The sequence below is a fragment of the Megalops cyprinoides genome, chromosome 16 (assembly GCF_013368585.1).
Source record: "Megalops cyprinoides isolate fMegCyp1 chromosome 16, fMegCyp1.pri, whole genome shotgun sequence".
In the NCBI taxonomy this organism is placed as follows: Eukaryota; Metazoa; Chordata; class Actinopteri; order Elopiformes; family Megalopidae; genus Megalops; species Megalops cyprinoides.
In genome coordinates, this window is record NC_050598.1 from 5,971,958 (window position 1) to 6,034,975 (window position 63,018).

At 47.2% G+C, this 63,018-nt stretch overlaps 5 protein-coding genes across 7 annotated transcripts in view; 4 read left to right on the forward strand and 1 right to left on the reverse strand.

The window, feature by feature from the left end:
- cldn15a (claudin 15a) overlaps window positions 1-1,460 on the forward strand; it is a 2,743-nt gene extending 1,283 nt beyond the window's left edge. Inside the window, exons 2-5 of the mRNA XM_036548630.1 lie at window positions 169-333; window positions 575-656; window positions 954-1,061; window positions 1,358-1,460. Coding sequence (XP_036404523.1) covers window positions 169-333; window positions 575-656; window positions 954-1,061; window positions 1,358-1,460 — 458 coding nt within the window. The remainder of the gene's footprint in view (window positions 1-168; window positions 334-574; window positions 657-953; window positions 1,062-1,357) is intronic.
- A 1,276-nt stretch (window positions 1,461-2,736) lies between these two features.
- Window positions 2,737-11,596, forward strand: dnajc3b (DnaJ (Hsp40) homolog, subfamily C, member 3b). The gene is made up of 12 exons (XM_036548179.1): window positions 2,737-3,215; window positions 5,279-5,389; window positions 6,308-6,432; window positions 6,764-6,838; window positions 7,022-7,165; window positions 8,229-8,410; window positions 9,050-9,169; window positions 9,346-9,451; window positions 9,544-9,664; window positions 9,797-9,929; window positions 10,087-10,235; window positions 10,569-11,596. Exons 1-12 carry the CDS (start codon window positions 3,119-3,121, stop codon window positions 10,712-10,714), a joined length of 1,509 nt encoding a protein of 502 aa, XP_036404072.1. The 5' UTR covers window positions 2,737-3,118; the 3' UTR covers window positions 10,715-11,596.
- A 678-nt stretch (window positions 11,597-12,274) lies between these two features.
- On the reverse strand, window positions 12,275-15,629 carry naa38 (N-alpha-acetyltransferase 38, NatC auxiliary subunit). Its single transcript, XM_036548641.1, has 3 exons — window positions 15,572-15,629; window positions 14,338-14,506; window positions 12,275-12,915 (listed from the first exon to the last, which is right to left on the reverse strand). Exons 1-3 carry the CDS (start codon window positions 15,614-15,616, stop codon window positions 12,803-12,805), a joined length of 327 nt encoding a protein of 108 aa, XP_036404534.1. The 5' UTR covers window positions 15,617-15,629; the 3' UTR covers window positions 12,275-12,802.
- A 345-nt stretch (window positions 15,630-15,974) lies between these two features.
- Window positions 15,975-20,045, forward strand: LOC118791324 (cytochrome b5 domain-containing protein 1). Its single transcript, XM_036548640.1, has 4 exons — window positions 15,975-16,252; window positions 16,618-16,694; window positions 16,818-17,036; window positions 19,767-20,045. Exons 1-4 carry the CDS (start codon window positions 16,132-16,134, stop codon window positions 19,995-19,997), a joined length of 648 nt encoding a protein of 215 aa, XP_036404533.1. The 5' UTR covers window positions 15,975-16,131; the 3' UTR covers window positions 19,998-20,045.
- Window positions 20,046-22,179: 2,134 nt separating this feature from the next.
- Window positions 22,180-60,484, forward strand: chd3 (chromodomain helicase DNA binding protein 3). 3 transcript variants are annotated; one of them, XM_036547567.1, is made up of 40 exons: window positions 22,180-22,546; window positions 24,878-25,014; window positions 25,494-25,670; window positions 26,053-26,177; window positions 26,887-27,125; window positions 27,590-27,717; window positions 28,048-28,177; window positions 28,541-28,716; window positions 29,091-29,357; window positions 29,458-29,661; window positions 29,864-30,081; window positions 30,615-30,746; window positions 31,014-31,110; window positions 31,362-31,553; window positions 31,977-32,177; window positions 32,498-32,635; window positions 33,535-33,656; window positions 34,060-34,233; window positions 35,019-35,160; window positions 36,657-36,788; window positions 37,134-37,251; window positions 37,406-37,530; window positions 37,823-38,054; window positions 38,644-38,813; window positions 39,371-39,548; window positions 41,668-41,754; window positions 42,183-42,268; window positions 42,497-42,630; window positions 42,903-43,047; window positions 43,571-43,733; window positions 44,200-44,351; window positions 44,928-45,159; window positions 45,621-45,725; window positions 46,050-46,181; window positions 46,802-46,910; window positions 48,088-48,220; window positions 49,942-50,137; window positions 50,486-50,649; window positions 51,602-51,728; window positions 60,291-60,484. In XM_036547567.1, exons 1-40 carry the CDS (start codon window positions 22,381-22,383, stop codon window positions 60,392-60,394), a joined length of 6,189 nt encoding a protein of 2,062 aa, XP_036403460.1. In that variant the 5' UTR covers window positions 22,180-22,380; the 3' UTR covers window positions 60,395-60,484. The 3 variants fall into 3 exon arrangements, with proteins under 3 accessions (XP_036403460.1, XP_036403458.1, XP_036403459.1); XM_036547565.1 differs by lacking the exon at window positions 60,291-60,484 and adding an exon at window positions 55,998-56,345; XM_036547566.1 differs by lacking the exon at window positions 60,291-60,484 and adding an exon at window positions 55,998-56,345 and having other exon boundaries at window positions 41,689-41,754.
- Window positions 60,485-63,018: the final 2,534 nt, after the last annotated feature.

A 63,018-nucleotide genomic window follows, 5' to 3' on the forward strand; every position in this document is an offset into this window, starting at 1 on the left:
ATATATGCATTCATACAAACTGCGTGTGTGTGTGTTTGTGTGTGTGTATGTGTGTGTAGGTCTACACGTATATATGTGTGAGTGTGTTTGTGTCTTTACAGTCCATCCGAATTTGTATACTTATTAAGGTTGATCTAACCGATGTTTTTTTTTTCATTCACCACGAAGGATATATCCAGGCATCCCGCGCGCTAATGATCGCTGCAATAGTGCTGGGGACATTTGGAATCCTCGCCACCCTAGTCGGAATGCGGTGCTCGAAAGCCGGAGGAGACAACTATGTTCTAAAAGGCAGGATCGCGGGCATCGGAGGCGTGTTCTTCTTGCTACAGGGTAAGAAAGGAACGGTTCCCATTAACTTTTATCTCAGCAATAAATGCTCATGCCTGTGCAGTTCGCACGCACCTGTGCTGTAAACTGGTCACATTTTCCTTTAAAGTAAAATGTGCGAACTGGCTACGTAAGTCGGTATCTGTTTATCGCATAGGCTAAATTTTACCCGATACGTCTTTATTCATCATCTTGTTCGAATTTATGAAAACAGGTGCTCAGTTGTCCCTCTGTCAATCCTCAGGTCTGTGCACTATGATTTCTGTGTCGTGGTACGCCTTCAACATCACCCAGGAGTTCTTCGATCCCTTTTACCCCGGTACAAAGTAAGTGGAAAAAACCTTGCTCCTATAGTTTGATGTTGCGTGACTGCCCTCTGCTGTGATATGTGATGCACCTACAATTTCGCCCTTTGCGCTGTATAACCACTGTTATACTGCGTATGACCATCTTGCAGTACAAAAGTATAATATAAGCAGTGTAACCGCATAGTTATACTGTTTGTATCATACAAAGGTATGTGCAGATTGTGTGGATTACTGTGACACAGATGTGTATTGTACCAGGTGCTGGCCCAGTCGTTTGGCGTTTTGTACTGATCTAACCTGTGAGAATTTCTACAGGTACGAGATTGGGGAGGGCTTGTACATTGGATGGTGTTCGGCCACATTGGCAATCTGTGGGGGATCGTGTCTGGTGTGCGCCTGCAGACTGGAGAAGCCCGACAACGTGTGAGTTAGCCTGTCCTCAATCAGCGTGCTTGCGTCCCCGTGTACTTTCTGTCTGCTTTCCTGTCTTCAAAAACCAGTGCGCTAATGTGCGTTCCCAGCCATTGGAGCCTCCTTTTGTGTGTGCTTTGTGCAGTTTTTTTTCTGCCCATTCGTCGCTGTTCGTGTTTTACGCTTTTCTGTTAGTTAGTTAGGCGACATATCACTGTGCAGGCGCATGTTTTTACGGGTTAGCGCTGCCGGTAGTCCAGCCTCACATGCTCACAAACTCTTTGCCTCTACCTGTGTGTGTCTCCCAGTCCGTACGTCTACCAGCCTAGCAAGGGGACTGTGTATTCGGGGGCCGTGCCGTCACAGCGAGGTGCGCCGTCCAGCCCTTACGACAGGAACGCCTATGTCTGAAGAAGCGACACGTCAGATACGCGTGGGTCTATCCCACCTGCTGAAGATGGACCAAAACCTTGTAGGCGCAGCTTGACTTTGAGCCATCTTGTGCGCACAATATATTTGTACAGAATCGTTCTTATGTATAGGATGAATTGATCAATGTTTGATAAGCAGAGGTGGGGAACCTACAGTGCCATCTCTAGCATATCTGTGCCCCAGCATGGTTTACTGAAAGATGGTACAGTAAAATGATAAAAATGATAAAACACTCCATTTATGTGAAAATGAATCAATACTGTCAGAAATCAAGATCCACGCAGCATTATGTTGTGCTGTGAAGATGAACTGTAAAAAGGTGATTTACTGGTATTGGTCTTTTTTTTTTCCTCTTTCCAGTTGTATCTTCTTTCATTTTCACAGTCCCGCGGTTTTGAGACGATAGTTGTTTTAAGTTGTTTTTTATATACATTAGAAGACATTTCGTGAGATAGTGTCCAAAAGAGCATGCTGAATGACGTCAGTGGGCCAGAGGAATTAAACACATCTGTAAGGATTAAGTGTCATAGCCACTTTCCTTGATAGGTCTTGTAAAATATGTGTACAGTGTTCATGTCTTTTTGGGTAAGGTGCCAGAGTTTATATATGAACAGTAAAATACCATACACAACTACAAATGAGTTTGGAAACAACAAATTAATGTCCATGAAAAAAGCAGTGCAAATGTGGTTCATTTGATGACATTTTCTTTTCTATTGTATTAAATTGTTGCACACGTACGTTTAATATTTTCTCTAATGGACACCGTTTTCAGACATTGTGTCTTTTAATAGCCAACATGAAGGTCAATGCAATGGTATATTCAAACGATTTTCAGTGTCAAAATAATAAAATGTATTGTATTTGTTGTCTATTGTTATGTTTTTGAAATAAATAGCCTTTTCAGTGTTCCTTTGTTTGGATATTTGAATCTCTCTGGTTCTTCCATGAATGTGTTCGTACTTTTTGTATGGAGCACTACAGTCTCAAGTCCCGTGGCATAGGTGGAAGAAGAAATTCGGCGCAATAAGATTCATGTACTGCAATCTCATAATATAATGTAGTCGACTCTTATAACCCCCCCCCCCCCCCACCCCCAGCCGACACCGTGACATTTTTCAATATTAGCCTGTCCCACACCGAACACGGATGGGAGCGTCATTTTTAGTTTTTAAAAAAGCAACCAATGGGAGCGTACCACGTTTGTAGGCATAGGCAAACGCGGATGTGTTATACAGAGGTAGCTGAGCAGTGATGCAGGCGAGCTAGAGTTACATGAGTGGGGCACCCAAACTGGAAAGGGGTGAAGTTTCCCTTTTGAAAGCTTAGAGCTGTCAGCTGCTTGCTGTCACACCACGTCAGGCGAAAGAAGAGAATTACAGCCATTTAAACCCATGATTAGTACATTAAACGATTAGTGGTACAAACGGTGGAATAAAGGCAGTATATTTCTGTGGGAACCTTAAACTAAAGTCTCTGTAAGTCAGTCGGAGACTCCAGTATCACGGACCATAGTCTCCAGCGCTGAAAGAAAGATGGACAGCTAGCTAGTTATAGATTTCTAGCCGGATGTTATACACAGTGAATTCAAATACTCCTTCAGCTTTGTAAATATTTCATCGACTGCCGACGTTTGAATGTTATTTAATATGGAGTCGAAGCGACGGAAAGGTTTGAACGGAGTCCTGTCCTCCTTGTCGTTGCTTTGCGTCGTGTTGGACCTACAGCTGGACGGTAAGTCGAGACGCCTTTAGCGTGTGCACAGAGCGGTATTAGCAGGAAAAATGTGTTTTTAGGAAGTGATCTCTTGCCGTTGATATTGTAACAACGACAACTCTGTAAGTGCTGCGGGGAGTGTGGTTTAAGTTCCAGCCCTCGGGCACCATCCTCACCAGTTTAGCCAGCTAGCCGGGTAGCTAACATTTCCTACCTGGCTTATAACTGAGTCTGACAGATTCTAAAAGTTACTTGAAGAAACAAGAAGACTGTTAGCCGAGCCTGTAAAGCAAAGTAGCTACAGTGCACACGTTCAAGACCTCTTATGGTGTGTCGTGAGCATTTGCTACCTACTTAGCTAGCAAGTTAGCGTGTTGCCTTTAAATAGTTGTCTAGGAAGACTGCTCGTCCACATCCGAAACAACAGCATGACAAATATGACTCCTGTCAGCTGGGAACTGCATCTGCGAGAGAAAATGTAACTTTGCTGGCTAGCCAGTTGTGAAGCTTGGTCAAATGGGTGGCTATTTGATCGGTTAATCTAGCTAGCTATTGCGATCTTAACTTTCGATTTATGCTTGCGAGGCGGCTATCGGTGTAAACGAAACCTACCGTTGCTGCACAGTGTTGGTATGTTACCATGCAAGTAATGTGATAAATGACTGAGTAGTAGTAATGGGCTTTGCAACTGTGCTCCAGCATGTGTCCCATTACGCGAAAAAGCAGGACATAAAGCTACCTTGATGTGCATGACAGCCAAGCCGAGAGAAGTGAGAGGGAGAGAAGTGTTTGCCCAGGTCTTAGCCTTCCTCTCCTGCTATAGATTTTCATAACACCGGGGGTAACACTGTACCAGGTTTTGCTATTCTTCCTGATGCGCAGTGTCTCCACCCTCGAGGCAGAAGTTGACCGTAAGTGCTGTTTTAGGACCAGATTCCCCAATTCACAATTCTAACCTTAACCATTATGAGCTAAAGAGCAAAACTGGCCTTAGATCAGGGCTTACGATCAGCCTGGAGCTGGCCTCTCTGTTGCCGTATCACGCATACGTGTCAAAGCAACTGGTTTTTGTGGCAGTGAAATGACATTCACTTAGTCCATAATTGGTGATCTCTAGCCCTGGTCCTGAAGGCATGCTTTTTGTAATGGTTTCCATTCCCAATGAGCTGTCAGTTAATTAGCTTTGATTGAGCTGGTAATTGAGTCTCTTTTGCAGTAAAGTTCTGTTGTGCTGATATCGTTGTTGGAAGTATATTTGTTTCAAGAGAAGGATAGAAGTTATAGGTGTTTACACTTACAAGTTACTTCTTCTATTCATGTGAGCCCTGACTGAGGATGTAGGCTTAAGCCCTGTTTCAGGGTTGATACCCCATGTGTATCAGAGAGAAATAAAGCATTAGAAATAAGTAACAGTAATAAAGACAGATACTCAACCATTTATAGCAATTATTTCAACAGGCCTAAAAAGCCAAATGAAAACTGATTTAGCTTACCTGAGGCATGCATCAAAATTCAGACAAGCTGAATAAAAAAGTAAGTTTATGTTAGCAAGAACACTTCCAACACTGAAGTATTTTCTCAGGGAATGTTCAGCAGATGAAAAGTGTCAACTATCAAATAAAGATCAGTTTTCAGTACATGGCTTAATCAGTGGCTCTAGTGCCAGTGCTCTAAGTGTCTGAGAGTGGCTCTGACGCCAGGTGCTCTGGGTGTCTGACAACGGCTCTGACGCCAGGTGCTCTGGGTGTCTGAGAACGGCTCTGATGCCAGTGCTCTGGGTGTCGCAGAGTGGCTCTGATGCCAGTGCTCTGGGTGTCACAGAGTGGCTCTGATGCCAGGTGCTCTGGGTGTCACAGAGTGGCTCTGATGCCAGTGCTCTGGGTGCCTGAGAGCGGTTCTGATGCCAAGTGCTCAGGGTGTCACAGAGTGGCTCTGATGCCAGTGCTCTGGGTGTCACAGAGTGGCTCTGATGCCAGTGCTCTGGGTGTCACAGAGTGGCTCTGATGCCAGTGCTCTGGGTGTCGCAGAGTGGCTCTGATGCCAGGTGCTCTGGGTGTCTCACCTCTTTTGTTGTGTCGCAGGTGTTTTGGGTGCCACACATGTGGAGATTGAGCATCACCTGGAGATGGGACGCAAGCTGCTGGCAGCTGGGCAGCTGGCAGAGGCTCTTTCCCACTACCACTCTGCTGTGGGTGAGAAGCAATGCGCACGCACGCACGCACGCACGCACGCACACACACACACACACACACACACACCTACATGTACGTACACATACCCAAATGCAAATGCACACACATATATATGCTCACACAAACAGGCACAGATATGCACACACAGATACAGAGTCCAAAAGACCGAAAGATGGATGTAGCTGGGGAGATGTGTAGGTCTACCCATGCTTGTGTTCATTGTTTTAGGAAGAGTTCTGCTGTCACGAAAATAAAGCACATTTGGATTTGAATTGGAAATCAGGCTTAGAGAGACCACAGTTCTGTCAGGACTGGGGCCAGATTTTAAATGTCAGATAAAAGAAGACTTTTTAAAATCACATTCCTGTAAAGCCAGGAATGTCAGAGAGGCTTTTTCACTATAGGCCAGCATGCACCTTGTCAAACATTCTTTCAATAGAAAGTTGAATCCTGCTGAATCCTGGCAGTTGATGTATTCAAAGGCACAGAGCAGCTTCTACTGAGGCCGGCAAATCAGCTTGCTCATTGTACATGGTGTCACGCCCGCATCGCGAACTGATCATGAATCAGGATGAATCGTGTCATGATGCAAACCCGGAGGTCGTATCTCAAAAAGGAGGACAGTGAAACTGAAGACATAGCAAGACTCCATTCAATGCATTCCTTTCAATGAACTTTACTCTCCCTGATGGATAGTTAGTTTCACAGCCTATCAATAGGCAAGAATACAAAAAACCGAACACACTACACTGAAAACATTTAAAACATGCATGCATATGTATACGTACATGTAATACGTTGAGGGATCCTTAAAATACAGCAAGGTTATGAATGGTGTGTGACTGGACTCATATCTCTAAGGACAGACACCCATTTTCCAGCTCTGAGGGTGAGATCATGTGCCTTACGTCTTTGCAGAGGGTGACTCCAAAAACTACTTGACATACTACAAGCGTGCAGCAGTGTTCCTGGCCATGGGGAAGTCCAAATCAGCCCTGCCGGACCTGACCAGGGCCATCCAGCTCAAGCCGGACTTCCTAGCCGTGAGTTTCCCCTCTAATCACCACAGCATGCACAATGTTGTTCGTGATACCATAGATCACTGTAGAAAACCAGCGGCCGTGTGGTGTCATGGTAAGCAGCAAGTCTGGTCACTCAAAGTGTTGCTGGTTTGATTCTCAAGTGGACCACTACAAATCAAAACACTTAACCTGAATCGCTTCAGCAAGTATCCAGCTGTATGAATGGACAGTGTGTAAAAACTGTGCTAGCTGCTCTAGATGAGAAGGTGTAAATAAGAGCGTATGTCAAACGTAATGTAATGTAATGAAATTTCTCTGACCCTATGTGTGTCCCTCACTTTTGTGTCCCCAGGCCCGCCTCCAGAGGGGTAACATCCTTCTGAAGCAGGGCAACACACAGGAGGCCAGAGAGGACTTCCAGGCCGTGGTGAGTTGGGCGTATCTCTGCTCTGCTCTCTGTCACACCCGAGTGTCGCCGTTGGACAGCACTGAGTGTGACTGTATCCTCCTGTACCTTCTGTTCCCTCAATCCCTTTATTCTGTCTGACCTCCACTCTCGTCTCTTCTTGTCCCCCTTTCTCCACTCCTTCCTTTTTCTTCTCTCCTCCAGCTGGAGGGATCCCCAGAGCAAGGGGAGGCCCACGATCAGCTCCTCAGAACGGAGGAGCTGGAGGAGCTGCAGGAGGAGGCTCAGAGCGCTCACATGCAAGCGGATTACCACGCGACCGTGACCGTGCTGGACCGGGTCATAGAGGTAAGGCACCACGCTCACACTGGACTGGGTCATAGAGGACTGCATCCCGTTACACACCTTCAGCTTTCCTGGGGTTAAAAAAAGTGCATGGAGGTTATTTTGAGGTTTGTGAGAGGGTCAAGATTTTTAAGAATTGTATTAACAAAGTCCGTTTGGATATTGCAAGAACTGTAAACAAGTCTTTGCTTGCCAGTGTTGCTGTTTATAGAAAACATCCTGGCTTTGGTTAAAAACAATGAAGAGTTTCTGTCATCAAAGCAGTTATGGGATGCTCTTACCAAGCAAGAGTACAGGAAAGCAGGATTTCCCAGTTAGCATTAGCTATAGGGAAGAGCAACTATTTCTAGAATTAGCTGGCAAATAAAAATGAAAGCTATATTTTAAAGAAAATTTTAAAAACAAGAATACATACACAAAAGTATTCGATCCATTATAATAAGAATAATAAGAAGCTAATATTTGACTTGAACTGACGGCTAATAACATTATTTGGCTTGACAGGGCATTGTCATTACAAAGTATATATTCTATAAGTATATAAGAAAAAGCCTATGTCTGCAGAAGTATTATTAACATTTCTTCCATAAAACACCTTGCCTCAGTAACTTACTGCAGTGTTCTGGCACAAACTATAGGTGGACAAAATGCATTTTGTGTCATCCAGTGTCATCCCACAGCATATTTTTTTTCCTAAACAAATGTTTGTTGCAAAGTTAGGAACATTTTCTAGGAGAAATACCGTAATAATGTTTTCATAAATACTGCTTTACGTTTATTCTTCTGAATAAATATGAGATAATGGCTTAGAAGTATTTAGAAGAATTTTGTTAGAGAATATTTTTGTTTATGTAAAAACCTTCAGAAACATGCAAACGTTATGAAAAAGCGTTGAGCCATTTTATGTATTTGAAAGTTGTATCTGGAAACCCTGTCGAGAATCCAGCCCCAGATTATAGATCACATTCCCATTCGAGTCGTGAAGGTTTTGAGCCATTTAGTTTACATACTTATGTACAGCTATATGTGGATGCTACCACAGTGACTCTCTCCCTCTCTCACCTAGCTGTCCCCATGGGACCCTGACTCCCGCGAGCTGCGGGCAGAGTGCTACATCCGGCTAGGGGACCTGCGGAAGGCCATCCAGGACCTGACGCCCGCCGCCCGCCTGCGAAACGACAACCGCGCGGCCTTTCTGAGGCTCAGCACCCTGCACTACGAGCTGGGGGAGCACCAGGAAGCCCTCAGGTAGCACAGCCTGGGGGAGGGGACCAGCGCACTGTGTCCCAGTGCGTGCGGGGTGTGTGTGTGTTCCTTCACTCCCTGTGAGCATGTGTGTGAGAGAGTGTGAGAGTGTGTGAGAGTGTGTGAGAGTGTGTGAGAGTGTGTGAGAGTGTGTGAGAGTGTGTGAGAGTGTGTGAGTGTGTGTGAGTGTGTGTGAGAGTGTGTGAGAGTGTGTGAGAGTGTGTGAGAGTGTGTGAGAGTGTGTGAGAGTGTGTGAGAGTGTGTGAGAGTGTGTGAGAGTGTGTGTGAGTGTGTGTGAGTGTGTGTGAGTGTGTGTGAGTGTGTATGAGAGTGTGTGTGTGTTCCTTTATTCCCTGTGACCATGTGTGTGAGAGGGAGTGTGTGTGTGTGTGTGTGTGTGTGTGTGTGTGTTCTTTCACTCCCTGTGAACATGTGTGTGTGAGCATGTGTGTGTGAGCGTGTGTGTGAGTGTGTGTGTGTGTGTGTGTGTTCCTTTACTCCCTGTGACCATCTGTGTAAGAGGGAGTATGTGTGTGTGTGTGTGTGTGTGTGTGTGTATATGAGTGTGCATGTGAGTGTGCAACAGAATGTGCGTGTGTTTCTCTCCGTTCCTCCCTTAGTGTTCCTTTATCTCTCTCTCAGCCAGGTGCGTGAGTGTCTGAAACTGGATCAGGATGATAAGGAGTGTTTCTCCCACTACAAGCAGGTGAAGAAACTCAGCAAGCAGCTGGACTCTGCCGAGGAGCTCATCTCTGAGGACAGGTGTGTGTGTGTGTGTGTGTGTGTGTGTGTGTGTGTGTGTGTGTGTGTGTGTGTGACTCTCAGTGAGTCAATAGACACACTCACAATCCCCATGCAGTAACACTGTCCCATGTGAACATCCAGCTCCATCGTAACAGGTTGTCGACCCCAGTGCAATTGTAGCAAATGAATTTCAGGTACCAGGAGGCGATTGAGAAGTATGAGTCTGTAATGAAGACAGAGCCCGACGTTCCCTTCTACACCTACAAAGCCAAGGAGAGGATCTGCTTCTGTCTGGTCAAGGTTGGTCCCACTGTGTAATCCACTGGGCCTGTGTAGACCACACTGTGTCCTAGAGGCATAGGAACTAACACCAGTGGTTCTTCCCCTCCCAGAACAAGAGGGCGCACGAGGCAGTGGACGCGTGCTCCGAGGCGCACCAGAGAGACCCCCGAAATGTCAACGTCCTCCGAGACCGGGCAGAGGCCTACATCCTCAGTCAGGACTACGAGAAAGGTATCCCTCTGCCCCTCTGTGGGGCCCCTTTCCCTACATCTCCCTGAAATCTGAACCCTTATCTTTGGTCCTGGGCTGCACTCCAAAACGCCTGACATACCCTCTCTGTTCTTCACCTTCTCTCTCTGGAAGCGGTGGAGGACTACCAGGAGGCACGGGAGTTTGATGAGGAGAACCAGGAGATCCGAGAGGGGCTCGAGCGGGCGCAGAAGCTCCTCAAACTGTCCCGCAAGAGGGACTACTACAAGATCCTGGGTGTAGACAGGTACAGCGAGTCCCCATATCCTGCTCCCCTGATCAGTCCTATGAGTGTCCCGCTTGGCCCTCCAGGCACAGTTCCCAGATCAGTTGCTGAGATGTGACGTGCTTGATTTTTACATTCTCCTTTAATGTCTGTTTTTTTTTTTTTTTTTCAACCATAGGAGTGCCAACAAACAGGAAATCATCAAGGCGTACAGGAAGCTGGCCCAGCAATGGCACCCAGATAACTTCCAGTCCGAGGCAGAGAAGAAGGAGGCGGAGAAGAGGTTTATTGACATCGCCTCTGCGAAAGAGGTGCTTACTGACCCAGGTGTGTATCAGAACATATCATCTGTAGAACACCTGTCCAACAGAGACCCAGGACTGCTAAAACCAGGACAAATATGCTGTGGAGTCCTGCTCCCAGCTTTACATCCCACTAACATTGCATTCACATTTAGCCACTTGGCAGATGCTCTTACATTGTTTTTGGATTTGGTGGACTGGTCCACAGAGCAGTCTGTGATGTAGTCTACATCCACGTGTGTCCATTTTAACATGAGCAGTCAAATGTGCCACCCTGAATAACAATCTAGCAGTTGAACCCTACAGGTCTGTAGTCAGACTTCTCATCCCTACTACCCCCTTTCCCTCTTTCCGGCAGAAATGAGACAGAAATTCGACGCAGGGGAGGACCCCCTGGACCCCGAGACCCAGCAAGGGGGCGGCGGCGGGGGCCACAACTGGCCCTTCGATTTCAACCCCTTTGGATCCGGCGGAAGCTTCCACTTCAAGTTCCATTACAACTAGAGCCGAGGGATGGGGGAGGAGAGGGGAGGGGTGGGAGTTTTTGTGGGACTCCACAGACCTGGCCTGCCTCACCCTCTGACTTTTTAATGCCTGCGCACAGAGGCAGGCTCCTGGATTGGCGACACTGTCCATGGTTACCCAAGATCCCCCCTGCTACACACAGAGTGGGAGAGACAGGGGTGACTCGACACGTGATAACCGAGTGTCCTTTGGGATGTATACTTCTATTTATTTTTTTTCCAACCTCATGCCATCTGCCCGCTCCGTTGAGACGACCTCTTTTGTCGTCTGCTCCGGTCTTTCTTGCGCTCTTTTTCAAAGTCTACACTCCATAATTCTGAAGACAGGCTGGGAAAAATCTACGAACATTCATTACTGCTTGTCTCTATTTCAGAGCCCAGCAGGCTTAGACAGAAGTAGTTGATTGCTGAAATGCTCTAGCTCATTACGGTGCAGTCATTTGACCCCAGGCCATATAGACTTGGAGCTGCCCATTCAGACAATCTACACAAAGCGGAGGTCAGTTCATTGAGAATTGCTGCGTAATGAACCATAAGGTCAGCCTTTCTTAAGCTTCTCATATTGCGAAGTAGAGAGAGACATCGACAGTCACGGTCAGGAAGAGGCCATCTTTTCTTGTCTTGATTGTGAAGGCATGTCTTTGAAACGTTGCACTTGTTTTCTCCTTTGTTTTTATGTCCTTTCATTTTAAATGCAACCACTCCAAACTCCTGAGCCCTCACTGCGCCCCATGGCATTCTCTGTATTAAGTGTTCAAACTGTCAGAACATTATTAGGGAAAGGATACAGTTTGCCACCAAAATTAAATCTAAAGTAGAATCTATTTTTACAAAACCTTTTGTTGGAGACCGACAAAAAAAAAAAAAAAAAACGCAGAAGGATCGCTTTGGCCAAAAGTTTTGGGATGACTTGCCTTGCCCCCTCCGAGCAACGGGACTGTTCCATGTAGCCCATCGAGCTCCATTGCCCTGGGACACAGGAGCTGAGGGCTCAAAACTGAAGGCCTTTCTGTGGATTGTATCATGAGGACTGTTTGTTTCTAGCTTTTTTTGTTGTTGTAATAGGGTTCATCAGAAGGGCAAATGACTTTTTGGAATGCGCTCCAAAAACAGACTATTAAAATCATCTTGGGAACTAAAAATGTGCCTCTTTGTTGTGTTAGCAAGACTGAAATCAGAATACGCTCAAGGGAAAAATGGAGTTATTGATGTCAGAATGTACATCATTATACACACTTGGATGATACGTGACAAATGAAGACTGCTTCAAATAGCAAACATGTGCAAGACTAAATGTACCTTTATAAATATGAGCATGTATTTGTTTATAAGTACACGATTAATACATTCTAAGTACTGATAGGGTATATGGCTTTCAGCTGACCTCAGGTCTCTTGAATAAGGTGTCAGCTCACTGGATGGTAGATCTGCAGTGGGTCTTGTGGTTATGGCTTACCATCCTTGCTCCAGATGAATCTGGAAAATGCTCCATCTGGTTCAAGCTAACTGAGAATTATAGACTCATCACCCTATCATAATGCAGCTTTTTAAATATATTTATTTTCAATGCAGTGGTAAACACACAAGGTAAAGGTTCAGCACAGTCAATAAAAAATGTGCAAAATACAACAACATGACAGCTGCCCCCCGTCCACCCCACCCCACAAACACTCTTCTGTAGGACTGCATCCGGAAAAGCAGCTTCTGCTTCAAATTCGCAGGCACAAACACTTGCCCCCAGACGCCGCCACTTGAGTACTAGGATCCCATAGCGATATGGTCTACATGGGTCCATTCTGGCTCACGCTGGATTTGAAGGCTGGGGTGAGTGGCATATGATTAGATACCTCTGATGGCCACAACATGATGGCCACACTCTGAGTCTGTATGAGCAGTCCCCTGTGTGTGTGGGTGTGTGTCTGTACTGCTTCTGGGCTGAACTCGGAGACTGTTGAGGCAGCAGGTCATTGTGTTGTAAACTCCGCCCCACTCCTGGGGCCAGGCTTGCACTCTGGGGCATCGCAGGTGGGCATGTCCAGTTTTCCGCCCATCACCGGGGCTCCTCCCCTCAGATTCCCCGCGACCCCAGGAGGCTGTCAGCCTCCACCTCGATGGACACAACGTGGTGACCGGGGATCATGGCCAGGCCCAGCACCCTGGGCTCTCCCTGCGAAAACGAATCTGGAGGTGGAAACAGGACACACACACACACACACACACACACACACACACACAGAATTTGAGCTTTCATCTTAAGCTAGAGTAGACACGCAGCTAGTCCACCTGTGCTCTCAAGCACACATAGACAACAGCTCATAAAGACATTGCTGAGAAACGTTCCTTACTTCCAAACAACATGGGGTCATCACGACATAATTCAATGCACGACTGCATTTTACCTATAATCTTAACAGAACACCTGCTTTATTTAACATTTCTCAGTAGCTCCCTGTCACTGTACTACTCCAGAACATTTTTTTCCCTGTCAAGGAAAGTACCATCTTTACATTCTCATTTGTGAGCATCAGAGAGAATTTCCCCAAGATTTAAGTGTACTCTTAGAAAGGTAGGAGTACTCATTAAGACTCCTAAAGTACAGATACTGTAAAAGCACACTTCAATCCCATATTCTTTCCCACTTTAAGCCAGATTCTGAAAGGGGAGACCAGCCATTCGTCCTTGAACCTTTCACACTTAAATGTAACTTAACAGACAAAGCATTTGTATGACTACACACCCAGAACTGAGCCCGACGCCCAGCTAAGTCAAACATGGTAACTGGCAACTCCTATCGCTCTTATGTTCAGGGTGTGTTCCAGTGTGTCAAACACAATCAAACTGGCTCCAGATTGACTCCACTGGGGGTCTGTGAGTCACCAGAAAGATGTCAGGGGCATACGCCCTTTCTCCATTCAATATTTGCTTCCCAGGTACATTGTGGTACTGTACTAGCAGTGTGAAACATAGTGGTTGTTGGCATGGGAGTGAATTGGAGGACTGCGCTCGTTATGACCAAGAATTCCTGTATGAGTGCCGAAGATGTAGCTGTCAGTTACATAAAGGCACAAAAATGCATTTAAACAAAATAAATCAATATGGTGATGAGACAGACAAGTGGCAAGAGAGGTACAAACCATATAAAGAACGTCAGTGACCTGGGTGGGTAAATAGGAGTTCCTCACCATTTATTATTAAATACCTTAAAGCACAACAATCAATTGTGCAATCAAGACTCAAAACAGATGTCTAGATGGACAAACAAGTCATCAGTTACTTCCAAGAGCAGCATGCAGCAATTTGTTCTGACCAGTCAGGTCATCTTCAGGCAGCAGTTAAGAAGTCCTGATTGGCTGAAACTTCTCACTGCAGACTTCTCTGTGCAGCAAGCTAACCAACATATACAGCCATTTGCTGGGAAAAGCTCAGACATGATTTTCAGCGCATCCTTGCAGAGCTTGAATGAGTAAGTGCTTTTTGGACTTGTAAGTGGACACTTCAGTGAGTGTTGCTGCTGTTACAGCATTACAGAGAGAGGACATGAGCGGGGAGGTGAGGGCTTGTGGGAAAGATGGTTGTGTGTCTGCAGGAGTGCCTCCAAGTTACCTGTCGACTTCAGGAACTCCTGTGCAGACCCCAGAATGACGTTGCAGTCGCGGTCAGTACAGAGGAACAGCCCCACAAGCGTTCTTCCGTCAGTCATACGGATTCTCATACTCTTGTTCAACAGGCTCTCCAATTTCTGACGGGCCAACGAGGATCCCGATGTCTCCCCCTGGTGGTAGATGTACAGAGCACCTGAGTGCCATTATCGCCATTCGCATGCTACACTAACCTTAGTAGTATACCCAGGGGATTTATTCATCAGCTGATTCACAAAGTGCCCCTAAAGTCAATGAAATCTACACATTCTCAAAGATTGTTTTGGATGACATCTCACGATGTAGCCAATAGAAACCCATATTGGCAACCAGCCTGCAATGAAACCCCGGAGATGACACACAGCCCGTTCGCCGAGGTAAGTATCCACCTACGGCAGAAAGTGACTGAGTAAAGGGTGAGGGGTGAGTAAGTTCATCATTGATCGGTTTCTGGGGCAGACAGTGTCTAGAGATTAAAACAAGGACGCCTACGTCGAAAGGATATCATTTGGAGCAATGCGTGGTGATGAAAACAGCTCATAGATCAACAGTTCTCTGCATAGTGCAAGATGTGAAATTGTTCATATCGGTCTGAATTTTGTGTCGACTGCGAACATGAAACTAACTAGCTGGCGACATGTGCAATATTTCTTGGAAGGAGTGGGTTTACAGTTCTGTTTCCGGAACTTAGCTGTTGAAACAGAGCCGTATAAATTCAGTGCGTCAGCTCCGAGTTCATGTGTACAGTTTTATGCATTCAGCTAAATTACACGCGATCAAATGTTCTGATATTACCGTTGTCATAACCAACCATCAACCTCGACGGTGTCAAATATTCGCCCTTGGCGTCAAGTCAAAATGGCATCGATGTTATTGTACCTTAAGTTAACTAGAGAGCTTCGCTTCGCTAGCTAGCTACAATCGACGTTAAAATTCACATTTCTGGTTTGTTAAGCCAGATAACTTCTCCCTAACATGTTACTGGCAGACAAATAGACATACGTGTATATATAGCTGACAGCAAATCCACAGCGTTCTCCAGTTCAAGTTGATGAACTATTCCTTATTGACAAACGTTAGGAAACGTATCGTTATCTATCCATCGGTTGTCAAAATACTAGCTAGCTAACATTAGCTAAATAACAGCTGGTGTTAAATTGATCGTCGATCAATGTGCATTTGGGAGAAACCCATCTTACCACAGTGTGCATAGCCATGCCATTTTCCTCATTCACCGCGGCCATTTTTATATTATCTTTGGTAGCTTCTGGATGTTTTCTGTAGCTAGTGAGGTCGGGTTTATTTCACTGACACGACAGACAGCCCCGGAAGCTAAAACTGAGACTAAAATGCATCTTGGGATTTGTAGTTAATTCAAACAGAAAATAGAAAGCATCCCCGATGTATTTAATCTCTGTCTGCATTCGTCAGTTAATGCTCAATATCCCATTCGCACTCTACATTTAGTTCTGCATTTTATTTAACATAATTTTAAAGACAGCGATACACGGATCCAAAACGACGTACCGTGGTCTAATCTTGAATGTAGTGCTCTGCGTTGCCGCAGCAGTGGTCTCCACGGCAACCAAAGGACCAGCTGTTTGTGTATACAGACAGTTGTGCAGCTTGAAAGAATGTTGCAAAACGTGGGACGTCTGTTGAATGCGTTCGATCTACGTTCTAACATAACTCCCGATATTTGCCTTGACATTTACACCTGTATGCGCCTGTTTATTTAACGCGTAACTAGTCGATACAAATGCATCGCCCAAAGTATTTCACCCCGACAGAAGTTTCGCAGCACAACACAGTTGGCGACATATGGGTTTCTTACTTAGGTAAGGTGTACGACTTGACACCGTTGGTGAATGAACACAAAGGTGAGTTTTCAATGGCGCCTCGTTCTCTGCAATATTTTAGCTTATGCTGTGTTGGTTTGTTAAAAGAAATACATTTCTTGTGACGTGTCTGCTGCTGTGGTAGGAATTTAAACTTTTAACCCATCCGTTAAGGTATAGAGTTTAAAGACTTTCCCAAAGAAAAAATATTGCTTTAGTTTTAAAAGCTAGCAGTCTTGGGTAGAGGCGGGTAACGTTCTCATCCACTTAAGCCAGCAACAGTTATATTTCCGTAATCACGTAGGCCTATGTCATAAATCACAGTATCATCTATTACATTACATTCGGGTGTAACCTCCCACGTCACTCCCTCTCCCATTCTCTCCTTCACTCTTTCTCTTTTCCAGGTGATGTGCTGTTAAAACCTATACTTGAGTGCGCAGGGAAGGACATCAGCCACTGGTTTAACTCGAAGACGAAAGATGTGAGAGCACCTGCTACGTTCATTCGACCAGCCGTTTTGGCTTGTACAGAGCGCGAACTTTTGTGCAGAGCGTCATTACTTAGTCTTACGTTTAAGATATTCGTATCTCTAACCTGTTCTCAGATCAGGACCCACGTCGACCCGCTGTCTGGATGCGTGAAGTATTACACCCCCAGGGGGCGTTTTGTGCACGTACCTCCTCCCTGCCCACGCACTGACTGGGCCAATGACTTCGGGAAGCCGTGGTGGAGGGACAGCCGCTACGAGGTCGGGCTGCTGTCGGCGAAGACACGGTGGATCCGTATCATCAACACGCTCACCTCTCAGGAGCAGAGTCTGGAGGTGAGCAATCCCGCCACTTGGGGGTGCTGTTTTCGCAGGGTCAGAGAATGAATCAGCCTCAAAAGTAAGAACCAGTCCTGAATCTGACAGACACAGGAATGGGCACTGCAGTCAGGATCAAGCTGCAGTTACACGGAGGTAACCTGGACCTGAATTCATTCCACTAACTGAGAAGCAAAGGCCTCTTCGCATTTCAGGTCCAAATATTTTGCCCACTGTGGCTAGGGCCATAGTCTGGCTGTTCTTTACATTTTGTAGGAATCCTTTGTATGATCTGACTGTGCATATGATTTGCTGATGGGTAAATCCACCCTGTGGTTAGACTCAGTTCTGACAGTGAAAGTGCCCAGCTAAGTCACACTTTTAAAAGTTCTGCTTCTCTGTAATCAGTCATTATCATTACATTACATTTGCTTAGTGGATGCACTTATCCAGAGGGTCTCAGCTTACAGTTTGTGCGTGGTATCCATTTATGCAGCTGGATATTTAGTATTAGTGTTAATACTACATTTACTGAAGCAATCAAGGACCTGAATTTTCCTAAAGGCACAACAGGAGTGCCCCACCTGTAAATCAAACAGTTCATCTCCTTACCACTTTGCCACAGTGCTGCCCAATGTTACCATACTGATGAGCTGAAATGGGTTTTTTTTCCCAGCCCTCAGACATCAAGGGGAGGGGCCCCCCTTGGCGTTAACACGGTTGCCATATTATGTCAGCTATCTCATTATTTTCTGTTATTTAAACCTGTATCCAAATGCCAGCGTAAATTTCACTGACATTTCCATCTGAATCAAAAGGTGGTTTTATTGTGTTTGTTTTTTTCTTGTTGTTGCTAATGGGCTGTATGTTCAGTAAGGCAGAGACGATTGTGTTTGAGATGTTGAGCCCTGAGGTGGAACGAGAGGGCGTCAGAATGGCCGAGTCCATACAGCACCGGCAGCGCCCTGCAACATGGGCTGAGATCTGGCTCACATCAGCTGGCCTTGTTCATACAAGAAGTTCTGTCGCTAGCCAGATACTTTGTACTGCCCTCTAGTGGCAAGCACAGTTCCTGGCATTTTACATTTACATTTACATTTATTCATTTAGCAGACGCTTTTATCCAAAGCGACTTACATAGGTTACAGTTCTTTTACAATGTTATCCATTTATACAGCTGGATATTTACTGCATTTCAATTATTTGCATTTCAATTTAATGTTTTTTTTTCCTGCCTCTTTCCCTTCTGGCAGATCCTTTTTATAATAATAATAATAATAAAAATAATAATATCCCTATTGGGAAAGCAGATATGTTTAGTTAACATTATTGTGATAACTGCCAACAATGCGACATGATTATTAAGGGATTACCATGTGTGTAAAACCTAGACTAATGTGGTGCTGTGAATTGCTAAGTTTAGCTCTACTTAAAATGATGCACATGGTGATCAACAGTTATAGTTAATATGCACAGCATGAATGCAAATCTAATCTTATCTTATCTTATCTTAAATGTGGCATATTTTAAACATTGTGCATTGCTGCAAAAGAGCATTACCAATAACATTAGCCAGATCGGACTGAAATCTGAAAGGCCGAAATGCTAAAAAGAAGGGGGCAGTAAAGTCTGGTGTACACAGGAGAGGACATGAATTAGTGAAGGCGTGTAGGCCTGCAGGACTTTGGCTCTCCGATGAAGACCTCACAGCTGAAATGCGGTCCTGCTCTGCCCAAGGGAATCAAAGCTATTGTGAGTCTGAAAGAATCTGTTCTGCCCTTTTGAGCACAGCTGCCAGCTATTGCTGGGCTAGAGAAACCTCTATTAAATGGATATTACGGAGTACAGCTGCCCGCCTGTTTCTTCGCAATAGACTTACAAATCTGTGTCTCTGTAAGCTTTGGCTCAGAGCCCCCCCAACACACACACACACACACACACACACACACACACACGCACACATGCACACACACACACACACACACACACACGCTTTGGCCTGTCCACTTCAGTCTCATCCTTGTTCCAGCACAGAGGGCCTTACAGCACTCTGTATGATGAAGGTGTTCTCACAAAATGCGTTGTGAGCGCCTGAGTTTAGGTACCACCTGTGGGAGCACCTGGTTGCAGGTAGAATGTTGACTGCAGACACAGTTGTGTCATTTCTGTCTGTGCCACATCTGAGTCAGCTTTGAGCATGTAACTTCATAGACCTCCGCATTTTGTGACTCTCAATAAATTTGTACCCTTTTGCATATCAATAGACGGGTCTTTTCTCCCCTTTTTCGTGTCTGACTGACCCCATCATCTCTCTTTGGTAATTCCTGTACTGCCTGGACTTAGCGCCCTCTGTGGTTCTGTCCTCTATCCGTGTGGACATGTGCCTGTGGGCTTAATTTCAAATCCATTTTGCTTACCATTTATCTCAAATTTTCCATGCACTTCCGGTCATTGTTGGTTCTGCTGCAAAGCAGAAATTATACTCTTAGAAGGTTCTGTAGTTTTGAATTGCTGAAATGTTTTTGTCAGCCATGTGGCATACTGTTTTGGGAACAGGTGTCTGATCAGAACGCTGTAGGTTCGAGGCTTGAGTTTGATGCCGGTGTGGTTCCCTTGAATATAGTACAACAGCCTGAACTTCTTTAGTGAAACAGCTGTTCCAATGGGTCAAGTGCAGAACACAAGTCTGCCTCAACACACTGTCTGCTAGGCCAGTAAACGAATGCCATGATGCTATTGGTCGGCCAGGTGTGCTCGGAGGAAACCCTGGATGAGATCCTGCAGCGCTACCTCCGCTACAACTCCAATGCCACCAGCTACACCTGGAAGCACGATGGCGTCGAGATGGATATGAGCAAGACCCTGAGCGAGAACGGTGTCCCGGACGAGGACGAGGAGTTCTATCACTGCCGCCTGGACCGCGACCTGTTCTCCCCATCCATCTGCCTCTACTTCAATGATGACCTCGCTGAACTGTGAGCCAATCGAATGGAGGCTGCAGAGAGGGCGTGGCATGATAGCTGGGCGATCTGAGAGGAGAATGAGAAATGATAGCATACAGACTTTTCTTTTTTCATGATTGCAGGGTGTGTAGTTTTCTTGAGCGGGAAGGGTGGGGAGTGGGGGGTGGGGTCCAAATCTGGACTGTTATATCTCAGTGCTTTTCTTTTCTCCTATCTCGCTCTCTCTCGAGTATCTCCTCCAGATTCCCTGTCTGTCTTTGGAAAAGCTGTGCCTTATTCACACAGCATTAATTTATTAATTGTATCACCTTTTTTTTGTAAAAATGATAATCCAGCTGTGAGTTCAGCAAATTAGGAAACAAGCCTCTTACATTTTTCTACAAACTCATGAATTAGTATCCTGAAAATGGTCTAATGCTGACTTTTTTTCAAATTTTCTAAATGTAGATTTATTATGAAATAGCAGATGGTAAATTTAAGGCGATTTTATTTATTTACTTTAGTGGATAACTCCTTGGTGCATTTGTTTTTCATACACATCAAATGTGACATTTCAGTCCAAGCCAAATCCTCAATGTACACTCTGAAATGACAGCACATCTTGGTATTAAAAAGACACTGCAGTCTGAAATACAGCCACATATCAAGATTGACTCTTGGTTACCATGGTAGTCACAAAAGGAAATTAACACTCCACCCCTTCTTCTCACCTCAGCGCTCTTTCTTTGCCTCTCAGACAGTGTTCATTCAGACGTGTGCTGGTACAATAAAATGTAATAAATCTTATTCAAAGTAGCTCATATAGCTGGAGGTCCAAAGTGACTATCTCTCTTTCCACCTATCATTCGCCTTATCTGCTCTCTATGACACCTATGTCTACAGACAGCTGCACCAATAACCAAAGGCATACCCTACAGATATTTCCTCATTTCCAGTCCATACTGTTCTAGGGTATTCCCCTTAATATTACAAATTGTGTGTAATGCTGTATGTTCTAAAAAGTCACACAATGTTTTACTCTCTTTGGAGAATATTAGGAACAGCTGTCAACCTGGAAACGTTGCTTTACTTTTAGATCTCACGCCAGTGGAACAGCTTGAGCACCTGCCCTTTATTACACCAGCAGTACCTTTTGCTAGTCGATTGATTGTTGTTGGCTATAATAAAAAAATGCATTGTGTCAGTTACGCCTCATGTGTTTTCATTTTCCTCATTACTGTGAATTTACTCCATTCTCCTTATATGGTAGTCACGGGGTTCTGATATGCTTTATTCTTCCTCGAAGCGCATTTCGCACAAAGTCACCTTGCAAACACGGGAACCGACTCGGTGTCAGGTTACTGCAGATGAGAGGTCGACTTCCTATCAATAGTTTGAGAAATGGGTGCGACACTGTCGTTTTCATTAAATGTTAACGCTATCGGCAGTTATGTATTTGATGTCTACCTCTATAATATCTTCATAATATTGCCATTTAACACATAACATTTACACAATGTTTTGTGAGGTGCTACAGCTTATTACGGCAACGTTTCAACACTGTTAGAACGTTAGGATGCCCAGATGTACTCCACTTTTATGGAATGGTGCAATACAGTTAAAGTTTTAATTCTCTTGTGCTTATTTCTTCTCTATCATTAAAGGCGAGTTTGCGTCTTTTGAAAGCTATTTCTCTTGTTCAAGAAAGTGAAAAAGAGAAAAAAAAACACCGCTTATGATAAGTAACCACATTTTTTTTCTTCTTCCACTGGTATTAAGTAGTTAATTTTTAAGCAAAGAAATCTGATGCAAGTCTGGGCATGGCCGCTGCAGATTCCCCCGGCCCCCCTCTGAACGTCCCTCCCCGGCACACAATCCCCCCCGCACCAAAATAATTTTATACTACGGTGGGGGCCTTTAAGAATATTAAGGTAGCCATATTTGTTAGATTTGTGTAGCGCTCTGCAGTGCGGAAAGCGGGAGTTGTTACGACAACTCTCGACAGAACGACAGTAACCAGGAAAGCCTGGCTTCCGAGACAAGTCGAAGAAAAAAAATAAACATGTAACAATGTAGTTTGCACCCAGCTAAACACCCCTTTTCTTGTAACAATGTGAATATTTTTGAGGAGGGAGGGGAGAGGAGAGAGAGAGAGAGAGAGAGAGAAAGGAGGAGGAGGGGGGGGGGGGCGTTCTGAAATAATATAGTCAGCCATTTTTTATGTAAGGGGATTTTTTCTTATTGGGGGGGTTGTTAAAAAATAAATATAAGGGCGGCCATCTTTGTTTCTCTGCCTTGTAGTGTAAAATATTCCAAAACGTCCCCCACTTTTTTGTGTGTCGATTTGAATATTAAAAAAATCATAATACGGGAGAAATACATTTCTTGTTTTCGCGCACGGGGTCGGTGACAGGAATATAATGTCCTCTCCTCTACGCGCCTGTGAGGAAGATGAGGGCATGGTGGTTAATTCCGAGGGAGGAGATTTTGATGAAGAAGAAGAAGACGACGGAGACCTAGACGAGAACGCAAGCGACATAAACTCGCCGGCGGCGCCTAGAGAAACTGCAGCACGAGCCGCGCCAGGTACAGTACGGACTGTGGCTAAAGACTCGGGAGCGCGCATACAAAATAGAAACGTTAGCTTTAAACACAGACACATACGCCAAAATTTAAAAAAGCGAGAAGGAAACATTTTGAAAGACACCTTTGTTATGTGCCGCCGTGTACTGTTATGTTTTGTTCCCGTTAGCTGCTGTTACACGACAAGCTTTTAGTGCATTATAGGAGTTGAAAGACAACTTTAGCCAAACTCAGAACTTTTCACGTTTAATTTTTCCTCAAGTATGGCCATCAGTTAAACAGACCATCCTCGTTATTACTCCCTTCTCATATATGAACAAATATTTGTCAACTACAATAAAGGTTAATTCAAATATAAATATGTTGCATTTCACGATATGCTCAGGTCTTTTACAGACAACATGGAGTCTCCCCATTCTCAGTGTTTTCTCTATAGAATATGTGGTGTTTGATGGAAGAGTGGCGCATGATGGAGCTTGAGCGCGAGGGTCACATTTGATTGAATGAGAGCCCGTGTGACAGACTGTAAATAAACTTGACCCTACCCACTGTCCCACTGACAGGGACGGTTCAGAAAAGGACACTCAGCTGCGTGTGGCCACAGCTTGACCACAAGTGGACGAATGTGCAGTTTGTTATGCAGCTTTTCCCTCTCTCTCGAGTTCGTGACGAACGTCCCTCGAGTGGATATGTGACTGAACAATTCGATGAAAGATCGGATTTGGGGGATATCCGATTGTCTTGCAAAGGACAGGGGATGCAGCAAGATGCTGCAACCTTACTAAAACGACTGAGGCCCATGCAATTACAGACTGTATCCATTAAATACACAGCTGAATTACCACCCTTACAAATATCACAGCCCCAGACAGTATAACTGAAATATTTTATGCATAATGTAAATTATTAATTCTTGTTATATATCTGTATCCATAGTAAGAGAGAACTTGGTGTCCTTTTAAGACATCGATACTATTTATTTGGATGAATTAAACCATTGGAATAAAGTCATGTGAGCATAATTTAGAACAGACATTGCACGTGTATTAGGGGGGTTTGAGCGGTAATGCATGCGTTTATTAATCGGAGCGCGTATTTATAAGAATGCGCAAAACACTGCATATAAGGCTATTTACAGTGGCCTTGTTGGTTTTTTTCGTATGTAAATATGTTGAAAGCAACGCCGCAAATCTGTCAGCGTGTATCCGTGTTCTCCCCGCACCCCCAGAGGCCCGAACAAGAGGTTAGTCTGGGGGTCGCGACGCAGGTGTGGGAATTAACAGTGGGAGGGAGTCGTTTCAGTTCATCGCGTTGCTTCGCTCGCGGCCTCAGAATCCCCGAACCCAGAGTGCGTGCTGCTGCCGCCTCTGGCTGCGCTTAGCAGCTGAGTGTAAAAATGCAAGGACCTTGCCCGGACGAGAACTGTGCGTTACAGTACCAACAAAGCAAGACAGCAACATCCCAACTACTGCACCAAGTGCGGTTTCCACCGCGTACAAAGAATTTTTGGTTTTGAGGGCGTTTTTGGTTGGTTTAAGTGTGAAGAGGAGCCTGTGTTTGCGTGGGAAAAAAAAACAAAGCCGAAGCAGAACATCTGGATTTCAATGAAGAAGAACTGATACCACCTTATCTTTTTCTAGAAACTGCTTCTATTCTTCTGAGTTACTGTTTCGAATATCATAAATATGGTTTATTTATTTATTGTTTGCCTTTCTTTTGTTTTGATTAAAATTTGTTGTATAAATATTAATTAATTGTTGCTGTTGAGAACTAATAGTCAATTACATATCCTCAAACTGGTCATTGTCAGAGTAAATATATTGTGTTGTGTATATTTAAACGTGTTGCCCATACTGTTGTTTTTCTGGCAATAAGTGATATGGCATCCTTTACATGCTGTAGGAGAAGAAATGCATGCATACTTATTTTGTACACCAAGAATTTTGATATTTGGGTTTTAAGCCAATGTTTGTTAGCATCTATCTATCCATCTATCTATCTATCTATCTATCTGTCAAATTGGCAGTTTTTTTTTCTTTTGCATGCTTCAAGTCATGAGAAACCAATAAAGAGTGATTGATACATATTATCTGAGCTGGTCTGGCAGTTCTTCAAGGGTCAGAGGGCTCAGCAAAGGCAATTCATTGACAATAATGCATGGGGTGTTAACAATAGCGAGCTAGCAGTGTGTGAGTGTGTATGTGCAGTCATGAATGCTGGGTTATTGTGCTTTGCATTTGGAACAGATTAAACGGATAACAGCAGTGTCAGTGTCAGTGTCAGTATGGCTTGAGGGTAACTAGACTTGCTCCTGTGCCTCCCTGCCCAATTCAGATGACTGTGAGGATGGGGGAGAGGCATCGGACAGAGATGGGCTGGGAAAGAAGAAACGGGGCCCCAAGAAGAAGAAGGAGACGAAAAAGAAAGACAAAGATGGAAAGACACCCAAATCACACAAGCGCAAAAAGATGGTGAGTGTGCGGCTCTGAGAGTGTGTCTTTCCCTCATGGTCAGTGTTCCTGCTCTTCTGAGCGCTCTCTGCAGTTAACTAGTTGCAGTACAGCATGTCATTCACTCGTGTTCACAGTTTTATTTTTTGTAAAATCCACTTAATCTGCCGCTCTCTTCTCCTGTCCATCTCTGTCTTACTTTCTCTCTTGCTCTGTTTCTTTCTCCCTTTCGCTGTCCATCTCTCTTTTTCTTTCTCTTGCTCCCTCTCCTTCTTGTCTTCCTCTCTTTCTTTCTTTCTCCATTTTCTCCCTCTTTCTTTCTTTCTCCACGTCTCCCTCCCTCTGCCGTTCTCTCTCTTTCTCCCTCTTCCTGTCCTGGTCTCTCTTTTTCTCCCTCTTTCTCACTCTCCCTCTCCATGTCTCCTTTCTGTTTCTTTTTTTCCCTCAATCTCTCCCTGTCTCTCTCTCAATGCCTCTCTCCCTCCCTCTGCCTCTCTCAGGAAAGCGACATAGAGAGGGACTCAGAGAGGGAGTATGGCGAGAACTCAGACAGCGGGGCCAGCGATTTCGGCGCTGGGGGGAAGAAGAAGAGGAAGAAGCACAAAGAGAAGAAGGAGAAGAAGACCAAGCGGAAGAAAAAAGAGGATGGGGAGAGCAACCAGGAGGAGACGGCCAAGGTAAAGGGGGTTCTGCCACAGGGTTAGCTGTTCTGCACTTTTACGCCCCCTCTCTTCTTTCTCATAACATGAGAAAGAAGAGAGCTGAATGGCTGAATATCAGCTGGTGTTTATTTCTAGTTCATGTAAATAGGAAATAAGGGGGTGATACACGGTTTGGCATTGTTATGTATTTTTATATTGTAGAACCCCTGTTCTGTTCTTCTTATTATAAAATATACAGCACTCCATAAAATATAGTCCACCATGATCACCAGTGAGGTAACACAATTTAATGGAGTGCTGGATGATGATTTCATTGGAAGGCCTGGCTTTTGACCTTATCAAACGGGGCTCGCTGATTAGCCGTTGGTGTGCTTTCTGACCCTGCCTCCCTTTCTAGCCGGTGGAACAGAAGACATCAGCCCAGCTTGCGCGGGACTGGGGGCTGGAGGATGTGGATCACACCTTTACAGAGGAAGACTACCGCACGCTGACCAACTACAAAGCCTTCAGCCAGTTCATGAGGTACTGCAAGAGGGAGAAGGGGCACCTGACTGATCCGAGGTCAGGAGAAATTGGCTAACGTCCTAAGTGCATTATCTATTACCAGTTCAGTGTCCTTTTGGTTAGATGGTACACTGTGAGCCGAGAAAGCTGGGGGTTCACTACCTCTCAAAAAAATGTAACCTAGTGACTCCCTGCTCAGCAGTGGAGAGATGAATAAGGGGTATGTGCACTGTGGTAGACTGGCATCCCCCCAGGGTTTTTTCCATTTCATAAAGCCTCACGGAAATCAGGAAAAGCATAACTGAACAAGCTACTCAGACACAGATTTCACCTTCCCATTTGTAGCATTCAAACACCCAAGCTGTCAAGGACTGCAGTTAAAACTGGCTCAGGCTGTAACATTCTTCCCAGTCTGGATACCACGGCACACTCTGCAACAGGGTTTGCCCTGGAAGAGCCGATGGGCCTGGCAGATATGTGAGATTATTGGTGGGTGTAGATTCAGCGGGAAAGATTGTTTCTGCTTATTGTCCCCTTTCCCGACTCGTGCGTGTGAAAACCGAACCCTCGGTAAATGTTAATGACGAAGCCCGGCGTCAAGTTCTCTCTGCTGTCCCGCGGCGTGCCAAGACCAACACCAAAGAAGAAAAGCGGATAAATCTGTTGAGTAAGCGTATCGGCCGTTTCCCAGCAGCTGACCGCCCCCCTTCTCCTCTCCTCTCCACAGGCCCATGATTGCCAAGAAAAACCCCAAAATCCCCATGTCCAAGATGATGACTATCTTGGGGGCCAAGTGGCGCGAGTTCAGCTCCAACAACCCGTTCAAGGGCTCCGCCGCCGCCGTGGCAGCTGCCGCTGCCGCTGCCGCCGCCGCCGTCGCCGAGCAGGTCTCCGCGACAGCCGCCGCCCCCGAGCCGCCGCCCCAGCCGCCCCCACTCCGCAAGGCCAAGACCAAAGAGGGCAAAGGTGAGTCGGGGTGGGGGTAGCGGACATGTCATATATCAAAAAACATCTCATGAGAGGAACATGAATAGGAGGGCAGGCGAGGCTCCTGAGTAGATCAGTGGTTAAGGCATTTGCCCTGAGTGCAAGCTGAGCTCTGTGGCCTGGGTTTGATCATCCGCCAATGATGACTAGCAGTACACAGCCGTAAAAGAAATTGCTGGATTGCCGGATTGAGAGGGGCTTAGTATAAAATTAGTGATTCCAAATTAGATTTTCATAAAGGGGGAACAAGCCTTAAAAACAGACAGATGTTGGAGTGAAAAGGCTATGAAGTCAACTAATGCCGATGAGCTTTTACTTGTTTCCTTTTTAGATCAGAGCTGTTTTGTAAATAGAGGAGTCCAAGAGTCCACGTCCTTCTTCCTTTTAGGTTTAACAGTCTTTGCTTTCCTCTTCCTCATCCTCATCCTCCTCTTCCCCTCCAGGCCCGGGGTATAAGAAGCGCAGTAAGAGCCCCCGGGTCATGGACAAGAAGAAGCCCAAAGGGAAGAAGATGGCCCCACTGCGCATTAAACTGGGGGTGCTGGGAAACAAGAGGAAGAAGAGCAGCTCTGTGAGTGTGTGTGTGTGTGTGTGTGTGTATGAGTCTATGTATGAGTAAAGATATATGTGAGTGTGCCTGAATATGTAAAAATGTGAATGTGTGTGTGTATCCAGTAGGAGCGTGAGTATGAGTAGGTATATGTGTGTGTATGAGTGTGTATGTGAGGGTGTGTATGAGTGTGTATATTAATGTGTGTATGAGTGTATATAGGAATGTGTATACGAGTGTGTGAATGAGTGTGTATATGACTGCGTATACGTGTGAGCGTGAGTGTGCATATGAGCGTGTATGCGCATGTGTGTGAGTGTGCATGACTCTGAACACCTCTCTCTTCCTCAGAGTGAGGACTTGGATGACGATGACTCAGAGCAGGAGGACTCCAGCGTTCACAGCTCCTCCGTCCGCTCCGACAGCTCTGGGCGCGTCAAGAAGAACAAGAGAGGCCGTCCAGCCAAGAAGAAGAAGAAAAGTGAGGCACTCCCTTCATAGCTCTGTCTCCCTTCCTCTCCCTCCTCCTCTCTCCCTCCCTATCGCTTTCCCTCCCTTTCTCACTCTCTTTTCCTTTCTCTCTCTCCCTCCCACAGCCTGTCCATCTTCTGCTGTTGTTCTTGTTCTGTCTTTCCCTGCACGTTTCCCAGTTCAGATGTTCATCATTGTCAGCTGTTTGTTTTGAGATGTTCGTTCTGAGCAAGTCACTTCATAAAGAAATTGAATAAGGTCCACTGTAACTTAACCTGGATATACTATGTTCCACATTCCCTCCCTTCTTGCCCATCTCTCCTTTCCTCTGTCATCCTCATCCCTCACTGTCCCTGCCCCTCTCCACGTGCAGTGTTGGGAGATGAGGAAGGGGACGGCTACGAGACGGACCACCAGGACTACTGCGAGGTGTGCCAGCAGGGCGGCGAGATCATCCTGTGTGACACCTGCCCCCGGGCCTACCACCTGGTGTGCCTGGAGCCCGAGCTGGAGAAGGCCCCCGAGGGCAAGTGGAGCTGCCCCCACTGCGTGAGTGACCAGCTGCCCCTGCTGCCAGAGAAGCTTCCACAAACCCTGAAAAACTGCCCCTGTATCCTAATTAACAGCCCCCCCCCAAGTCCAAGAAACTGCCACTGTAGCCATATAAACTTCCCCTATCAGCCTAATAAATTGCCATTAGAGGGAAAATAATTTACTGCTCTGTAAATGCCCTTACTGTATGGGGATTGTCTGATATCTCCTCCGTCATGCAGTTCAGACCAGAAGCCAGATTAGATGAGATAAAATGGATTTCCTGCCGACATTTTATATTGCGGTAACGGCCCCATTTCCTTCAGCGCTCTGCAGTGTGGCGTTTCCATGTGGTTTCCATGGCAGTTGTTTCTCGTGTTTTTACCCCACAGGAGAAGGAGGGGATCCAGTGGGAGGCGAAGGAGGAGGACTTTGAAGATTACGAGGAGGAGTGCGAGGATGGGGGCGGGGCGGAACTCGGGGGCGGGGGCGCGGGCGGCGAGGAGGAGGAGGACGACCACATGGAGTTCTGCCGCGTGTGCAAGGACGGCGGGGAGCTGCTCTGCTGCGACTCCTGCCCCTCCTCCTATCACATCCACTGCCTCAACCCGCCCCTGCCTGAGATACCCAATGGGGAGTGGCTATGCCCGCGCTGCACGGTTAGTAACAGCTGTGCTGGCCAATACGGTGGGGAGGGGGGGGGGATGCCCTTCGGGGTGTTTAATTCTCTGGCCTTTGTGTGTCTTGTCATCCCCGCAGTGCCCTCCAATCAAAGGGAGGGTGCAGAAGATCCTGCACTGGCGCTGGGGCGAGCCCCCTCCCCCTGTTCCCGTGCCCCCGGCCCCCGACGCCGACCCCGACGCACCCCCTCCGCCTCCCATGAAAGGCCGTCCGGAGAGGGAGTTCTTCGTCAAGTTGGCTGGCCAGTCCTACTGGCACTGCACCTGGATCACTGAGTTACAGGTGAGGGCTGCGGAGAGGGGTGGAGACTGAGGAAAGATGGGATTAAAAGAGGGTTGCGCAGAGGATGGGGAGACTCAGGGTCTAAGAAGGTTGGGAGGTTTCATGAGTTTTTGACACAGAGGAAAGGTTAGCCCTGTTTTAAGCATGCTTCATGCCTCAAGCTTTCATGCTTCATTCCCCCGTTCCTGTCCAACTGCCACAGCTGGAGATCTTCCACTCGGTCATGTTCCGGAACTACCAGCGCAAGACGGACATGGACGAGCCGCCCAGCCTGGACTACGGTTCAGGGGGGGAGGAGGACGGGGGGAAGAGTGAGAAGAGGCGAGCCAAGGACCCGCAGTATGCTGCCATGGAGGAGAAGTTCTACCGCTACGGCATCAAGCCCGAGTGGATGATGATACACCGTATCATCAACCACAGGTGTGTGTGTGTGTGTGTGTGTGAGTGTGTGCGCGCGCGTGTGTGTGGTAGGGCTTGAATAGTGTTATGTTCACACTCAGTGGTCTGGGAGTATTGTTAGCCTGGTCATACAGTGTTACTCATTCAACTGGAATGGATACACTTATTGTATGTTCTATTGTTCTGGAAATCGCTCTGGATAAGTGTCTTTTAAATGCATGTAATATAATGTAATGTAGTGTGTGTGTGTGTGTGTGTGTGTGTGTGTGTACGCGCGTGTGTGTGTCAGATATACGGACATTGTGGATGAACTTTTGCACTCACCATTGGTGATGGAATGCAGTTCAGGCAGCAGTTTGATTGGTTAATTGTATTGGCTACCTAGTTCATTAATTGCTTTGGATCAGTTGACTGGCTAGATGCTTTGGCTAACTGTTAAGTTAATTGGTTTGGCTAATTTGACTGGTTAATTGGTTTGGCTAGCAAATGAGTTGATGTTCACTGTGGCGGATAAACAATCTCTGTGTGTTTGCGTGTGTGTGTGTGTTGGACAGTGTGGATAAGAAGGGCAACTACCATTACCTTGTCAAGTGGAGAGACCTGACATATGACCAGTGCACCTGGGAGAGGGATGACCTGGACATCCCTGACTTCAGTACCCACAAGACCAACTACTGGAGACACAGGTATCGAGTGTGTGTGTGTGTGGATTGGTGAGGGGGTACAGGGAGTTTGTTGGCTGTTGTTTTGTGGTCAGGGTAATGTATCAGTGAGACCTTTTGGTCTTCAGCAAACAGCGTGTAGGTCTTATTATGGGTGGTTGAGTTTCTATAGCAGATTATAGTAGATGTGTGTCATGTGTATCAGTGCAACACATGTAAGCAGCCTGTGTGTGCGTATGTTTATAAGAGTTCTCATCAGTGTGACAGAGGTGTGTATGCTGTATCTGTCAGAGACGAGGTGATGAAGGAGGACCCAGACAAGCCGAGGAAGATGAGGAGCATGAGGAAGGAGGACGGCGATGAGCCTCCCAGCTCTCCTGTCAATGATGTGAGTCTGCACTGATGGGCAATGGTTTGTTCTTTCACAGTCCTCACCAGTCTTTTCCATATCCTGAAGATCTAATTGGCCTGTTCTATACAGCGCAGACCTCATTGTCCTGTTCTGTACAGGGCAGACCTCATTGGTTTTCTGCAGTGCTCATACCTCTTCAGTTAAGACTCACTTGTCATGTTTGCTAGATGGTCATGGTTCCTGTGCATCACTGTGTCTCTCCCTCTTGCCCCTCCCTCACCCTGCAGCCCACGGTGAAGTACGAGGAGCAGCCGGAGTTCGTCTCTGTGACGGGGGGCACCCTGCACCTCTACCAGCTGGAGGGGCTCAACTGGCTGCGCTTCTCCTGGGCACAGGGCACAGACACCATCCTGGCCGACGAGATGGGCCTGGGCAAGACCATCCAGACCATCGTCTTCCTCTACTCCCTCTTCAAGGAGGTAGGGGCGGGAGGCCTGGGGCGTTGGACCGATTGGTTCAACAGCTGTGATGTGTGTGGGTGCAGGAACTGGCTGGCACATGGACAAACACGTGCTGAACCGATGAATGCACTATGTCCCTGAAGTGACCGCAGTTGGCAGCAGTGAGAAACATGGACACCGCGCTGACTCATACTTTCTGCACTGACTGATACACAGACTGCCCAGCTCATTGCAATGAATGACACGCTCAGATTCACTGATTCATTGGAGTGACTGATTCTCAGACATGCTGATTTATTGCACTAACTCAGGTACTCTGAGACTGATTCCCTGCAGTGACTGATTCTCAGCCTCAGTGACTCACTACACTGACTAATTGTCAGTCAGACTGACTCGTCATAATGGTACTGGTATTCCAATAGGCTGTCTCTCCTCCCACAGGGTCACACTAAGGGCCCGTTCCTGGTGAGCGCCCCGCTCTCCACCATCATCAACTGGGAGCGCGAGTTCGAGATGTGGGCGCCCGACTTCTACGTGGTCACCTACACCGGGGACAAGGACAGCCGAGCCATCATCCGCGAGAACGAGCTGTCCTTCGACGACTCGGCCGTCAAGGGCGGGAAGAAGGCCTTCAAACTGCGGGTGAGGGGAGGGGAGAGGAGGAGAGGGGGAGCGGAGGGACAAAGAAAGAGAGCTGGGAAAATGACTGCATATAATAACACTCTTTTTTAACTTAATCAGTGTAAAACAACACTGAGGAATTTATGAAGGACCCTTCTGTCTGGGCTGAACGAACAAAGGAGAAAAACAGTAAAATGTATCTCAACAGTGTTTGTTATTTGGACATGTCTAGCCTGGATTCTTCTCTAAGTGACTATCTCTGTGTATCCACCCTCTCACCACCACATTCTCCCTACCTCCTCCTCCCTTTCTGTTGCTTTTGCTGTTCCTTTCCTGTCCAGAGGGAGGCGCCCATAAAATTCCATGTGCTCCTGACCTCCTACGAGCTGGTGACCATCGATCAGACGGCCCTCAAATCCATCGACTGGGCTTGCCTGGTGGTAGACGAGGCCCACCGCCTCAAGAACAACCAGTCAAAGGTACCTTTTGTATGAGTGTGAACATCTGTACACCTTTTTGGTGCCTTTTGTGTTATCATCAGCACATTTTGTTATCACCTGCTGTTCAGTTTCGTTGTCAGAGGCAGACACACCAGTGGCTGTGTAACAAACTGCCGACTGTCCTGTGTTGTCTTTTGGAGTTATGGCTGTTCAATGATCTTCAGCAAGTATTACAAGGGGAAACCAACTGTTGTAAAAACTCTCTGCACACAAAGGCAAATATGAATTTTGTCTTGGCAGCATATGTGATTTCTCTGATCCGGTTGATATCCAGAGTCGCACGGTCAGCAAGGCACTCACTCTGGCTGCAGGCTGAGCCCTGTAGCCTGGGTTTGAATGTCTGCAGCAGCAGAACAAATTGGCTTCATTTTACAACAGTGTGGGTAGATTTGAAGAATCAGCGTAATGTACTGATTCCAAAGAGATAAAAAGGGATAAAAAGTAAAAATATTTTTATGAATGTGGGCAGGTTGTGTATATGTGTATCTGTGTGGAACTGGTTGTGGCTTATCCCTCCCTCTCTCTCTCACTGTGTTTCTGTCTACCTGTGTGAGAGTTGCTTGGCCTTACCAGTCCATCTGTTTCTCACTCACACTGTGTACTTTTGTGGGGTGACTGTGTGTTATGCGTCCCTCTCACTTTCTCCTTTTCTGTCACTGTGTGTCTGTGTGAGTGTGACTGGGTCTTACCTTTCCCTCTCTCTCTTTCTTGCTCTCGCTCACACTATGTGTCTGTGTGACAGTGGCTGTGTGTTATGTCTCATCCTCCCTGTCTTTTCCTCTTATTCACGTTGTGTACCTGTATGAGAGTGGCTGGGTCTTACCTCTCCCTGTCTCTCCGTCTCTCTCTCTCTCTCTCTTTCTTTCTCTGCGTGTCAGTTCTTCAGGAGGCTGAATGACTACAAGATCGATCACAAGCTGCTACTGACAGGCACCCCCCTGCAGAACAACCTGGAGGAACTCTTCCACCTGCTCAACTTCCTCACACCCAACCGCTTCAAGTAGGACCTCACACAGACACACACATGGAGATGTTTATAACTCCTACACGCCATTTACATCACAGACATATGGACACATCAGTCCTACAGCAACACACATTCATAAATATACATCACTCACATGCACACCATATGTATGCCACACACATACACACACATCAGTCTCATGAGCATACCCAGGCACGCACACAAACATAAGTCACAAATGCTTTCTCCAAATGTAACTCGCACCACATAGTTTTGTATCGTAAATCATCACTACTGTACATGAATGTTTGTCATCATGGCTCTCCCTCTCCTCCGCTTCATCCTCTCCCTCTTTTCTTCCACCTCCCTATTCTCCTCTTGCCCCCTCCCCTTCTCCCCCCTCCTCCTCTCTCTCTCTCCTTGTCCCCACCCGCAGTAATCTGGAGGGCTTCCTAGAGGAGTTTGCAGACATCTCCAAGGAGGACCAGATCAAAAAGCTCCACGACCTGCTGGGGCCGCACATGCTCAGGAGGCTGAAGGCCGATGTCTTCAAGAACATGCCGGCCAAGACGGAGCTGATCGTCCGCGTGGAGCTCAGCCCCATGCAGAAGTGAGGAGCGCTGAGCAGAGACGCAGATGTTTTACACACTGACCAGATATTCAGCTCTGTGTGCTTCACACTGAAAGTCTGTGTCTGCCATTGTTGAAGCTACAAATACTCTGTTTTGCTGGCTCCTTAAGAGCATTCTTGAAGGGTCAAGATCGAGAACCAAATGGAAGGAACACAACGGCTGAATATCTGGCCATAACATAGAATGCACACAGGAGAGGCTGAGGTCCCCATTTAAAATCTGATGGAGATTTCCATGTTGTCATTAACGATTTTGAAGTGCAAGAATGTGGGGCAGAATGGGAGTGAAAGAAAATGAGGACATTGGTGCATCCATAGGTTTCCACTGGGATTTGGTGCTGGGGAATAAATACAGAGCTCTGCAATAAATATAACTTGAACGTACCTGCGCGCTGTTGACATGCTCCCAAGTGAGACTGTACTTAATTAATTATCAGGTTACTTTATAAGAGTGGAGAATTTTTTTCAACTGCAGAGTGTTTTGAGTTTCGAATGTTCAGTGTTTGGGCGACAGAGGTCTCTGTTAGACATGGACCTCTGTGGTGGATCCCTGACTAGATTCATTAATGTTTCAGAATGGGAGTGACTCAGGTTGCTCTGAAATCAGAGAGCCTGGATCTGCACCTCCAGGAGAATAGAAAGGAAGCCTCCCACCGTCCCCCTCCCAGAATGCTTTCGGCCGTTGTTTGCACTTACATGGAGGAGCACTACAGTGCAGCTGTTAACTGGAGTTTTCTTCCCTGTGTCTGTGTGTGTCTTAACAGGAAGTACTACAAGTACATCTTGACACGGAACTTTGAAGCACTCAACTCCAAGGGCGGGGGGAACCAGGTGTCCTTGCTCAACATCATGATGGACCTCAAAAAGTGCTGCAACCACCCCTACCTTTTCCCTGTGGCTGCCATGGTAACTACCCCCCCTATTTGTTTGCCATATCTAGTACCCCTGCTGAGGCCCGTGGCTGCCATGGTAACTACCCCCATGCTTGTTCACTGTAGCTTCCATGGTTACAACCATTGCCCGATCCCTGTCATGGTGTCTCCCCCCTTGTTATCCTGTTGCTGACATTGTAGCTATGTCTACCTGTTCCTGGCTATGGTGAGGGTGGAGGGATGGTGGGAAAGAAATCGTTCATGGAAAAATCCACTCGCCATGGCAGTCCTGTAGGCGGTGCTGGAGAGTTGTGCTCAGAAAATAAACACGCTGGTCTACTCTCAGTTTCCCAATCTGCATTGCGTCCAATTCACTACTGTGTGTACAAAAGGGCGGTCATTTGGTCCACCGCAGACAATGCAGTCATGATTGCTGTCACCACCAGACTAATCAGCTGGATGCCATTCAAACCTCAGCAGTCAAACCGCAGGGCTTTGCTTCAGTCCTGGCAGAGGGTGGCTGTGTATTACCCAGCCAAACAGCTGTCCTGTGGGAGCGAGAATTTGGTTGCATCACATCGTGGTGTTTTGTTGAAACAATACAAATCAAAAAAGTAAATCTAAATTGTCACTGAATGCTACATTATGAACAAACTGTGCTGTTATTAGACTGCACAAGGACAAGAGACAGTCCATGTTATTATTCTTGCAAATTAATCACAGATGACAACGTTGCTGATTTTGGTCCAGAGATTGCCTTCTGTGGTGGTACCTAGGCAGACAATGACACATTCTCTTTCTAATGCAGGTTGTGATAGAAGTCGTAATAAGGGGAAGGACTTGACAAATTGTGTATTCATATAGTTTATATCAAACCAAAGTTGTTGTAAATGAACAAATAATGTATTTGAAGAAGTACTTTAAATGAATTGCCATCAATGCCATTTACTTCAGAGGCATCCGGTTGAAAGGAAACACACATATTTCGATAACAAGCTTATCTGAAGGTCACATCACATTAGGCAGTGCTATCAGTGCAGTGCTGTTAGGAATATCCCCACCTTCAGCGGTCCTGAAAGGTTATGGACCAGAGCAGTGCAACAGTCTCTCAGAGAGCAAACTGAACACTCAAAGTCAACAAAAAAGCAAAGAGCAACCTCAAGCTTATTACTGTGATTATTCACACTCAAACCTGCAGTGTCGTGGGAAGTGGTTTCATTGTCCCCACTCTAACAGTAATACCAGTATGCTGTCCTGGTGTCCTGACGCTAACACTAGTGTGCGTTTGCCAGTGTTTTCAGTGTCCTGACGCTAACACCAGTGTGCGTTTGCCAGTGTTTTCAGTGTCCTGACGCTAACACCAGTGTGCGTTTGCCTGTGTTTTCAGTGTCCTGACGCTAACACCAGTGTGTGTTTGCCAGTGTTTTCAGTGTCCTGACGCTAACACCAGTGTGCATTTGCCTGTGTTTTCAGTGTCCTGACACTAACACCAGTGTGCGTTTGCCTGTGTTTTGCATGTGTGACCTGCAGGAGGCCCCTAAGACGCCGAGTGGGGCATATGAGGGCACTGGGCTGACCAAGGCCTCCGGAAAGCTGCTCCTGCTGCAGAAGATGCTGAGGAAGCTGAAGGAACAGGGCCATCGAGTCCTGGTCTTCTCCCAGGTAACAAGCGACACAGTCGCCAGTGGGAAAGCACTGGGTTCAGCAGAAAGTGTCAGACATACTAAGAAGAGAAAAACATATCAAGAAGTGACTGGAGGTTCTGGTAATGCACTGATACCCTGTCAGACTTACTGAGCATAATGAAGCTAAATATAGTCGTTTAGTCCACATGAAAAATGTTCACCTTGTTGTGTGTTCTAACGTTGCCACCTAGAACAGTGGGTTTAAAGTTTAAACCACAGTTTAAACAGTAGGGTTAAACTTAGCCCCTCCCCTCTTAACTGCCTCTCACCTCCCTAACTGCCCCTCCCCCTCCTGGTGACTCCTCCCCTTTTCTCCCCTCAGATGACTAAGATGCTGGACCTGCTGGAGGACTTCCTGGACTTTGAGGGCTACAAGTATGAGCGAATCGACGGGGGCATCACAGGGGCCCTGCGGCAGGAGGCCATCGACAGGTTCAACGGTAAGAGACGCAGCGTTTCCCCTCACCCTGTCCATGGGCTTATTCATAGAAGGTTTGCAACATCCAAGGGAAATCAAGTCAAGACTATGAGAAAAGGGGTATCCTCTGTTATATTAGTAACACCCTCCCCAAACTCCCTCATTCTGCCTCTTAGCTCCTGGCGCATGTCAGTTCTGTTTCCTGCTGTCAACGAGGGCTGGCGGCCTGGGCATTAATCTGGCCACTGCTGACACAGTCATCATCTTTGACTCAGACTGGAACCCACACAATGACATACAGGTACTCTTTCCGTCTGTCTGTCTGTCCATCCATCCATCTGTGTGCCTGTCAATGCAGTAAATGCTTCTTACTTTCCATGTTTATTGGGCACATTCATCTCTGTGGCTGTGGCTGATAGATATGTGCAGTTGGCTGGTTTTGAAATTCGGTGAAAATCAAGACCCGTTGGAGTTAAAAGGCAACCGTTTCATTTTGTCTCTTATCCTCTTTTGCCTCTTCCTCCACCTCTCCCTAATTCCTTCCTCTCTTTTTCTTCTCCTCCCTGCACTCCCTCCCTTGCTCCATCTCCCAGGCCTTCAGCCGCGCCCACCGCATTGGCCAGGCCAACAAGGTGATGATCTACCGCTTTGTGACGCGGGCCTCGGTGGAGGAGAGGATCACGCAGGTGGCCAAGCGCAAGATGATGCTGACCCACCTGGTGGTGCGGCCGGGGCTGGGCTCCAAGGCCGGGTCCATGACCAAACAGGAGCTGGACGACATCCTCAAGTTCGGAACCGAGGAGCTCTTCAAGGATGAGATCGAAGGTGAGGGAGAGGTAGAGGAGAGAGTGAACGGTGGGGAAGAGGAGAGTGACTTGGTAGCAGGAGGAGGAAGAGAGGAAAGGTTAGAGAGGGGAGATGGAGTAGGGGTTTGGGGGAAGAGATGGAAAAAGAGTTGGGGAGAGGCGGAGGAGAGAGAGAGGACTGATTAGGGAGAAGAGGAAGATGCTAAGAAATAGGAGCAAGAGGAAAGGTCTGGGAGAAATAGAAGGTTCAGGTTATAAGAATGGTTGGGGAGAGGTGTAGAGCAGGAGGAGTGTTGAGGGAAAGGTGTAGAGTAGGAGCAAGTGTTGGGGAAAGGTGCATGAAAGGATTTAGGGACAGGAGAGTTTAAGTTGAAGCTCAGGGATAAGACCATGCAAAAGAGAGGAGTAAGAATAAGGAGAATTATCACTGCAGTTAAATACAGGGACAGCTGCAGGGTCAATCGAAGCATGTCTATCATACACCTATAAAAGCCTTAACTCCTTTCCTTACTATATGTCGCTGTCTTCCTTTGTATCTCCACCATTCCCATTGTCATGTCCCCCACCCCCCCCCCCCCCCCCCCCGTCCATCCGTCCATCCGTCACAGCCGGGGACAATAAGGACGAGGACAGCAGCGTGATCCACTACGACAACACGGCCATCGAGAGGCTGCTGGACCGCAGCCAGGACGCCACCGATGACTCGGACATGCAGAACATGAACGAGTACCTGAGCTCCTTCAAGGTGGCCCAGTACATGGTGCGGGAGGAGGACAAGGTGAGAGAGGGAAGGGGAGAAGTAGCTCAGCGGGAGAGTCCCTGAGCCCCTGGTACATGGGGAAGGATGGAGAGAGGGAAGAAGGGATAATAGATGGAGGTCAGGAGGAAAAAGGAAGGTAAGGAGACGTGGAGCAGTGTTGACGAAGAGAGCGCTGGAAGAGGGAGGGGTATAACCCTCTTTTCAAGCAGGCACTGTATGGTGGGAAAAGCAGAGAAGGACATTAGCTGTACCCGGTGGTATTTGATATTCGTTGATGCAAGTACCTGTACATTTGCACATTCTTTGTGCTTATCAAAGCAAGCAAAACTATATATAGACTTAAAATATACTTATAAAGTTTCATATTTACAATATGGGCACATAAAATGTACTCATATTTCTTTAACATGGTGAATATACAGTTTATTTTTAAGATAAGTAGCTTTACAGTTTGTACTATTTTATCAGGCTTTGTGTTTTCAAAGGGCTTTGATGCCCCTGTACTAAATTTTGTCCTTTGTGTGCATGCGTGTGTATGTGTGTGTGTGTGTGTGTGTGTGTGTGTGTACACGTAGATTGAGGAGATCGAGAGGGAGATCATTAAGCAGGAGGAGAACGTGGACCCAGACTACTGGGAGAAGCTGCTGAGGCACCACTACGAGCAGCAGCAGGAGGACCTGGCCCGTAACCTGGGCAAGGGCAAGCGGGTCCGCAAGCAGGTCAACTACAACGACGCTGCGCAGGAGGACCAAGGTACTCACCTGAAAGAGAGGGAAACACGGAGAGAGGGAGGGAGAGAGAGAGAGACCTGAGAGAGAGAAACCTGAGAGAGAGAGAGACACACATACCTGAGAGAGAGAGACCTGAGAGAGAGAGAGAGGCACACACCTGAGAGAGAGGGAGAGACAGACACATACCTGAGACAGAGAGAGAGAGAGAGAGAAGGGGGGAGTAGGAGGGATTAGGGGACAGAAGGGAGAGAAAGAGGAATAATCGAGACAAAGAGGGCATGAGAGAGGGGGAGTGGGACAAAGAGAGGGATTGAGAGTAAGGAAGAGAAAGGGAAAGTGGAAGGCATAGAGCAATAACAGAAAAGGAGGGGAGTGGAAATGAGACAGGGAAAGGGGGAGGAGTGGGAGAAAGAGAGGGGTAGTGGATCATGAAGGGAGAGAGCGAGAAAGAACAGATGGAGAGTCATCAGGCAACAGAGATTTAGATGTATACTGTAGATAAAGAGGGGAGCGAGACAAAGAAAGAATGATCAGTTGAAAGGAGATTGAGAGGGATAGAGATATTGTATTTATATAACCACTAATCCATATGAGCTAGCAAACAGGAATGGATACAGACTGATGCAAGTCTCAGATGCAACATCCAGACAGAAAAGTACATGTAATACATCCACAGACCCCAGCTGTAGTATTTGGCCACTGCTATAGTCACAGTTTACACACATGGAGACCAAGACCACACACATAATTGGCTGTGTGGTACTACATGGTCACACTCTTTGTGGGGGGTTTAGTTAGCAATGGCTGTGAGTCTGGGAATAGCTAAGGCGCTGACAGCATCACTAGCCTGGATTTGATTGTTTCATTGTGTGTGTATGTGTTTCTCCACCATGTTTCTGATGGGAACGCATCTGAAGCCCTCAGACTCCAGCGTTCGTACCTGTGACTGCCACAGCAGCCCAGCTGGGGGTCTCTGTTTGTCTGATTGTGAATAACACACCCATTTATTTCTCTGCTAGCAGGCTGTGTGCTTCCACTGTGATGTGGTGTCCCTATCTGAGATCCCACCCTTTCATTTCGAACATGTGTTTCAGTTCAGTGTGGACTGTGTGAACTCCTCATCCATGTGACAGAAGGCCTCTGCTGATTTTGTCTTCCTGAAAGCAGGCTGTCCCGAGTCTCCCCTCTCCCAGAACCTGCCCGCACAGGGTGCCGCCCCTCTGGCTGCTGTCACTCATGTGATCACGTGTCATGTGATCTGGGCCTGCACTCTCCCACTGCCTCTCCTACATGTGCTGAAGCAGTTAGCCTCAACCCCATGTGATGGTAGACGTGTGACATCACCTGACCCGCGGTGTTCTGTGGTTAGAGCTGTTGAGGAGCCGGCGTGACTGTATGAGTCTGTGTGCTTTTTTTGTCATTGTTTTTATTTTACCCCATCAGTGCTAGGATACCACATTCAGCTAACTTTTTCCTCTGTCCAAGAATCTGACGACCCAGCCAGTGCAATCCACGTCACAGTGGGCAGACACCGGCTGGGGGAAATTAGACAGAGTTTATTTTAACAGACAAGAGTGGTACACAGCTTTACTCAGTCAAATCACTAGATGTTAGGTGACGTCATATGTTCACCATCACTTGCATTTACTACCATGTTGCCTGTAGGCTGCAACAGACCGATCAGACTCCACGTCCCTTGCACCCTTAGCCCGCCACAGTCAGCTGTCCCAGCATCCCACCTTTGGGGTCAAAGAAACTGCCATATTGCATAATCTGGGGAGCCGAGGGTGCCAGTTCACACATCAGCCAGGCCAGTGTGACAGCGCGACGGCCATTTTGTCCTGCCATCTTGGAGTCTTTCCTGTGCCGCCAGGAATCCCGGAGCAGAGCTCTCCCCCTCTCACATTGTCTTTTTTCTTTCTCCTCCCATGTTCTGTCATATTTTCCTTTCCATGTGCTGGCAGTTGTTTCCATTTGGGCTGCATTGCTGTTCTAGAACATTAAACGCAGATGGATTTTTTTTCATATGAAAATTTTTGCGCATTTTGACACAGTGGTGCGCAGCAGATGCCGTAGCTTAGCTGAGGGCAGTGTAGCCCAGGGGGCCTAGCCTATTGACGGTGCACTATGTGCTGTTTCAGACTGGCATGCTGATGTTTCAGATAACCAGTCAGAGTACTCGGTGGGCTCAGAGGAGGAAGACGAGGACTTCGACGAGAGGCCAGAGGGTGAGTCAGTGTGTGATTGCGACCGCCTGCAGGGCCGCCACCCCGCTGCTGTGATGGCCAGACCAGAGCCTCAATCCCATGAGTCAGACCTGCAGTGGACGACTTATTCTACAGTAGGAGAAAAGAGTTAGACATTTAAGATGTTCGTTGTGAGGGCAGTGTTCATTGTTAGAAAGCAGCTCACAATAAAAAGTGTGGGACATGCTTGGCTATTTCAGAGCCTGTTCACCTTCCTGAAAAAGTTAAGTGTATTGTAGGAACACATTACCAATGTAACACATTACATTTACTCTAAGACTGACAGAGCCATGTCAGACACAAAGGGGGGATTCTAGATGATGAGACCGCCTGTAAAAAGAGGGTCTGGGTGGATTGGCCGCTGGGGGCAGGTTCCAGGTGACTGACCTTGTCTCCCCTGCCTCCTACAGGTCGCAGGCAGTCACGGCGGCAGCTGAGAAACGAGAAGGACAAGCCGCTGCCACCCCTGCTGGCCAGAGTGGGGGGTAACATTGAGGTACTGTTTTTTTATCTCCATCTCTGACCATCACACAATACCATTCAGCGTTGCTGAACTTACTTCATTTTAAGGTTTTAACAACACTATGTGTAGGGTTGTGATGTGCTGTAGTGAATGTGTGAACGTGGGAAGAAGATTTTAGGTGGTGTTAATTCTGAGCTTGGGCTAATTTCTCTGTCTGTTTTACTGTCTGTCTCTCCGTCTCTCACTCCATCTTTTTTCAAGGTCCTGGGCTTTAACACTCGTCAGCGCAAGGCCTTCCTGAACGCAGTGATGCGGTGGGGCATGCCTGCCCAAGACGCCTTCTCCTGTCAGTGGCTCGTCCGGGATCTCCGGGGCAAGACAGAGAAAGAGTTCAAGTAAGGGAAAGGAGGAGGGGGATGGGGGGTGGAGGAGAGGTGTAGATGTAGAGGAGGGAGGAAGAGGTGTTCTACCCTCTGTATGTTAGGCAGAAGTGAAAACCGGTTAAGGAGTTTTAGGGAGGAGCTGTTCCGAATGGGGAGATATTCTCTCACCTTCTCACAGGTTACAGTGGTTACACAGCCAGTTTTCTTTGTGTCAGTTCAATTAAACTGAAGTTCTTTCTTGTTCTCTCGCTCTCTTTCTCCCTTCTTTTCTCCCTCTCTCTCAGGGCGTACGTCTCTCTCTTCATGCGCCATCTGTGTGAGCCGGTGGCAGACGGCTCAGAGACGTTTGCCGATGGGGTGCCGAGGGAGGGGCTCTGCCGGCAGCCAGTGCTCACCAGGATCGGGGTCATGTCCTTGGTCAAGAAGAAGGTCAGAGTTCAAAGGTCATGGGGTAGGGAATGGCAAAGATCCAGGTGATATTAGCAGGAGGATATATGGGCATTTTAAACATTTCCTTCCATTAGCTATTAGGGTTAGGGTTTGCGTAACTGACGTGTTGGAGCAGAGCTAAGATGTCATTAATGCATAAGGCATGGAATTTGTTCTGTTTGCAACAACTCAATACTGTATGATTTTCAATAAATATTCGTACTGAATATGTTTTTCAAAGACAAGTACATTGGCTAGGCAGTAAAAACAATTTGAAACACTGATTACCCTACTGAGAGTCACTAGCAAAGTGTCTCTGATATACAATTGTTGCATTATTCACAGATTAGCATACCTGCCTTTTCAGGTTTAGTGATTGGCTACTCTGCATTTTTCATCTCAGGACTTCATTTCCCATCAGCACCTTTTGGAATTTTCAGTCTTAGCATAGCTGACATTCAGTTGCACAATGTGTTTCTTGATTGTGCCTTGTGCACTGATGATGTGTGATGATGTCACACAGGTCCAGGAGTTTGAGCACATCAATGGGAAGTGGAGCATGCCAGAGTTGAAGCCAGAGATCACCATAGACTCCAAGAAATCATCCCGGGCCTCTTCCCCTGTCAAGACTGCCACTCCCACCCCTGAGCCCAGCTGCAACAACACCCCCTGTACCTCAAAACCAGGTACACTGCAGCCCCACACATGCACACATACACACACGTGCACACACACACATACACATGCAAAAGCAAACTTTCACATACAGACACACATAAACACACCTGCAAGAACAGTCTTACATATGCTCACTCAATCACAAACACATGTCAAGAGAAACATACACACATGCACGCATACACACACACACACACACACATACTCCCATAAACATATGCAGTGAAATTGTACACATCACACATCTCCAGCAGGGGGTGCTCAGGCACCTCATACACTACCCAGTACCTAAAACCATGCTTAGAGGATCCTGCTAACACATTAGCTGCTAACACATTAGCTCCTTTCTCACATCATTGCTGCAACATCGCAGCAGTGTCAGCACCTTGCTGTAATGTTACAGAAATGTTGTGAGAGCGTTCTGTATCAGGAGTGCCAGTGTCTGACCCTCTCACTGACCGGCTCTGTCTGCAGCCACCCCGTCACCCCCCGACAAACCGGAGAAAAACGGGAAGGAGGGAGAAAGGGAGGAGGGAGAGAGCCCACCAGAGCCGGAGAAAGAGAGGGAGAAAGAGAAGGAGAAGGAGAAAGAGAAGGAGGGTGGCGAAACAGCCGACACTGCTGAAGTAAGAACTGAAATCCACCTGATGTGTGGCACTGACCGCCTGGGACTGGGTGGTCACAGGGTTTAGGCCTAGAGAGGAAAACTGGAGAGCTGGAAGAGCAGATGAAACTAGACTCAGTTAACAGTGCACAAAACTTCAGTGTGGATACATTTGTCAATATGAAGTATATAACAATAACAGTGTTTAATGATTAATTCAAATGGCAAAATGGTGAAGCGCATGGTCAATGAACAAAAGAACACACATAAAATGTGTAAAATCTGTGAATTTCTTCCCTGTGGAAAAAATCAATCGATTTGAGCGAACTTATTCTTGCAATGTCCTGTTCACATTGCAGAATGTTCAGTTGAGCCTTGTTCATCAGATTTTGAAAGACCTGTTCTGTTGATTTTTTAATTGTGAATCTTTTTTGTTTAAAAAATTTGCTGTTAATCTGTATGCCATATTCATACATACCAGAGTGTAGCTACATGACAAACGTGAGTAGTCTACCCTAGAGTTCAGCCATTCACGTTTCTCTTTCCCGTCAATGACTGCGTTGTCACGGTCCAATCCCGTGTCCCTCTCTCCTCTCAGCCTCCAATCACAGCAAAGGAAGCGACGCAGGACCCGCCTCCCAGTGAAAAGGCTGAACTGGAGGAGGGAGCGGCAGCGATGGAGGAGGAGCAGAAGAGCACCACCGACGCGCCGCCAGCCCCGTCCGACGACAAGAAGGCGGAGGAGGAGAGCGCGGAGCAGGAGCCTGCCGCAGAGATAGCACAGTCCACCCCCAACACAGCGTCCCCCGCTGTCAAAGATGAGAAGCAAGGTACCCTGCCTCTTTGTGATGAAGCAGCAGAGGGCCAACAGTGTTCGCCTAAGTTTCCGTTGTAGCTGGCTTAGGTCACCTCCAGAGCAAGTCCAGAACTCCAGGTGCCACCAGGTCTTTACCAAAGTCACAGCCAAGTTAAAGTATGACAATCCACTTTCCATCTCAGGTTTGACATAGCAGGACACATACCGGGATGCCACTAGGACAAAATGGAGTCAGGCTCATGATTCAACTTAATTGTCTTTCATTTGTTTGTGGAATATCACTTGGAATGCCATTATACAACCGTCTACTTTTGTATCAGTGTCTGTGACATGTGCTTCAAAGTCACACAATGCAACTAAGTGCACGTTGCATCAGTGATGGGCGGCGACTGAACAATTCTAGAAATCTCAGTGGGTCTCCCCACTGTCACTCAAGAAAGGCAGGTGAACTGAATTCTCTGGCTGTTGTTGCAGAGGCGGAGAAGGTAGAGGAGGAGAAGACGGAGGAAGCCACTGCACCCTCAGAAACGACGGACAGCAAGGACAAGCTGGAGAGCCAGCCCTCGGAGGCCACGAAAGGTGACTCATAACATCATTCACTCTCTCTGTCCGTCACCCAGGAATCTACTCACACCGAACACTTCAATGTCTGAATGGTTATTCATTGTTATCTTTTATTTCAGACATGCTTGTCAACCCATGGTACAAGTGGACTGTTCCTGATACCAGATCACTTTAAAACCAGATTTAGCACTTAGGGCTCATCCAGTACAAACAGTTACACGAGACTCTTATATCAGATGCATCTGTTGGACATTACGGAATAAACCAGCCTCATGGGAATTCCGGAAGGCCGGTTCTGTGGTCAGTCACGGTGCATCTTACGCCGTGTCTATCTCCCAGGTGCAGAGGAAGTGAAAGGTGAAAAGGACGCTGGGAAGGATGGCAAGGGGCCGAAGGAGGAAGTCGCCAGGGGCAACGGAAAGAGCGAGCGCCCGCGCTTCATGTTCAACATCGCGGATGGGGGCTTCACGGGTGCGTGCCAGTGCAAACGCTCCCCCCCTCGCTCGGCGAGCCAGTCCCCATCCCGAGGGCTGCAGGGGAGCAGGAAACAGACAGCCAGGCCTCATCCTGGTCATTACCGTAATGTCTACTGTATAAGTGCCACCAATTTACAACCACCCCCCCCCCCCACCCACCATTGCTGAGGTAACACATTGCAACAATCAGCACTGTGCTAGATTGTAATTTGTTCCCCTTTTTTATTCTTCTATTTTAGACGAAAGGCCTCAGGCGCTGTTAGTTCTGATGTGTCTGTCGTCATTAAAAGCTGACTCACAGATACTTGCTTAGAAACCATGTGGATTGCAGTTTTTTTTCCCAGCTCTTCTTGCCTCTCTGTAATCTGCCCCCAGCATTGAATATGGTAATCCTTGTAGGAGAACATGGGGTGCCTTACTGGAATGTTCTCCTCCCTCCATTTACCTATCACCTCCTGGCGGTCCAGTGCTCGTAGGGAACTGGAGCATCTTGGGTTGTTTATAAAGTGGGACTGTGGTGATTCAGTGTATGAATAATGATAATGAGCCCTTGCATGTCTGCAGTCAGAGGTGACTCAGGGTCGTTTTATAATATTGTGTCTGCGCTCCCCGCAGAGCTGCACACGCTTTGGCAGAACGAGGAGCGGGCGGCCATCTCCTCGGGGAAGATGAACGAGATCTGGCACCGGCGGCACGACTTCTGGCTCCTCGCGGGCATCGTGCTGTATCCTTGTCGACCGTCTCCCTGTGTACATCGGCCCCTCCTACTGGCCGTCGCGGATCGCGGCAGCCTCTTCACTGGCGAGGGCCACGCACCTCTCTTAAACTTGATGTGGATTTTATTGCAGGCCTCTGTTCGGAACCCACTCTACCTTTCTGACCGTGCTACACCGTGTTTACGTTTGGGCTTGAATTGAAGTTTAGTTAATTCAGAGTGAAATTCGAAGTTTGGCCTCTCAATGTACAGACCAGTCAGAACCAGGGGAATTTATCCCCCAGACAGGGACAGAGTGAGATTTTATAAAGAGGGATGGAAGGACAATCAAAATCCTGATCATCGTAGAGCTGGAACCAGGCTGCCCTGGCAAAGTTCTGTTTGGAGTATCTTCTCCACAATCTCTTCCACTCTTTCCACATGAGCTCGGCTCAGCTGGGTTACTGGGGCTGCCCCATTCACAGGCAAGCTAGCCTCACAGTGCTGTGTGGCTGTGTTGCCTCAGCAAAAAGGAGGGAGGAGACCACCACTGGTGTTCACAGAAAAGGGTTAGGACTAGACAAGAGTAATTAGGATATTTTTTTAGGATAATTAGGATATTTTATATCATATATTGTTAAATATATGATAAAATATATAACATATATATGTTATATATTTTATAACATAAGGTATATTTTTTGTTGGAGTTGGCAGGGGGGCAAATGGGGAAAATTTACCTCTGTCATCTCGATCTGGGCACCCTAGCGCTCTGTGTGACAGCAAGGGAAACAATGTGGTGTACTGGGAAGGAGCACGGCTTGTCGTCTAAAGGTTTGATACCTGGGTTGGGCAACCCAAATTGACTCAGTAAATATCCAGCTGTATAAATAGATAACATGCTAAATTTGTCAGTTATCCTGGATGAGAGTGTCTGTGGAGCATCTACTAAGCAACTGTAATGTAATTCCATGCCCTGTGGACCCAGGTTAAGTCGGTTCAGCCCCATCTCATGCTGGCCTGGTTCCAGCTCCACTGTGGAAAAGAAACCCAGTGCCACCCTGGTTTCCCACAATCCCTTTGTCCCAGGCACCCATGGTCCCTCACCCTCCTGCTTCCCCTCATCCTACCAACTAGCCGTCCTCCCACCCCCTCGTTCCCTGTCCCCCCTCAGTCCCCGTGCTGTGATTCCTTAACCCCTCCTAAGCCACGGGTACGCGCGGTGGCAGGACATCCAGAACGACCCGCAGTTCGCCATCGTCAACGAGCCCTTCAAGAGCCAGGCCAACAAGGGCAACTTCCTGGAGATGAAGAACAAGTTCCTGGCTCGCCGTTTCAAGGTGCTGAGATACACATAGGCAAGGCCAGGGAGGGGGGGGTGGGGGGGGGGGGGGGGGGGGGGTGGGGGAACACACACTTCCAATCCATTATCGTCCCCGAATTTAAACCCTAACCCACTCAGATAATCCAAGGCCTGCATCTGCCAAATTATTACTGGCCGGAACTGGAGGGACTGCCCCTCCGGAGGCCCTCTTGTGCGTGGCACGCAGCTGATCGCACCCGGTGCCGACACGGGTGCCGAGTCAGGGGGAGAAGCGACTTTCACGGCGGTGCTGACGTGTGCGTTTATCGAGCGCGGCTCTTCCTGTTATTGCCACCTCACATGTTTCACATCCTGTTCTCCACATCCTCATTCTCACTCTCTCTCATTCTCCCTCTCTCTTTCATGTTCTCTCTCTCACTCTCTCTCTGCTCTCCCTCTCCCTGATCCCCCCCCTACTCGATCCCATTCCCTTATCTCCTTCTCTTTCTTTCTCTCTCCCTTTCTGACTTTCTCTCTTTCCCTGCTCTCTGTCTCCGTGTCCCATCTCCCTGTCCTCTCTCCTGTTGTGTAAGTATGTCGTGGGTTGGATGCTTCCGTGTACAGGGAGCTTTTAAGGTCGTTTAGGGTCATTCTGGAAAAGTGTGTTGTGTGTGTATGTGTGTGTGTATGTGCATGTACCTATGTATTTGTATGTGGAGTAAGTGCTGATAGTAAGGTAAAGCGTTGATATTTAAACAGTCCCTTTAATCGGTTCATCAGTGATTGATGTGCTTAGCAGCAGTCTCTTGGTGGTTTTCAGCATCACGAGCTGAACATCCAAGCATCTTCCAGATGGTGGATTCAGTTACATCAACATTTAAAGGTTAATGTGTTGCTTAAACAGACAATTTCATCAATAATTTCCAAAGATGCAATTTTTGTCCAGTAAAAGTGACTTCCTTATGCTAAAATTGGCATCAGGGTACTTCCCCTTGTGTTCCTGGATGAGAAATTAATGAAATACAGATCCGGGACTTATGATAATTTATAGCCCAAAGTGTACTCCAAGGATGGTCGAGCCCCTCTGTACTCAGAAAGTTTTTGTTGGACCTTGGATGGGGTGAATGTCAATGCTGAGTTTGGCCATTTGAAATCTTTTTGGACAGCCAGTCCCTGTTGTCTCTTTTTGGGAATTTTTTTTGTTGGATGTAAGCGCCCCTCCAAGCTGTTTGCAGCTATTTGCAGCATAGGGACATTTAACAGAAAAAAATTCATATTTTCAAATGCTTACTGAGGTGAATGCCTCTTGTGTCTGTCACATCACATGCAGTGGGCCATCACACAGTGAGCCTTGAGCCAATAGGGCTGAAGAGGGGTGGAGCAGGCTCATCTCTGTCTGTCAGCAGGGTCCAGCAGTTACTCACTCAAGGAGGGAGGCTCAATGAGGGAACTAATAGCATTGTCTCCTTTTCACACTTATTTTCTGGTCTCACTCCCCCTCTCTCTCCCCCTCTCTGTCCCTGTGTCATCCCTCCTCTCTCTAAATGCCCTCTCTTTCACCCCTTCCTTCTGTCTACTCCCCCTCTCTCCCAATTTCTTCCCACTCCCAAACCCTCACTCTGACCCCCCCCCCCCCCCCCCCAACAAACTTCCCGTCTCCCACTTACCACACCTCTCTCCCCTCCTGTCTTGAATCCTCCCCGCCCTTCACCTCCATTCCCACCTCCCTCTCTCTCTCTCCTTGCCCCCTCCCCCCAGTTATTGGAGCAGGCCCTGGTGATCGAGGAGCAGCTGCGGCGGGCGGCTTACCTCAACATGACGCAGGACCCCACCCACCCCGCCATGGCTCTGAACGCCCGCTTCGCCGAGGTGGAGTGCCTGGCCGAGTCGCACCAGCACCTGAGCAAGGAGTCGCTGGCCGGGAACAAGCCCGCCAACGCCGTGCTCCACAAAGGTGAGAGCGGGCGGGGCAGGGTGCCAGGAGGGGTACCCCTAGAGTCTGTGTGTGGGGGGAGGGAGGGTTCGAGGCAGGCTGTGGGATTCCAACACATTCCAACATCAGTACAATGGAGTAACTCTAGTCCAGGCACTGCCTCTGCCAAAGTCTCACATTTCACAATTTCATGTTACAAAATACAAAAGTTCAAGCTGTCATGGTTTGGTTTGCAACTCTGTGTTGAACATGAGAAGAGTAACTCTTACACAATGCTCTGCCCTCTCAGGGAAGCTCACAGGGGATCAAATATGGTGCCGAGCCAAAAGGCCTCTCTCTGCACTGTCTGACCGGCTACTGTAATTGCAGTGCTGAACCAGCTGGAGGAGCTGCTGAGTGACATGAAGGCGGACGTGACGCGGCTGCCCGCCACCCTTTCCCGAGTCCCGCCCATCGCCGCACGCTTGCAGATGTCAGAGAGGAGCATACTGAGCAGGCTGGCCAACAAGGGCACCGAGACGCACACGCCCCCGGTAAACACACACACAAGCAACACGTGAGCATGCACACTCATCAGCGCTGGCAGAGCCAGCCGCGTGACTCTCAGCACTCAGTGACACACATGCGCTTGCTGTTACTCACAGTCAAACGCCCAGCCATTCCTGTAAATGCAGCGGTCACTCCTGCAGATGCACAAATTCCAATCACCGCTATATGCATTTATTACGCTCACACATATACACACTGGATACCAAACACAGCTGTGACTGTACAAAGGCTCTGAGATGCACATAAGAGCCTTGTGACACGCACGCATAAACGCACATACACACATATACACACACACCCGATAAACACACATACATGCACACTGTACTCCAAACCCAGTTATGGTCATACATGGGCTCTGAGATGTATTTAAGAGCCTTGTAACATACACGCACACACGCACACATACCTGATAAACTCACACACACACCTGATAAACTCACACACACACACACACCTGATAAACTCACACACACACACACACACACACACCTCATAAACTCACACACACACACACACACACACCTGATAAACTCACACACACACACACACACACACCTCATAAACTCACACACACACACACACACACACACCAGATAAACTCACACACACACACACACACCTGATAAACTCACACACACACACACACCTCATAAACAGACACATTCTGTATACCAAACCCAGTTATGGTTGATCAAGGGCTCTAAGATGCATATAAGAGCCTGGTAACACATACATGCCCACATCCCCCAATGAACACACACATATACACACACTCTATACAGACAAGGGCAACAAAGGCACAGTGACTTTATCCCGACCACATGCATGGTGGTTTACACTGCATACACACACAAGCCAACAAGAGTAAAGAGACTAAACTACATCGCCCACACCTTAACTAATGGTATCCACTTTTTTCTTCACTGTCTATAGCCCATTCCCCCAGGACCTTACGCCACACCCCAGAACTTTGGGGCACCCTTTACCCCTGCCCCGTCAGGAGCCTTACCTCTGGGAGGGGCAAATTACAGCCAGATGCCCCCTGGGTCTTTCATATCAGGTCAGTGCACAGATCAAATCCACATGCTGGGCTTTCCAAAAAGTGACTGAAGAATTTACTAATGAGGTCAAGCAGGTATAGATCTGTCTGTTTATTCAGCAGACGTTCTAATCCAGAGGATCTCACCGGGCTGTCATGTCAGGACGCATTAAATATGCATCACATGAACAGCACTCATCGCAAGAACATGGGTATAGAGTAGCCAGGAACACAGCGGATTTGCCTGGGACAAAGAGGTTAAAATGCTCAACAGTAGCTGCTGCATGCAAGGTAGCGGAACACGCTCATGCTAACATTGTGCTAACATGCTAACAGGCGAACAGTGATCTGTAACAGCAACGTTGTCTGCTATCATAGCGTTAACACAGTGTCTGATATTGGATCGACAGGAATGATACCTTGTGTCATGCTACCACGTTGACAATGATCAGGGATCTGAAGGAGCTGGCTGTATTACACTGCACTGTATCATTGCACGTAGGGGTGTGAATCAGATATGGTGCTTTGCACAGATACTTCACACAGGTGCTTCGCACGTACAAGGAAGCCAGGAATATTCATAACCAACAAAACATTTCTCCTTAGTTACCAGAGTATCTGTGTGGAGGAGTTTATCTCTCACAATTACCACATTTACTCCCAGAGGACTTTCAGTTGTTAAAATGTTGTGCGTCTTGGGTAGAAGAACATAAGCCTGCTTTATCAAATAGACACTAATTTAGCCCTATTCAGTAGTAATTCTTCATAGTGAAACTTTGGAAAATCCAGTCCATGGTATGCATGTATGTCCAGATTTTGTGTTTGTGCATCTTTTCCTCCTGGTTGGTTGACCATCACTCAGAACAGGCAATGGCAGTAGTGTTTGGCTCTGAAGTGGCATTTGGGCATTTTAAGACTTGGTTTTTAAGGGCGCCATCATGCCGTGCATAAAAAATGGTGGGTCATCACAACGGGGGAAGTTGTTTGTTTACTGAAGGCAGAAGTTGCCAGTAAGTGCTGATTTTGGACCAGATTCCACAACCACAATTCTAAGTTGAGACCATTATAAGATGAACAGCAAAACTGGTCCTAGATCAGCACTTACAGGCAACTTCTGCCTGGAGCTGTTTGCTTGTGACCACAGCACACCTGGCTCCTTGATGTTGTGGAAACAAAGCTCTTCTGTTCTTGAGCTACTGAGCAAAGCTCTCTGGTGTGGGTGTGGGCGTGGCCAGGGGGTAAGGAGTGCGGAGCTGTGGGTAACTCCGTGGAGTAATGATTTTGCCACTGTACCACAAAGACTGCTTCTGTACCCTGGAGCAATTTGTCTCATTTGCTACAAATCCAGTTGAACTCTGAGAGACAAAGCAACTGGGTAACAGAGCATGTAACATGCAGGCATTTAAGCTGCTTATTATCCTGTGATTCAGCACCCTTCAGAGTCTGCTCTGTGGAGGGAGCAAACCGTAATTCTGCCATCCCAATGGCTGCTGTCCACAAACCGCAGCCCAGCCCCCTGGCCCCACCCTCTGGCCTTGTGATTGGTGATATAAAATGTGCCAGTTGCAAATGGCACAGGTGCACATGGTCAGCAACGCTGGGCCTCTCCCACACATTCATCAAAACAGTGCACACAGAGGTTAAAATATTGCAGAGGTTGCAGCGGGAATGCAAGTTCTCTTATAGGGTTCTGTAGGGGGAAATCAACTGAATCTATAGAATTAGAGGTGCTCTGAGGATGCATTTGATTTCTGGGGTAGGGTTTTTTTCTCAGAATTTACAGCAGAACAGCAGAGAATGTAGTCTCACATGACCTAAGTCAAAGATGGGTGTTTTGTGGCTGTGATTTCAGAGAAGTGCTTGTATCTGAAGAGCTGTTCAGGCTTTACCAGGCACTTCAGAGGAGATCAAGGTGCTTGGTTCACTGTCATATATAAATGGATGGTATGTAAAGTGTTTCCCAATTCCTCCTAATACCTAGTGGATAATGGATTCTGCAAAGCAGACAAATAATATTGATATTAATAATAAGAGTAATGATAGTACAATCATAAAATGCTTGGGCTACAAACCCACCTGCTGGACTGTCCTTTATGTCCACACATTATTACTGAAGTAAAAAAAAAATGACATCAGCATGCTCAAATGAAAAACATTTTACCACAGAATCTCAAATTTTATGCTTTTGGGAAGATTGTGAAAAGTCAGAAATTGCTAGGCTGTTGGTTGTTAACTGTATAAGGACATACGCATTGACTTTGAACCACTTGCTGGACCACCATGAAATGGAGAACCGCGCTGACTTTACGGATGACAGCTACGGTTGACTTCTATTATTGCTCAGATTTTCTTCTTATGGTGTCACGGTAAACATAAAAAAGATATTCCTCTAAACATCCTTCCTATATATGTGAGCATATTCATGCCAGCTGTTTTTCACTATGGAAAATTCCACTGTGCTCCACTGTCTGCAGATGCAATCAAAACGCCACTCACATGTTTTGCATTGTTGATTTAACGCTGTGGTACAGTAACATTGCATTAATGTTCTTTTATCGTGCTTCCATCAGCTGTCTTTTAGCTTGAAGTTAAACAGGACAGACAGGGCCTGGTATGACACAGCAGGGACTGCTCCTGAAGAAAGGATCACTGTAGACGAAATCAATAAATTTACTTGTACGAGTGGATATATAATTAAATGCTGCTGTCAGAGGAAGCGTTGCCCGAATGAATAGCATGACAGGTGTAAAAAATTAAAGCGACCATAGGTATTGCAGTCCGCTCTTTGGTGTTAGGTCTGTGAACCGTAGCTGTAAATTTCCAGATGAAAAAGGCTCCATTTAGAGTGATGTCATTCACACTTCGGGGGCATGAACACTGCTCTGGCCAACACCCTCACACCTCCCGCTGCGCCCCACCTGGTAAACATTAACGAGGCTGCTCGGGGCCGTGTTTCAAAGCTGCTGTTTGTTTGACGCTCCAAATTTGGTTGCAGGTACAACAGCATGTAAAGGCAGCCTGTTAAGGGGGGACTTAAAATGGTGTTAGTGGTGAGGCCCGAGGTTCATTCCCATCAGTGGCTCTGACTTTAGATTGGCCTGATGTTGTTCATTTGCGCACCAAGAGCATCTTACACAAACAGCCCTGGTCTAGTGTGCATTCCCGACATCATCTGTGTGTTTGTGTGTGTGCTGTTTGTGTATGTGTGTAAGCGGGACGCTGTGTGAGCTGGGGACGAGGGTGGACTTTATAGGCATGAGACTGTGAACCCTGGACATTCGAGAAGATTAACTGTTCCTCTAAATGGTTTTAGGGACATGAGAAGAACCACTAGTGTAACAGTGGTCTGTCCTCTGATCAAAAACTACAGTGTGAAAAAGCTCCTTTATCTGTTTCCATCTCAATCAATGGGACCCTTGTGAAATCAGGATTTTGGGGAAATGTGCAAAACTGTGGCTTGTATTGTGCACTGTTGTTCCTTGCCATGCTAAGGAGTGCTGGAGGATAAGTCACAGAAGCAAACTGTGTGAGCGAACCCTGCTGTGACTCCTGTGAGATCTTGCCGAGTGTTGACAGTGCCTGCACCCTCAATACCGACACGACCTCGTCCGGCCCCCGCGGACTCAAGCCGAAAAAAAAAAAAAAGGCCAAAAAAAAAAAAAAAGATGCCACAAATGGGGAAAGTTGTCTTGATCGCGACCGTGAAAAAAAAAATGAGTCTGAGAACGCCGATTGCACAGCCCCGCTTCCGGGCCTCATCCACCCGCGAACAGTGTCGGACTGTCACCCTTTACCCTACATTCCTCCAGAACGGCTAAAAATAAACCGCTCGGTTGTCTGACTGCTCCCTTCTCTTTCCCTTTTCCACCGCTGAACTTCTCTCTCTCGCGCTGCATGCGTAGGGGCCCGAAACCCACATTACCGCAAAGCTCACTGGAACAATATCTGATTCTCGTGTCAGTCGGGGGGGGGGTGGGGGGGTTGTCTTTTTCTTCTTCTTCTTTTTACCATGTTTTAAGGCGCTTTACGTCAGGCATGTGAACTGGCTTCGTCTTAAAGAAGTGGAAAAGGAAAAAAAATCAGTTGCTTTTGGAAGTGGAGCACCAGGGGGGCCTCTTGATTTGATTTTTTTTCGGGCAAAATCGACGATTTGGGCCACCCCCAGCACCCCCTTCCCCCCCTGCCCCCCACTCCCGTGCTGTTGCTGTTGTTGCTGAGTGTTGCTGAATGCTGCCGCGCGCCAGCTCCCTCCCCTAGTGTCTACAGTGTGCCACTTGTCTGCCCCCACAGAAGCCGGCGCCTGCCTGAAGACCAAGGAGCATGACATCCCGCAGCGCCAGCGCGTGGTGGACCTGTGGAAGGACGGCAAGTCCGAGGGCGCCATCGGGCAGGAGCTGCGGATGCCCAAGTCCACCGTGCACAGCATCATCGTCAAGTACCGTCTCAGCAACACGGTGGAGAACCTGCCCCGAAACGGCCGGCCGAAAAAGCCCTGAGACCTGCGGTCTGGGAGAGAGAGAGAGAGAGAGAGAGAGACGGAGGAAGAGAGGGAGGTGGGGGAGGAGGGTGGCTGCACTCCCAGACTGAGAGGAAGAACACACACTCTGGGACCGACAGAGAAAGAGGACAAAGAACACATGCGGAACTGGAGGAATGGAGGGCGGGGGGGGGGGGGGGGGGCACCGAGGGGGGCAGGTCTAAGGGTCGAACGGGAGGAGATGGAACACCCCATGATTGGCAGGGAGACAAAAACCTTGATGCAGAGAGACATGGGGGGGCGGTAGCAGGATCAAAGTCATGACTGAGCTGAACGGGTGTGAACTGCGGAATGCAGAGGTGGGGCGGAGGGGTAGGGAGCAGTCTGACAGCCGGGTAAGAGCTCAGAAAGGGGCTCTGAGAGGAGCTGTCGCCACCGCACTGACCCCTTTGTGTGTCTGCTCCCCTGCTTTGCCTCAAGCTAATGCCACGCTGCTGTCTCTCCTGTCCTGCACTGAGATCGGCTTCCTCCAGACTCATTCTTTCCACCACCGCTGTCTGCTCATCCACACAAGTCCCTCCTCGTCAAAAAGCAAATCTGCCTGTCTCCCTCATGCGCCTCAACAAGCCTTCCCTGACAATATGGGACTGAAACCATTTTGCCTCTCTCTCTCAAAAACAATACTGCCCACCAATCTCTGGGCTTGCAAGAAAAGCGGGGCATGTAATCTGAAGAGGACAATCTGGGAGTTTTGCGGTGCCCTTACCAAAATATAATGGACGTAGAACAACCTTGAGGAGGGGGATGGTCACCCATGCTCACCGGCCTGCCAGGGAAGCAGCGAGAGTGAGACAGCCTAGCTTTCCCAGGCAGCAAAGATGAAGAGCCAGGAGATGCAGAGACAGGACAGCCTCACAGGAAGGAGCACCTGGATTTTGGCCTATGGAGCATTCAGCTTGCATGGACATGGAAACCACGGCTAATATGGAAGGATGGATTAAGGCATATACCGTAGACTCAAAATCATGTTTTACTGTATCTCCACTTTGATGGATTGTACTTGAGGGTATGGATGGTGTGTTAACACCTTTGGAGCAAAGAGAAAGAAAAGAGTTAAAACAGGAAAGTGCTCTGTGCACAGTGCTCTGCAAAGCGTTTCCTTTTCCTCTGAAGTATGGCTGGACCTGTACGACTGGAATTGCATCCACTCTCAGTCACACCGAGTCAAACAGGATCTAGACTGTTGAAGGGAAATTACACACACACACACATTCACATAATGCCCACCCACACACAGATGCACATCCTCAGACACCCACACACGTAGGACACACACAAATTCTAATACAGACTCATAGAAGACACACCCACGCATGTAAACACACATGCTCAGAAATTCCATGTGGATCAGGTCATAAGATGCTCAGCGATGTTCAAGGTGGCTAATACTTCCTGGTTCCTGTTGCACTTAAAGTGGATTATTAGTTACATAACTGCAGAATTTGTTGGATGTGAACAGCCACAGAACCTGAATGTCTCCTTGGGCAAGAATGTTCGCTCACGCAAATGCTTTCAATAGTTTCAATGAAAGAGCGAATGAATGAATTTTAGATGAGGGCCATGCTATCTGGGTCCTGGCCTTGGCCACCAGTTCTGCCAATCACCCAGTCACCTTATACAAAGCAGTCATTGTTTTGTTGGAACTTTTTAGAATGCAAGTGTACGTGCTCCACAGAGCATAGGGAAGACCTTGTGAACCATGGCCTTCTAGGAGCGTGGTGTAAAAAATCTCACTTGCATTCCAATGGAGAGGAGTACCTGCAGTACTCAGTAGTTCAGTCCTGAACTGAGTAGCAAAGATCCTGAACTGAGTAGCAAAGATCCTGAACTGAGTAGCAAAGATGTAGCTTAAGGGTGGGTCTGTGTCATTACCCAGGGAGCCTCTCCCAGTCTCCCATTCTCCTGTTACATTTGTCTCCCATGGTCACATGGTCAGCAATGCGACCATAGCGGTGGACAGATGGAAAAGAGTGTGAAGGGATTGATAATGTAGAGTCAGGGTTTGAGCAAGTTGAAGCGAGGTGCGGCCACATGCACAGGTTCTGAAGTGGGGGGGGGGGGGGGGGGGGTCAAAATGCAAAACTCTTCTTCTGAACATGAGGGGCGTAATTCAATGCACTTGAAGAGCAGGGGGGTATTGTACATAACAACAAAAATGTTCCAGTACATTCCTGTCATGTGACCAGGCTGTTGGGGTTTTTTTTGTTTTTTTGCACATAACTGCGGTGTGAAGCCCAAGTCATCAGTCACTCACGTACTGTGGTGTCAAACAATCTTGCACAATGCTTACATGCACCGGCAATCGGCACCAGCAATCGCTCGTTTTTGGACTGAACTTGACCGGTGTTCTGAGCCGTGCTTCAGTGTTACCCAACCCGAGTCCTGGAGAATGCTTTATGTGCTTCACTTCATTCCATCTTCATTCTGATAAATTAAATCAGACTTAGCTGATTTAGCAGATTCAGCTGAATACCTGCCTATGAGTCATGTGTGGAACAAGTGTGTCATTAGCGTCATTAGTGCTAACAGACACAATTAAGCAATTGCATTTCTACAGCTGATTTCTGATTGTTGCTATCTTAAACAGGTTATAGAGAGTTGTGTTCTCTCTAAATGAGATTAATTGAGATGGCTGCCTGGATTTGTTTAAGGGGTAGATCCTGGCAAACATTCAGTGTACTGAACTCCATCACTCATATTTTTTTTATTTAAAACAAAACTCCACCAGCAGATTTCCAAAGCAAATAGCTCTCAGGAGATTTCAGATCAGGACCATTATCAAATAAACTCCTGAACCAAACCCAATTAATTAAAAGCAGTTGGAACAAAAAATAAGCATGAACATTGCTCCCAGGAATGGGATTGGGAAACGCTACGGTGCTAGTCAGGATTAGCATCTGCTCTGTGCAACACGACGGTCTCCGACAGCGTTGTTTGTCGTGTATCTATGCAGCCCACGCTACTGTGGTGCTCTTACAATGCAGAGCAGGTACCTGAAATAAAACATTTGATTCTGGGTGTCTGCTTTGCCTAAAGGTGGACCAAAGGCTAACCGTGAGCTGTATCCGCCTGTGTGACCTGAGACTCCTTCGGCCGCGCCCCTTCCTACCTCGTGCTAACGCATTAGTGCGCCCGCGCTGACCTTTAGCTTTAGCTCACCCACAGCTATTCAGCCCTGGCCACCAAAGGTCTGCGGTTTTCAATGCTTAACTTGTAAGCAGTCTCACCGCCATTGAAGGAAGTCAATGTCTCTTTGGTTATGAGAACAAAAGCGGTTTCTGCTGAATGGCTGCTTTCCAGGACCAACGCCTGTGTCTCTGTGTGTCTGTGTAGCAGTGGCGGAGACCCACCCCCCCACACCACCCCCCCCCATCCTCAGATGTCTCCAAGGCAACCCAGGCAACATATGACAAACCTTAGAGATTTTTACATAGTTTTTACTATTGTTATTATTACATGTAGTATATGATATTCAGAATGTATATGTATAAGCTCGCTAATTAAAAGGATGTCACAGTTGATATTCAAGGAATGTGGTTTTGTTTTTGCAGTGTGTCTGCAGTGATTGCTGGTGTGAGAATCTCAGCTCTCTCTCCTCTCATGCCTGTCATCTGTCCTCGTTATCTGTCTTGCACAAAGCCAGACCTCCTGAATCATGTTTTGCCTCCACTCCTCCTGTATTTCCTGCTTCTCCTTTACTTTAAAAGGAATTAAAAGCAGAACACAGCCTCTGCCTCTAGGTGAGAGAAATGGCAACTTGAAAGAGAGGAAAAAGGAAACAGGAAGAGCAGTGGAGTCCAAATGGAAGAAGCAGGTGTCGACATCAAAAGGGAATCTCTCGTACAAATCAGCTTAAAGCCGCCAGGCCTTCCTGATCCAGCAAATATTTATATGTGCGTTTGCCCAAATTCCAGTGGCTCTTATGTAACCCGGGAGAGGTGTGTTTGATTTTCAGCCTGACGCAGAAGGCTAGGGTTGTTTTTTTGTGTGGTGGCCAGTGTTGTGTGCCCCCGGTCGGTGACGTCCCCTCCTCCTCTCTCCCGCAGTGCTGAACGGCCCCCCCATGTCGCTGAAGAAGGAGAGGGAGGGAGAGCTGCTACTGGGGAGGAGAGAGCAGCGCAGCGGAGAGGTGATCTGCATCGACGACTGAGCTGGGCTCCCCTGCAGACAGCCAAATGCGCACACACTCACGCACACTCACGCACGCGCACATACATACATAGACACATAGACACACAGGCACACTCTCACACACAAGCACTCCTATACACTCCTGTACACACATACAAGCATACATACATACACACAAACACACACACAAAAGCACCCCTATACACACAAGCACACTCATACACACAAGCACACACTACATTGTAGGGCTGTGCAACTAAAGGAGGAAGGTTAGACTGTCCAGGTACATTTTAGTCACATAGTGCTCCGGGTTACTTTTAACAAGTAAAGTTAATCAGTATTCCTAAGGACCTGTAGTGGCTCAGCCCTTGTGCACTGACAAGCACTGTTCACAACCTGTGTGTAGGGCAGACACGCACGCTTATACTCGTCTGCACGCAGAAACGGGGCCAGCCACGGCATAGGGATCAGTGTTTTCAACCAGTGTTAGCGTACTCAATCATTCCCTCAGCCGAGGCTCTGGGGAATGTGAGAAGTAGTACACTCAGCAAAATTAACTTGAATAATGTCCCTGTTAAAGTGATCGTTTCAAGAGATCCTTCTCCCTGGCCCCTCCACTTGGAACTGATCCTAGATCTGCTGGACGTGTGCACACACAGGCACCACGAACTTGTGCAAGCACTCCACGAACAAAAAAATCTACTCGCTGTCCACCGATGCTCACACACTCTCCAGAAACACGGATACACACAGTCCTCAGACACAGACAGTACACAATCACAACCACATGTATGTGCAAGACCTCTGCCGAGAGAACCGGGATAATCCTGCTCAGCACACATGCACACACACACACACAAACACACACACACCCGTGGTCCATACTGTCCCAGTCTCCCATTCCCTCCCCCTCTCCCCTTTGGTCCCTCTCTTTTCATCCCTACGCCTCCAGCCAGCTGGTCTGGGGTCACGTGCCCTCCTCAGCCCCCCCCCCCCACCCCCAACCCTCGAGACACTCTTCCCCCAGCTACACACCGCAAAGCTACGTGTGGTCATGTGCACCCTGTGCCTATAACCACAGCCACCATTCAAACCCAAGCATGCCGTTCACAGCGCGCCGTTCAGTGGGAGCCGTTCAGCCTTCGCCCCATCATAATTAGCGTTGATTAGCTGATTAGTGCTGAATTAGCGCTTTTTACCGCATTTCAACGGCCTCTTGTCACATTCGACCGAGTACTGATTTCATGTTGGATGTGGGTTTAGCGGTGGGGCAGCAGACCTCGTCTCTCAGCGTCTGTGGAGCCTTTGCCATTTGTATATGTAGCTTCCTGTTTGGGGCGCTCAAGGTTGGACCTGTAGCTGAGTGATCCGGCGGAGCAAGAACTGCACACAGTATTAATGTTTAAAGACTGAATGAAAGTATACTTTGGATTTAAGGCTGTAGGTACTTCGGGGGTCAAGGCCAAAGATGAAATACTGCTACCTACCACTGATGTCCATCATTTGATGCAGTGCCTTATTCTAAAAGCGCACTGTTGCACGTGAGGCTTTTCTTAATGTTAGGGAATGTATTGCCTTCTGTTCCCACTGGCCAATTGGATGCAAGATCGAGACATGGAAAAGTTTCTTCGCTTTTAAGCCAGGCTTTCAGTGAAAATGCAATTTTCATTTTGAGCCACAAACTCTGTCCTGGCTGCTCTGAATTATATGGCAGATGCACAGGCTGGAGAATTTTCACATCATTTTCTAATCAGATGGTGAAAGAGGTGACCGTCTTAGGTTCATTTGTCATTTGAATAATGATATTTGCGCGTAGCAGCCAAAAAAACATAATTTGTTATTTAAATACTTCAGTATTCACACATATTGTAAAGATGATTTGTAAAGATTATTTATTGTGACTGCAAGTGCTATTAGTCCCTAACTGTGCCATTTCTGATTCTCCTAACCTCTCATTAGTTCTGTCAGGACCAACCCAGTTGTGTAATGGTCCCACTGGTAACATAGTCAACTTCTGCATATATATCGATCTGGAAAATTAAACGTAAAATACAGTGGGCAGTCTGATTATTCTGTAAGGTGGGGCAGTTATTGGCAGGTAGTAGCATTTTCTTTTTGAAGCCTGCACCCCCTGAATGTTTTCAGTCTGGGCCTGCAGTTTCATGACTGGGTGAAAGTTTCGGGTGTTCTAAATGGCTGGGCAACATTGAATGGTTTATTTCAAGCCTCTCTAGAGTGTTTTAATGTTCTTTCTAAGATAAATAATGCAGTATTGGGATTCCCTGCCTTCCCCCCTTCTCCCTCCCTCCTCCACCCCCCCTCCACCCCAACTTCATCTGTCTCTCCATCTCTAATGGCTGATTACACTCCTCCACTTTTAACACCCCCTCCCTGGTTTTTCCTCATTGATTTCATTGGTTCGACTTCCTCCTTTTCCCTTTTTACGAATTCTGTGATATTCTCTGCATATTTAAACTGGGTTTATTGTGTTTTGTGTTTTTACTCTCGTTATTTCGACTGATTATTATTGTTGTCGCCGTTGTTTGACGTTGTCCTTGTTGTTATTATTAAAAAACAGAGCTTCTACCAAATGAAAATTGAAATAATACTAAAATTGAAAGTATGTTTGGTGCACAGTGTGTC

Excerpts from the sequence above, each read along its gene's own strand:
- dnajc3b (XM_036548179.1), top strand. The coding sequence starts at position 3,119 with ATGTTATTTAATATGGAGTCGAAGCGACGGAAAGGTTTGAACGGAGTC. Across the intron at positions 5,390-6,307 it reads CCACTACCACTCTGCTGTGG|AGGGTGACTCCAAAAACTAC; the intron begins GTGAGAAGCAAT and ends ACGTCTTTGCAG. Across the intron at positions 9,665-9,796 it reads CAGTCAGGACTACGAGAAAG|CGGTGGAGGACTACCAGGAG; the intron begins GTATCCCTCTGC and ends TCTCTCTGGAAG.
- naa38 (XM_036548641.1), bottom strand. The coding sequence starts at position 15,616 with ATGGCCGCGGTGAATGAGGAAAATGGCATGGCTATGCACACTGTG. Across the intron at positions 14,507-15,571 it reads GCATGGCTATGCACACTGTG|GGGGAGACATCGGGATCCTC; the intron begins GTAAGATGGGTT and ends ATCTACCACCAG. Across the intron at positions 12,916-14,337 it reads GGAGTTCCTGAAGTCGACAG|ATTCGTTTTCGCAGGGAGAG; the intron begins GTAACTTGGAGG and ends TTCCACCTCCAG.
- LOC118791324 (XM_036548640.1), top strand. The coding sequence starts at position 16,132 with ATGCATCGCCCAAAGTATTTCACCCCGACAGAAGTTTCGCAGCACAAC. Across the intron at positions 16,695-16,817 it reads TTAACTCGAAGACGAAAGAT|ATCAGGACCCACGTCGACCC; the intron begins GTGAGAGCACCT and ends ACCTGTTCTCAG. Across the intron at positions 17,037-19,766 it reads CTCAGGAGCAGAGTCTGGAG|GTGTGCTCGGAGGAAACCCT; the intron begins GTGAGCAATCCC and ends TTGGTCGGCCAG.
- chd3 (XM_036547565.1), top strand. The coding sequence starts at position 22,381 with ATGTCCTCTCCTCTACGCGCCTGTGAGGAAGATGAGGGCATGGTGGTT. Across the intron at positions 28,178-28,540 it reads AGCCAAGAAGAAGAAGAAAA|TGTTGGGAGATGAGGAAGGG; the intron begins GTGAGGCACTCC and ends CTCCACGTGCAG. Across the intron at positions 31,554-31,976 it reads TCTACTCCCTCTTCAAGGAG|GGTCACACTAAGGGCCCGTT; the intron begins GTAGGGGCGGGA and ends CTCCTCCCACAG.